The sequence below is a fragment of the Crinia signifera genome, chromosome 9 (genome assembly GCF_055691185.1).
Source record: "Crinia signifera chromosome 9, ASM5569118v1, whole genome shotgun sequence".
NCBI classification, from domain to species: Eukaryota; Metazoa; Chordata; class Amphibia; order Anura; family Myobatrachidae; genus Crinia; species Crinia signifera.
Genome location: NC_139225.1, coordinates 111,222,305 through 111,294,393, shown reverse-complemented (window position 1 = coordinate 111,294,393; position 72,089 = coordinate 111,222,305). Strand labels below are relative to the sequence as shown.

The 72,089-nt window shown below is 46.5% G+C and overlaps 2 protein-coding genes across 6 annotated transcripts in view; both read right to left on the bottom strand.

Moving 5' to 3' along the window:
- LOC146035844 (PABIR family member 2-like) overlaps positions 1–1,651 on the bottom strand; it is a 16,432-nt gene extending 14,781 nt beyond the window's left edge. For 2 of the 4 annotated variants that reach the window (XM_083159518.1, XM_083159519.1), the window contains exon 1: positions 1,269–1,648. In XM_083159518.1, the coding sequence (XP_083015644.1) occupies positions 1,269–1,360 (92 nt within the window). In that variant the 5' untranslated portion in view covers positions 1,361–1,648. Of the gene's footprint in view, positions 1–1,268 lie in introns of all 4 variants that reach the window. The other 2 variants (XM_083159520.1, XM_083159521.1) reach the window with 2 other exon arrangements.
- A 16,067-nt stretch (positions 1,652–17,718) lies between these two features.
- On the bottom strand, positions 17,719–67,011 carry MOSPD1 (motile sperm domain containing 1). Of its 2 annotated transcripts, none has more exons than XM_083159517.1 (7): positions 66,663–67,011; positions 45,877–45,911; positions 36,092–36,346; positions 31,988–32,063; positions 28,746–28,969; positions 24,565–24,726; positions 17,719–18,142 (listed from the first exon to the last, which is right to left on the bottom strand). In XM_083159517.1, exons 3-7 carry the CDS (start codon positions 36,243–36,245, stop codon positions 18,111–18,113), a joined length of 648 nt encoding a protein of 215 aa, XP_083015643.1. In that variant the 5' UTR covers positions 36,246–36,346; positions 45,877–45,911; positions 66,663–67,011; the 3' UTR covers positions 17,719–18,110. The 2 variants fall into 2 exon arrangements, with proteins under 2 accessions (XP_083015643.1, XP_083015642.1); XM_083159516.1 differs by lacking the exon at positions 66,663–67,011 and adding an exon at positions 48,602–48,785.
- Between the last annotated feature and the right edge of the window lie 5,078 nt (positions 67,012–72,089).

Sequence of the window (72,089 nt, the reverse complement as noted above, 5' to 3'; positions counted from 1 at the left end):
TGTAACAGCTGTCCTACAGAACATGTTCCATAAACACAGAGAAAACCAAATATATGAAATGTATATAATACTGCCACTTATACCACTTTTACACCAAAACTCCTGTGTCGCACCTGGGTTTTTGGACCCAGCAGTTGTTCCCTTTTACAACGGCGTCCCCCAGCATTATAGCAGGTGGCCAAAGCTGGTGAATTCGAGCCTTGAGTCGGCACTTGGAGATGACATCATCTCCAAGTGCCGGGAAACCCGCCGACCGACACGTTGGGGGCAAGCCCAGCACCCAGGTAAGCTGCTGGGCTGCCCCCAGCCTTCGTGCGCCCCCAGCCTCCATCCATGAGGTGAATGGATGCCGCACACAGGCATCCATTCACCTCTGCCCAGCCTCCGCTGTTTTCAGCATAGTACAGCAGCGGAGGCTGTTTGGAGCCCCTGCCCAACCTCCGAACTGGCCTCAGGGTTCTGCGGTCCAGAGGTTGGGGCTACCTGATTGGAGGAAATAGGTCCCTGGGTCGGGTTACCCATTTACATGGCCCCTGACTCAGGGGAAGTCCCGTGTCCGACTCTGAACATTTCCCGGGTCGGACACCCCCCCATACCACATACCCAGGTAGCCATTCAGCGGTGCCACATGGTGACTGGCTGGTGCAATCACCATGTGGCGCCGCTGAATGGCTACCTGGGTGCTGTACAGCTCAGTAAATATATGTTGTCCATGTCCCTCATTAGAATGCATCTAGTGCATATCTGTATGTGTGATGTATATCTGTACTGCCATTGTTGTTCGTTCTGATAACCTTTTGTATTACAGTATGTGCATTATTTTTAATGTCTGTAAAGCTGCTTGAGTCCTGTTGGAGAAAGTGCGCTATATAAATAAAACTTAAAGTACAAATGGTTATTCTGAAACATCACCTATAACTCTATCCCAGAACATGAGTACAGTTAGTATGCTCTGCACCCCATCACATTCCCCAGGCAGGGGGTCTCGTCTGCACCCCCATCACATTCCCCAGGCAGGGGTCTTTCCTGCACCCCACTTTATTCCCAAGGCAGGGGTCACTCCTGCACCCCACTATATTCCCAAGGCAGGGGTCACTCCTGCACCCCACTATATTCCCAAGGCAGGGGTCACTCCTGCACCCCACTATATTCCCAAGGCAGGGGTCACTCCTGTACCCCACTATATTTCCCAGGCAGGGGTCTCTCACACCCCATTATATTCCCCAGCACCCCGCATACATTTTGCCCACTCGATCCCCCTCTCTCACCTCAGCCCGTTAATATGGGGGGCGCTGTTGGACCTCCTGAGGCTCCCATCCCCCGGGACCTCCACGTCCAGCTCCATCTTCTCCTGAGCCATAGTGGCTGCTAGCGCTGAGCCCCCGGAGATGTGCGCCGGGCACCGCAGCCCTCAATGGCTCATCCCTGCCCCAGGCCGGGCTACAGCAGACGAACGCGCCGCTCGTCGCTCATCACGGCTCCATGGCTTGTACGAGGGAAGACGATGTGTCCTCTCCGTGCCCGCCCCCTGCCGCCCCGCTCGGTGTGTGTGAGGCCGCGGCGGCCCAGGCTCAGCTCAGGCCCAGCCAGCACACACAGCGCAGCCCTGCAGAGACCCAGCCGCCGGTACGCATGCGCAGTGCAGAGCTCCCACCGATAGTATGAGAGATAGCAGCTTGGTGCCTGTAGGGGGCGGCCGGGAGTAAAATAGGAGGAGTTACGGTAGTACGCTGTGTATAGTAGTCATATCACACACTAGTACGAATAATATATAGTGATAATGGCCTACTTTATAAACTAAAAACGTCTAATTATTATCTATTCTTCTATGTACCACGCGCTACAGCCTAGCTGGCTCCACACAGAGAAACCTGTTCCCAGAAGAAGAGATTTATAATTAAGGAATCTGCAGCTAGTCGTATTTACATATTTAGGAATAATTTATTTCCATTATACTATATTACCCTTAGCATAGTTGCCTACCCTCCTGCATTATGCAGGAGACTCCCTGAAATAGCAGCAATCTCCCTCTCTCCCTCATTAGTCTAGCAATCTCCCTCATGTCACCTAGCCCACAATACACTGGTACATTTTTGGTGAAAAATGGAATGAGAGACAGATACATTTACATTAATCCTCAGCACCATTTCCCAGCACTTTAGCAAGTATAGTAGCTCTTACAAATAATACAAACTGCTTTGGGCTCATCTACATTTGTATATAAGTCATTTTTAAAGATTCCTCTCAGATGTAGCAGTACACACCCACGCTTCTAGGTGCCACATTCACAATCTCTTTTCACAATCTCTCCATATATGGAGCTAGACATGCACTTTGGGTGGAGCATGACACACCCCCTCAATGGGGCGCTGTGCAACTATAATCTCCCTGAAACTAGTTTTCAAAAGTAGGCAAGTATGTTACCTTGTTTGTTTTCAATAAACAAGTCATTGGATTAAATTTTCTTGCCTGCTTCACTGAACATTTGGATCACCATATATATATGGTGATATATATATATATATATATATATATATATATATGGACTTTATTTAATATTTCTAGGCGCCATACCACAATTGTGTATTATATATACATATATATATACGGTAAAATGTAATAGAGTCCGAGTTCAGCAGAGGTGCGGGTTGCATGATGAACTCTGATTTTTTTTTAAAGCAGCAATCATTTAAAAGGCATGGTTTTGTCTAGTAAATGATTGCCGCTTTAAAAAAAAAGTTTGTCAGGCATCCTGCACCTCCAGCAAACTCGGACCCTACAAAACAAACTATAATATTCACCCGTTCTTAAAACCGAGCCATCAACCCATCCATGGATCGATCCAGCCATCCAGAAGGAGATGGAAGAAGGAGAGATAAGGGAGAGGAGGAATATAGAAGGAAGGGGAGAGGGATGAGATAAGGGTGGTGTGGGATGTCACAGTTAGATTGTAATAGGGGTCTTGTTTTGAAGGAGTTGCAGATTATACCATGAGGTAGACTGGAAACATGCCCTAATTGCTGTTTTAGTCTTAAAGGGTAGCGTTATAGATGTTATTCTAATCTGTTCGCACCCCATGCATTCGCACAGGGGAGCGATGTTTGGCATCTGCGCATGTGCATTTATGTGCATTTATGTGCAGACGCCTGGTGCAAGCTGGCACAGCGAACTGCCTGTTTGCCGTCCCATTCGCACCTACCAGTGTGGGCATTCCCATGAAAATGCTGGGTGTTTCCATGGTAATTGAGCGATTACGTGGTGGGGGGCGGGCAGCTGATGTCCATTCGCACCCGCGCAGGGGGATTCACTGTGTGAGGGGGCGGGAGGCCGTGTGGACAGTGAATGGTGGACTTGCAAGGCTTCGAATATAGTTCTAAAACTATATTGGATTTTCATGAAATAGTAACATAGCTATAAAGTTATCCAAATAAAGTGTAGCCTAAAAAGATGTTTTATACAAAATGCAGATTTCAGTCAGACGGCCACAAAATAAACCACAAGAGATGTTACATTCAGTATAAGCTCACTGTGTGATTCTTATTTATTTTTTATTCTCAAAATTACATTCTTAAAATAGCCGCTTCCTCTCTCACACAGTTTATTTATGTAGCACACATCCTGACAATCAGCACGTCTTATGGTATAGGAAGGATTAAATATACATTTAGTGGAATACTTCTTGTTTAAATAAAAAGACAAAAAATGTAATTCATATGTTACAGAATTGCCGCTAACAGTGGCATAACTATAAATTTAGCTTGCCCCTGCCAAAAAAATTGTGGCGCCCTAACCCCCCCCCCCCCTCCCACCTTCTTTAGTAAAACATGAAAATGGTGCAGACTGGTTACCTGGGCCACTGTGCACCGCCATGTGTAGTGCTGCAGATCCCCAGGAGGGACATGCAGGGCCGGCGACAGGGGGGGTCAAGGGGGACATGTGTGATGGGCCCCAGCGATCTGAAGGGCCCCAGAGCCCGGCTGGGCCCGTCTGTGTGTGTTACCCCGTTGGTGTCTCTGTACTGGCCTTGCTCAGCTCACTGTGTGCGCCGCTGCGCCGGGTCTCTCCCTGTCGGCTGCCTGGCTGCGCAGTGGTGATTGACACTCACACAGTGTCTGTGTCCGCGACTGAGACGCCACAGCCTCCTCAGCGCCCTCCGTCCCCGGGTCTCGAGACGGTCTCCTGCTGTCGGCTCCGGGCTCAGCTGCCGCAGTGGCGCCGGTGATTGACACTCAGTGTCCTCCTCCGTCCAGGTCACGTGACGTCACAGACAGCCGCTCAGTGCTCGGAGACTGAGCCTGAGTCAGCTGTCTCCTGGCTGCACTGTGCACAGTAAGGATCTTACTGCGCATGTGCACACCTAATCTGGGTTCCGCATTGTGGATGGTTTTGGAGTCTGCTGCTGCCGGCTGTGCCTGTGGTCGTCGGTCCTGCGGAGATTCCACTCAAGTACACAGTTGGAGAAGCCTGAAGTGTGAAAGCCCCCCCCCCCGGATCCTCAATGGTATAGGTAAGGACTAAGGAGGGAAGGACTGGGAGCTGCCTGTAGCCCCAGAAATATCAGTGTACAGGGCCCCAAGATTTCTGTTGCCGGCCCTGGGGACATGCGCCCATGCGGCATAACAGGGAGGACATCCCATCTGCTGACATACTGTAGCCTTCCATCACCAGCCTCAGCTTCCAAGGACCGGGCATACTAGCGGAAGTGTGTGCGGGTAATGACACCGGCTGCCTCCAGGTGCAGAGGAGGCGGGAAGACTAGGGAGGGGGGGGGGGGACGGGACGGTATGGAATACGAGATATGCTGTCACCTACGGTACGCAGCTGCAGTATACAGCCAGGGCCGGCTCTACCATTAGGCAGCTTTAGGCAGCTGCCTAGGGCGCCAGGCTCTGGGGGTGCGCCACCAAGCCTGCCTATCAAAAATTAAAGATGTCTATGAGGATCCTTGTACTTAATGCAGGTGGCATTAAGTACCTCCATACTTTCCCTTGAGGCATACTTCCCTATTTTGCTGCCCCCTCCTCCTTGTACTCTGTTGTGGGTGGCAAAGGGGGCCTCCAGGGAAAGCGGGGAATTGCCCACCTTCCCAAGTAGGGCTGGGAGGACCACCCAATTTTTTGGGAGCCTCCCTGCCATTCCACAAAGTTTGTCAAGTATGCCTTAAGGGGTTGGAAAGTGGGTATTGGTAGCAATATTGGGGAGAGGGGTGCAGTAAGTTGAAGTTTTGCCTAGGGTGCTGTGCAGTCTTACACCGACCCTGTTCACAGCCACCGCCGCCCACTACTACTGAGTGACAGCTAACTGTGTAATTGTAAATGTGATGTGCTAGGTGAGACTGCTGCAGCAGGACAGCAGATATTTTTCAGTGCGCCCCGAGACCGCTGGCTCCTCCAAGCCACATCTGGGGCTGCCACACTATTGTTATGCCATTGGCCGATAACATTCCCAACCAGGGCTTAAAGTGGTTCTTGAGTGGTGGTGGAACTCCTTTGCCCACAGTGTAAATGTGGGTGATACTTAATATTTGCGGCTAACCCCCTAAAATTTAGCCGCAAATATTGAATGATAAACGGGCACCTTTATCTTTCCAATGCTATTATTTTATCTGAGGCTGAAACATTCACCCAATGCAGAGACTGGAATTTATTGCATTCATTACCAATGCAGTCAATAAGGGTTTGCCTAAAACTAAAGGCAGACTATTAAATAAAATACAGTCTATCCTGGAGTGTATTTTCATCACCTATTTTTCTACCTTGCCTTATTGTGTGTACTTTGATTTGTGATGGGACTGTCTGTTATCTAAATAAGAATACAAGTTTGTTGATAGTTTTAATCCTTAAGTTATTCATGAGGTGATAGAGAAAGAACAACGCCTTTTCCCTGATTCAATTATGGATAGGTCTTTGAGGGGCAGGACCTAGCATTACCCAGGGGCTTTTAGCTGGAGAAAGCCATACTTTTGTTTTCTATGAGTTTAGGTACATAGGAAGTGCAGAGAAAGATCTGATTTCTCCACTTTTTCATGTCTCTTATCACATTCCTGGATCCCCACTGAATATAAGGGGGCTACACTGGAGTGCGCTTTACACATGTGTGCACAACTAGCTGCAGCATGCGTATGCTCCATGCTTCCTTATGGAAGTGGTTTCCCAGTCACTGTCAGTCTGAGAGCCCTGAGGTATGGCCTCGTCCTCTCCCATGGCCATACCTCCCAACATGACCCTCTCCAGGAAGGACAGAATACTCACCATCACCTATGTGGAAACACCTTTCTTATCAATTAACCTGATCAAAACAGGGGATGGCAATAATAGATTAAGAGGGAATTCCAGAAAGAGAGCATTGTGTCCCTCCTGGAGAGGGTCATGTTGGGAGTTATGCCGTGGGGCACAGCTCCCAACATGACCTGTTCCAGGAGGGACCCAATGCTGTGTTCCTGGATTATATATGATTACTATATGAGTACGAGTGGAGAAATGAGCTCTGATGAAGGATGCCATGGTAACCAATCACATGCTAGGTATAATGTTATAGAATGCAGTTGGTAAATGTTACTTCAGAGCTGACTATCCTGGCACACTTCTTCACTGGAACACTGGTATATTTTTTTCACTGCTTCATATATCTAACCATGAATGACAGTGATTCAGAGCTAAAGGGGTATACTCACAGGGAGAACCATCCTCTGGGCTGAGTGACGGCTGAAGCACGATCGGTCAGCACACATCGCGGTACACCCACGATGTCCGACACAATGCTGAGAGCTCAGTGATCGTGCTGAGCGGGGTTTTGCCTATTGTTTATAGGCAAAGTAGCCCTGTATTCTAGTGGGACCGTGCATCCCCATCCCTGCAGGGCATACACACGGAGTGATCAGTTCTCCATTTCTAAAGGTCCATACACACTGGGTGATATTGGCCAGCATGTATGGTGCCCAATGATGGGGAAAATCTGACACTGAGAGTTTTCCCCCCAGCCCAGCCATTTTCCCCAGGGTGGACGGCTTTTTATAGCAGGACACTATGGAAAGCCATCCACTCCTTCATTCATTTGCTGGTAACACCAGCAGGTAAGCATCGGCCAGCAGTGATGATGCACATCTGCGCTCACCACTAGACGAGTGGCTTTCAGGTGAAAATCAACCAGTGTGTACGGAGTTTAAGAGATCTGGTCGGATCGCTTAGAAATGGGGCTGAAATCGCCCCGTGTGTATGCCCCTTAAAAGAGATCAATATATTTTTACATACCTCCCAACAGTCCCGATATTAGCGGGACAGTCCCGATTATCAGGGCCTGTCCCGCTTTCCCTCCCGCGGCCGGGAGTCCCCCCTGTTGGTAGTCCCCCCTGTCGGCTACTAAACAACGGGGAATAAACGATGTGCACATGTGCACAGCATCTATTCCCGCAGCCAGGGGCTGGGGGCATGGCTAGAAGCTCACAGAGCCTCTGGGTCATGCCCCCATAGCGGCAAAATGAGGGCGTGGCCTTGCGGAAGAGCTCCGAGTATAGGCCACGCCCCCGTAATTAGGCCACGCCCCGAAAATTTTAGTTCCAGGTATTTCCAGGCACTGTGGAAAGGGTGTGGCCAATGCCCCCTCCCAAATTCAAATAAATAGTATACATTTGTTTTCCTCAGCAGTTGACCTGCCCCCAACAATTGTGGCACCACACCCCTCTCAGCAGCCGGGCTGGTCCTCCTCGCGGGCTCGCTGTGCTCGCCACGCTTCGGGTTCACGTTGATCGTGGCGTGGCGTTAACAATGGGCGGGCATGCAATGAAAAATGGGGTCTGGGAGGCATTTAACATTGGGGCCAATGTAAAAAATCGGGTCGGACGGGTCAATCGCATCGCATGCAATTTGGTTGCATGCGATGCGATTGACCCGGTTTTTGCAACCCGATTGCATACAATTAAAATCGGTGGTGCCATGCTAGGAAACAAGTACCAAATAAACACAAGCACAATGCCTCCTACTCCGAGCAGCAGACCCTTATGTCAAAATGACTGATTACTGAACTGACAGCAGGAACTCACTTGTAAACCCCTAGAAATGTTCTTTATGTGTAACTCATTAAAATAAAATGCTTAGCGATCAATGCATTGGTCTGCGCAGTACACGATTGACTAATTGAATGAATACTTTGTGCAAGGCTGCCAATATGGATATTCTGCTCCCTTACAGCAGAACTAAGTTCAGCCAGACGGGTGTCTATGCTATTTGCCATACGCACCTGAGTGCCTACACAACCCGTACACTCCTAGACAATTTTCTCAACTGTAGAAAGGTGTCACGCATGTACCCCTTAATGTTGCCCATTTCCAGACTTTGGGAGGCCATAAATTCTAGTTGTTTGTCCTTGAAATGTACCAAGGAGGTAGCTACTTGGGCAGCAGAAGCAGCTGTAGGGGGAGTATTTCTGGGTGGGGGTGGGTTTGGAGTCACCCCACTTGGTGGCAGATCACTCTGTGATGATGTGTTTATTTCCTCCTCAGCCGCAAACGTGTCCACTGGTTCCAGAATTATCTCTAGGTCATCCTCCGGCATATCAGAGGATTCTGTGGATTGTTGTCCTAGTTGTACAGTACCTGTGGATACAGAGGAAGAGGTAAGTACAGATGCATATATTGTCCTTTCTGTCGTCAGTACTGTTTTGGAAAGGGTCAGAGATGGTAAACGCCCATACCTAGGGGTACTATGTACTTACAAATGGACCCCGATCCTGCATGAAACATTGACAATAATCTTCATTGACATGGCTAGGTGACATTACATTCATGTCCGTTGCAATGTAGCAGCTGGAGATGACTGTAATGTGATTTATTATTTGATGTGACATGGGTGTGTGTACTGTATGTGTAATGGCCTGTGGTTTGAACATTTACCTGCTTCCACAGATGCGGCACCATAGGAGCTTCTTCTCTTGGATGCTTGATCACTTCGGGATGGACAATCTGTGAAAGGAAAGATTGGCAGACTTTATGTACCGAGCAATGGAGATGCTTTTGTGCAAAATCATCACATAAATTACTATAATGGACAAATTTACCTTTGGTTTAGGGCTATATTATTTACTATTCATATTTTTACATTGATGTTTTGCACCTGTAGTCAGGCAAAAAAATTAAAACACTGCTTGACACATTACAACTGTTGGCAAATCTGTGGTATGTAGGCGTGACTGCTAAACCACCAGTACACCAATGTTTTTGGCCCACATACATATGAAGCTGGTAGAAAAAATGTTACAGTGTGGAACAATAGATGTGCAGTTGTGGAACTACAAGGCCCAGCATTCTGATCATTTTTAAAGTAGGTGTAAACTATTGCCATTGACAGACCTTGCTGGGCTATGTAGTTGCACAGCACCACATTAATTAGTATAACAATACAAAATAACATTGCAGTTTAAATACGTTGGCATGTATGTTTCATATTGCATGTGGTGACACTTACCAGCTCTGGGTGGGCTTGCCGGCCTATCGGTATCCGCAATGTGCATCCCAGGCAGGACCTCAGGGGGGATAATTCTTTGGAGCTTAACCTCATATGATGTGTACGTTATTGTGGTGGGGCTTCCTCCGCCAGTCTTGGTGGCCTCCTCCATCTCTATGGCCATTTTCTTTTTCAGCTGCCGCTTGATGTCGTTAAACCGCTTTTTAACGTTTTTGCTTAGCCTGATGCGGTGACTGACAACGTTGACCGCCTGGGTGATGTCCTTCCACATACCATGTTTACGATGTGAGGTGGTCTTGTGCTGGTTTTTCCCCAGTAAGCGGTCATACAGGGGTATGATGGCTTGGACAAGCGCCACATTCTCCTCATAGCTGAATCGGACCTTTCTTCCACTTTTGGTGCGGCCAGCTTCACCCTCCTCCTCATCCTCAATATCTTCCACATGCATGTCAAAATCCTCCTCCATGCCAGTGTCTTCCTCCTCCTCCTCACCTCCATCTTCCTCCATCTCGGACATGTGGCCCTCCTGCAGCTGCTGTGGGGTATGGGCAAGGTCCTGGCTATAGGATGGGGATGCCAGCGGATCCTCCACCTCCTCCTGCTGGGCCTGGTCCGCCAGGGCCTGGTCTGGGGCTGCCCTTGCAGTGGCCATGCTGCCTGCCACACTGCTGCCACTCCCTGTAATGGAGGTCGACCTCACCAGTCCTCTGCTGCCTCTCCCACTGGCTCCTCTTGCCTGGCTGCTGCCACTGCTCCCTCTGCCACTGGCCCCTCTTCCTCTGGTCACACTGCCACTGCTCCCTCTGCCACTCCTCACTCTGCCACCAACACCTCTTCCTCTTATCACACTGCCACTGCTCCTCTCCATGATCCTTACTTCCTATCAAAGAGTGAAATGGCGCCAATGCCCCTTTATATAGGGGGTGTAATGCATAATGGAGGGGACCTAGGTGGGCCAATAGGTTAGGGGGTTATTTTTCATGTGGAGACAGTCTTGTAAATCGCACTCCGGTTGGTCTAAAATGCGCACGTGACCGGCGGAAGAAATCGCACTTTTTAGTGACATAATTTTGCATCAATTTGCCGCAAATCGCACTACATCGCACTTTTTATCCTCTAATGCGCATCCCATTAAATATGCGAATTATGACTAAAAAATGCGAATTCAGAAAGTGCGAAGAGCGGCGATGTGGAGTGCGAAAAATATATGCGCTTTTCTCTCAGCCCATAGAATGTCACCCAATATATCAGCTGGAACCGAAGGAGTATCAATGTAAAATCAATGGAGAACCAGTGTTAGGTCCATGGCGACTTGAGAACCCACAGGAGACAGGTAATGTGGTGAATTTCTCCCAGCATCCTTATAGCACTAAGGTTGTGTTGATTGGATAGACATAAATGAAGTAGTTCTAGAGTTTCCCCGATTGGTTGCTAAATACCATGTGACTGCAGCAGGGCCGGTGCAAGGAATTTTGACACCTTAGGCAAAACTTCTCTTTTGCTGCCCCCCGTCCGGCAGACCCCCCCCCCACATCCATATATCCGTCCGTTTGTAAACAAGAGTCCGTTTTCCTGAGCGCAACAATCAATGTCTCTAGGCTGCTGTGAGAAGACACCTGGAGCCTTCACCATAAAACTCCAAACATATTCAAATCAACATGCAAAAGAGTTGTGATTGTGGCGCTATTTGAGTTCGCAACTCTTTTGCATGCCACAGAACATTGTATACACTAGTCCCGGGTAGTGACTCCAGGCAGTCACTACCCCGGGTGCTGCATAAGCCCCAAAAATATCACATTACCGTTGTCTGAGTTGGGGGAGTAGCTGTCCACTGGTGAGTAGGCACTGGGGGAGTCACTGTCTGCTGGCAGGTAGGCACTCCAGGGGGGGGGGGGTGGGGGTGGGTGGGGGGGGTGGTGTCGCTGTCCGCTGATGGGGAGGCACTGGGCCTAGCTGCTGACACTGATTCCCTGACGCCGCTGCGGCTGGTCTCCGCTGCTGCCACTGGCTCCCTAGCGTCGCTGCAGCTGCTGCGCGGTGGTTGAAGTGCTTCCCCTCACTCCTCCTCCTCCTCTAGAAACTACGGATACAGTGCTGGGGGGAAAAATTGCAAGGCCACGCCCCCATTTTGCCGCTATGGGGGCATGACCCAGAGGCTCTGTGAGCCTCTAGCCATGCCCCCAGCCCGCTGGCTGCGGGAATAGACGCTCGTTTATTCCCCGCTGCTTAGAAAGCCGACAGGGGGGACTCCCAACAGCCCCCCCTCACCACGGGACACTGCTGGCCACGGGAGGGACAGCGGGACAGGCCCTGATAATCGGGACTGTTTCGCTGAAATCGGGACTGTTGGGAGGTGTGTATTGGAGCCTGTGAGTTGCACAGCCAGCAGGAGAGATCTGTTGGCTTGCAGCCAAGCTTTGCTGGGCATAGCATGCGATATATCGTATGCAAAAGGACAACATATGTTATATCGCATGTGATCCTGATGACTGAGAAGGTCAGGGATGGCTTCCCTTCTCCAAGGGAAGAAGTCGCACAAGTGTATATCCAGCTTATGAGAGATCACCTTCTGGTGAGAGATGTGGACCCCGTTGGACCCGGGTCCCATGTGCACACTCACCTGCGCCATTATAGATACACGACTGGCACTTACTAGGGGCATCACGTCTTAAAGCTACACTTCAGCAGTGCCGGTTTAAAGGGATGGGCTACAGGGGCATAACAGCTATTGTACGGACATTGGTTGATGCTTTCTTGCTGTGCATGCATCTGAGTCGAGAATTAAGTGGCAGGAAGACAGCGTTCAGGGGTGGTAACAGGGAGAGGTCAGGTAAACGCAGGCCATTCAGGCGTCATTTCCTGGGCTTGCTTGAACTGTTTACATCTGCCCCCCTGCAGTGCACATGGTTTTGTCCATCTAAGAAGGAATTTGTCAGAAAGAGTGAACCAAAATAACCCCCATTATCTTCTGCTCATATTAGGATATCATTTCAATTGTGAATGTTTAAAGATAACAACAGCAATTGCTTGAAGAACTGCAACTGAATTAGGTCAAATTAGGGAAGCCAATCTCGGAGCGTTTTTTCAATCCCGGATTTCGGGATTGAAAAATGCCCAATCCCGGGATTCCCGGGATCCCGGGATTGGCTTCCCTAATTTAAAAAACGCACCCCGGCCGCCCCACATATTTACTTACATGTGGGGTGGGGTGCGGCCGGGTGTGTGGGTGGGCAGCCGGCCAGCCAGCCGGGTGTCTGTGGAGCCGGGCAGCCGGGTGTGTTGGCGGGCGTCAGGGGAGCCGGCGGGTGGATGGGCATGCGCAGTCTAATCCCGAAATCCCGGGATTGGAAACTCCAATCCCGGGATTGAAATCCCGGCGTTTTAGGGGCCAAATCCCGGGATCCCGCCGATCCCGATCCCGGGATTGGCCACCCTAGGTCCAATACTGTCAAGTCTATTTCCTCCATCAACTTAATACTTCATTCAAATTAAAATAGTTTTCCTATACTTTATTAAGTGCCCTGTACAAACACAATTCCACCTTTTCAATAACCCTACTCTAAATTATGTCAACAGCTATAATAATTTACTTTGAGCAGTCCGTATTTTGCAGAGCAAATACATGGTTTAAATCGAATTTTACTTAATCATTATAATCTCTGCCTGTGTAGTATTGAAAGTGGTCTAGACTACAAATGAAGCAGTGAATACTGGAATAAGCATGCTGGCAGAGGTGCCAGATATGTGCCACCCAAGGCAAGCTTATTGTGCTAAAACCATTATAGTGATTGCAATCTGTTTGAATCCTGCAGTCATTGTACATGTGCTATTCTATGCTAGTCTTCAGAAGGCAACAGCCAGACTATGGATACAGCAATGTACTGGATATTAGTTCTATGGGCCCTTGTAATGCAGAAAAGCATACACTGTATTCTGTAGATCAGGAGTGTCCAAACTTTTTGCGACGTGGGCCAGATTTGGTGAAGTGTAAATGTGTGGGGGCCGACCATTCAGCCTGACATTCTTTGAATCATTAATCACATCAGAATGGTCCCCCAGCTTGCCCCTATTCACTGTATGCCCCCCAGCCTGCCCCTCCTTCACTGTATGTCCCCCATTCACTGTGTGACCCCCATTCACTATGTACCCCACTCTGCCCCCATTCACTGTATGTCCCCCAGCCTGCCCCTGCTCCCCCTTCTCTGAATAGCCATCACTGCCTCCATTCACTGTATGTCCCCCAGCCTGACCCTTCTTCACTGTATGTCCCCCACTCTGCCCCCTCCCTTCTCTGTATGTTTCCCAGCCCCTTGTGTGAGCCAGAAGACAGAGAGGCAAAGCAGGCACTGCAAGGACAGGAGTAGCTTGGCCCCCCTTGCTGCCCCCCTCCCCAAACACTGCTGTCACTGTGATTGTGAAGTAGGGTGATATAAGATTACAGCAGCAGGGGTAGGACGCCAAACACATCTGACTGTGGCGGCCGGCACCTCTCACTGCAGCAGACAGCAAGGTAAAGGCGTGCTCGCCGGGTCCCCACCTTTAATGTGTCCTGTGCTGTGCTTCCCACATCTGATGCTCTGCCCGCTTCCAGCTGGAGGCTGTGGGCCACTTGAAATGACAGCACGGGCCGCATTTGGCCCCCGGGCCTGACTTTGGACATGCCTGCTGTAGATCATCACTAAAATGCAGGATTAATGACTAGGACTATAACCAACATTATGGATAAAAAAATGTGACATTTCTTCCTATGGGGGGCTGATTAATTGCTCATTAATTATCTCCATGTCACAGTAAATGACATGCCTGTGGCAAGAATCTAAGCAAGAGAGAGAACAGACAGCAGTGTTTAGTAATACAGTATGATATGTATCCAAGCTCAAACCAACCCAATGAAAAGTGATTAAAGTTAATTGAAATTGGACAATAATCAGGCCTGCAGTACTCCTTGTCAAAATGTGTGTATGGGGTTGTTAAGGGTCAGACCTTGGGCGGGATGTCCTAATATCCACCACCCGTTTTCGACCATAACCCCTCACCCCCACGCCGGCTACCGCGATTAGTACAACAGTCTTTTGCGATGCAGCGCCATCCCTGAACTCCACGGTGCCGCGGAGCATACATGACGGATCCAACCCCTGCAACCAGTTTTGTCTCTTCTCTTTTTGCATGGGTCTACTCTGCCAGCACTAGGATATTACATCAGTTCAAAATGCCATCTGGCTCTCCATACAAATGTGGTGTAGCAGTGGGATTAGGTTGGGTATATGACTACAGGAGGAAAATGGTACAGTGAGGATTCAAAGCATCCTTTCCTGGAGTCCATGAAAAAGGAGATTTCTAATGTTAGTACAAATCTAACATTCATGTGTCCATCCACAAACTATTAGTAAGTACACAGTAATTTATCTTGTGACTGCACACAGCTACACACTGGTGTAATGCTCACGATGCAACAAACTGGCGCAGTACTCACTAAGGGGCCTTTTTATCTTTGAATATTTGTTGCTTAATCCACGAAAACACCAAGTTTTGGGGGTTAACTGCAATTATTTTGCATCAAACTGGCATAGCACTGTTAAGAGGCGGTTGCGGGTCCTCAGGGATGGTTATGAGGCGGACGGAGTCCACGGCCGAGTTGCAGTGAGTCCCTGGCATCTCCGGGTTGATGGCTGGGCAGGGGCGTCGATGCCGTTGCCAGGAAAGGGACCTGATGTCACCGACGCCAGCTGAGAGGCCGTATTTGGTAGAAATTCCAGATCAGCGTTCAGACTGGCACAGGTTATATGGTTTTGTTACTTTTTGTTGTCAGCACGGGACCCACCACCCATGTGCACCACGGGCTTCAGCCTGGGCTGGGGGGGGGCTTTATTTGGGGGATCCCCACTCCCCCAGGGTCCCGGGTTTGTATAAAAAGTCTCCTCCAGCTGTGGAATTGGCCTGATTGCTTTTTGGGCCTGGTGCATTGTTTACAAAATTGTCAACCCGTATTTCTGCAACCTTTTTTTTTTACACAGAGAAGCAGTCTTCAGCCAAATACAACCAAAAAACCTGGTCTATATGACATTCGTGTTTACTGATGAATTTGTATAGGAATGATTGTAAATTTGCAGTGTTCTATTGATGGTGTTTGCATTCGTAACAGCCAAGTTCAGCTGACCTTGCTATATATACATACAGCAGATCAGCCACATTTGGCTGATTGGAAATCAGTTGGGCACTGGATGTATTTTACAGCCATTCCGACTTTCGGAATGTTTTCGACAGTCAGAATCCAATATTGAATACCCCTGTGTATCATACTGGCTTAGTACTCACTATGCATCAGACTGGTGTACTACTCAGTATGCACCTGATTGGCGTAGTACTCACTATGCATCGGGCTGGAGTAGTACTCACTATGCATCAGACTGGTGTACTACTCACTATGCATCTGATTGGCGTAGTACTCACTATGCATCGGGCTGTAGTAGTACTCTATGCACTAGATTCGTGTAATACTCATTAATGCTGCTTTCACATTGCCTAAACGTTTGAGACCCGGTATTTTGAAGCGGTATTTAAAACGTTATGTTACCGTTTTAAACTCCTTTCACACCGCACATAAATACCGGGTCTCAAGCAGGTTTGCAGTGTGAAAGCAGGACAGACAGTAGCTATGACAGCGTATTGCATATGTAATGAGCTGCTCATTACATATGTGCATATGTAATGAGCGCAGTGCATATGAATGCGTCACTCATTACATATACACATATTAAATGAGCGGCTCATTACATATGCACTGCGCTCTCATAGCTACTGTCTGAGTCCTATATACCAGTTCAGAGCCGTTCACACTGCATAAAAAACGGCTCTGAACTGTGTAGGACAGTTATTTGTAACCGGTAAATGCAGACTGGTGCTTTCACACTGCAGCTCTAATCGTTTTAATAGGCTAAAAAATCAGAAATATACCGGTTAAGAGCTGCAGTGTGAAAGGGGTATAAGTATCAAACGGGCTTAGTACTCACTATACTTGGAGGAATTTCTGCGCTTTATACCTATGTAAAATGAATTCATCATTTTACATAGGGGTAAAGCGCAGAAATTCCTCCAAGTATTTCTCACCTCTGCAGTTTGATCTTCTGCACTTTTCTAGCAGCTAACTCCGCACATCTGCACTTAGTGCGCAGTCTCACAACCAAAATTTATCTTAGTACTCACTATGCATTGGATTGGTTTAGTACTGAGTAGTACTGAGTCTGGACAGAAAATACCTGTTGATATGCGCATAATATCTATCTGAATGTGAGTGCACTGAATAAATACCAAATCAGCCTCTTTTTTCAGACATTATTGCACTATGGTCTCTTTCTTTTCGAGTTTCTTTTAGATCATAGAGACTCCAAAGAATATATCTTAGCCCATTGTGTAAGTGATATATGTGTGTAAAACTCGCCAGTGGATCTACATAACATTGTTGTATGTTCTATGTTCTAAAGCCACGGTGAAGGCTTTTATTGTATTTCCTGGGCTGAGTTTGATTGCGCTGTGGGTTATTTAGTACTTTTCTCTTTGTTTTACTGAGTAGGGCTGGCATAGTTTTCTGCAACTAAAGGCAGACAAATAAAATCATTATAGGAATTACATTGACATTAGTTTCCATGTTTTTGTTGCAAAAGTACTGTATTTTGCTCATCAGAACATTTATTAATATGTCAGTCTTTTATAATAATAATAACAATTGGTACTTGTTTAGTTTCACGGCGGCAGCGTCTCAGTCGCAGCAGCGTCTGTGTCCCCTTGCGGGGCTCGCTTCACTCGCCAATGCTACGGGCTCGGTGGCTCGCCACACTATCTAAAATCAACTCCATGCCAACGTGGATAGTGGGGGTATGAACTATTCACGTTGGCATGGACTATATTTTAGAAAGTTTGCCGAGCTCTGAACCCGGAAGTAGCGGGCGGCCATGCTGCCGCCGTCAAACTAAACAAGAACCTATTAAAAAATTTTTTACTACTACTGTAACAACGTCCAATCAGTCATGAGATTAAAAGTTTACAGCCTCGACTCCCACACTTCACTGGAAAGAGATAACATGAAATAAATCCGTGGCCACCTGGTAAACAAGAACTTTTTGCTTACTATGGTTATTTTCATATCTGAATAAATGTTTGTGAATATTAAACTGTATTGTGTTCACTTCCAAATCTGTATTACCATAACTCATACATAATCCGTGCTAAACACAAACATTAAACAATATCGTATGTTGCGTAATTTACGTTTTTTCCATTCTTTTTATTATTATTCTTGAAAAATGAAACACAAACTAAATGTAGAAAATGACTGTCCAATTTACAATAAAAGTATCATATCGGCATACATACAAAATGCATTATTTCATATTTCTTTCACAGACATTATTACACAGAGATTCTTCGTTGTCAGTAACAAAGTCACTTGTCATATTCTTCCAGCCATTCAATTACAGTAATACAGAGTTAAAATATATTATATTTCTGCCACTTTGCCTTACAACCACTGCCATGCCTGTGTAATGGGCGAACAACGCCAGCATGGCAGCTGGATGCGGTCCACGTGGTGAGGTGGGCAGACATAGGTACAGCCCAGGCGGACTGTCGGTACCTTCTTGTAGCCTGTGTGAGCCTTCATGTTCTCAGTACAACCATTGTTATAAGACCTGCAAGACATGAAACAGACATTCTAGGTGTCATCATTGCCCGGGTTCATCAAATACCGTATACAGTCCCAGTACACTAGTAGCACTTCACAATTAGGAACACACACACACAGTAACAAAACAAGAATAGGCATTATAACACAGATAATAAGGCAAGAAGGCTCGGCTCAAAGGCTTACAATCTATAGGTAAAGTTATCTACCTGCAGTACCACATACATAGCACTTATTACCTATATTCTTACCCTATTCCCATCGGGCAGCTGCAGGAGAAATGTGAAGGTGATCAGGCTATGTTTGTATTGTAACAATACACATTATCTGATTATATCTCACCTGGAGGGAACATTTTAATAAGATGGGAGTTTAATTGAGGTTGGGATGTTGCCCATAGCAACCACTCAGAATCTACTTCTTATTTATTTAGCACCTTCTAGAAGATAATAGATAGAATCTGATTGGTTGCCCATAGCAACATCCCGGGCGAAATGTAATAGGGTGCGATTTTTTAGACATGTGCGATTTTTGGTCAAAAACGGCCGAAATCGCACATTTTCCGAAAATCGCACATTTAATAGGTTGAAAATAGCGGTAAAAATCGCACTTTTTACCGCGAAATCGCACTTTTAAAAGTTGCGATTTTTAGTCACATTTCAAATCGCATCCAGATGTTTTCCCATTATAAAGTATACAACTCGCAAATGTAATAGGGTGCGATTTTTGGTAAATGTTACCAAAAATCGCAAAAAAAATAGACCAGGTTCTGACAGGCGAATTTGACAGAACCATGCACAGATCATTGAGATCTGTGCATGGTCCTGTTAATAAAAATGTGTAAAAGTGTTTTTATTAAAAAAAACGGCATGGGGTCCCCCCTCCTAAACATAACCAGCCCCGGGCTCATTGAGCCGGACCTGGTTTCAAAAATACGGGGGACAAAAAATCTGGGGGTCCCCCATATTTTGAAACCAGCACCGGGCTCCAACAGCCCGCGGTGTCATGCCACAGCCGGGGGACACTTTTTATACAAGGTCCCCCGGCCAAAACATGAGCACCGTGGCTGGTCAGCCTTGGACGGGGTACCTGGAGGAGTGGGGACCCCCCCAATAAAGGGGTCCCCCCCCCCAGGCTTCACCCGTCCAGGGCTGAAGCCCGAGGCTGTCACCGGTGTCCGTGGCCAGTGGACGCCGGCCTGATAGGGTTAAATCGATCATACGTTACATTGCTTTATACCGGAGAACTACAAGTGCCAGCAGACCTCCCCCGCATGCTGGGACTTGGAGAACCACAAGTCCCAGCATGCGGGGCATTAATGGGCCCGCTGGGACTTGTAGTCCACCTGTAAAAAGAATGTTTATAAAAAACACACACACAGAGAAGTAAAAGTTTATTACACACACACACACCTCACTTTTACACCAGCGTTACTTACCATTCCTGGATCCAGCGCTGGTCTGGCTGCTTCACAGCCGGCTCCCCCCGCACTGACAGGCAGCGGGGAGAACCGGCTTTCTCCGTTGCCTCTAACAGCTTCTGTAGCGCTGTCCCAGTGCTACAGAGGCTGAGAGCGCGATTGGCCGATACGTCTCCATGGAGACGCATAGCTCAGTCCTGATTGGCTGAGCTATGCGTCACCATGGAGACGCATAGCTCAGCCAATCGCGCTCTCAGCCTCTGTAGCACTGGGACAGCGCTACAGAAGCTGTTAGAGGCAACGGAGAAAGCCGGTTCTCCCCGCTGCCTGTCAGTGCGGGGGGAGCCGGCTGTGAAGCAGCCAGACCAGCGCTGGATCCAGGAATGGTAAGTAACGCTGGTGTAAAAGTGAGGTGTGTGTGTGTGTAATAAACTTTTACTTCTCTGTGTGTGTGTTTTTTATAAACATTCTTTTTACAGGTGGACTACAAGTCCCAGCGGGCCCATTAATGCCCCGCATGCTGGGACTTGTGGTTCTCCAAGTCCCAGCATGCGGGGGAGGTCTGCTGGCACTTGTAGTTCTCCGGTATAAAGCAATGTAACGTATGATCGATTTAACCCTATCAGGCCGGCGTCCACTGGCCACGGACGCCGGTGACAGCCCCGGGCTTCAGCCCTGGACGGGTGAAGCCTGGGGGGGGGGACCCCTTTATTGGGGGGGTCCCCACTCCTCCAGGTACCCCGTCCAAGGCTGACCAGCCACGGTGCTCATGTTTTGGCCGGGGGACCTTGTATAAAAAGTGTCCCCCGGCTGTGGCATGACACCGCGGGCTGTTGGAGCCCGGTGCTGGTTTCAAAATACGGGGGACCCCCAGATTTTTTGTCCCCCGTATTTTTTAAACCAGCACCAGTCCAAGAGTCCGGGGCTGGTTTCAGAAATACGGGGGACCCCTATGATATTTGTCCCCCGTATTTTTGGAACCAGGTCCGGCTCAATGAGCCCGGGGCTGGTTATGCTTAGGAGGGGGGACCCCACGCCGTTTTTTTTTAACACTTTTTTTTTTTTAGCACAAAATCGCATTTATGAAAATGCGCACATTTTCATGACTGAAAATGCGCACATTTTCATGACTAAAAATCGCCCGAAATCGCGGCAAATCGCATTTTTTTGCCGCAAATTCGCATCTAATTACATATGCGAATTCGCGGCAAAAAATGCGATTTTTAAAGGTGCGATTTGGTGCGATTTTTTTTTAGTCTAAAAAATCGCACCCTATTACATTTCGCCCCCCATCTTCAATAGAACTCCCATCTTAGTAAATAAACCCCATGGAGTGAGTCTGTGTTCCCCATGTTTGCACCAGATTTCTTACACATTGCTCTCTCTCTCTCTCCTCCTGGCACCGTCTTTCGCTCTCACTTCCCTCTTTCTCCTGGCCCTAAGGGGCATTGTAGTGACAAAGGCTGGGAGGGGTTGAGGGGCTCGGGGGAAGCCCTTTCAAGATTTTTCTATGGGCCCACAAAGCTAACAATCATCTGCAGTAAATGCAATTCCCCTATAAAATTCGAATCATTCTGAACATAAAGAAATTCGGTAGGTACTCTTTACTTAGAAGGGCGCCCATCTCGGCCATCTCGGGCATTGAATGCACTAAAAAATCAGGTGCGATGCGACAGACGAGATGCCCGAGATTTCCCATAGGGAACAATGTTAAATGTCTCAATTGACCCGATTTTCCTGTTCAATGCCTCAATTGACCCAATTTTTCCATAGGAAACAATGTTAAATGGGCCACAGAGGCCAAATAGGCACCCTGAAGTGAATAATGGCCACCCGAATTGTTAACGCCACCCCACGATCAACGTCAACCCGAAGCGTGGCGAGCGCAGCGAGCCCGCGAGGGGCGGCGGTACGCGTCCTACGACCTTTTCATACCCCCACTATCCACGTCGGCGTGGAGTTGAGAATAGAAAGTGTGGCGAGCGCAGCGAGCCACCGAGCCCGAAGCGTGGCGAGCGCAGCGAGCCCCGCGAGGGTACGCGGATACCTTCACAGGTATCCGCGTCCCCTCGCGGGCTTCACAGCTGTCCGCGTACCCTCGTGGGGCTCGCTGCGCTCGCCACCCTTCGGGCTCGGTGGCTCGCTGCGCTCGCCACACTTTCTATTCTCAACTCCACGCCGACTTCGGTACTTATGTACTAGCACGGCGCCCACGATATTTGGTCGCACAAATTTTAATCGCATGGCATGGCATACACCCGATGCACTGCGATTTAAAATTGTATAAGCCCCCTATACGATGTTAAATTGTATAAACACCCTAATGGGGGCTTACAATGTTAAATGCACCCCCACGCCACCCCCAGTATGAACGCCAACCCGAAGCGTGGCGAGCGCAGCGAGCCCGCGTGGGGAGGCGGTACGCGTCCTCCGACCTTTTCATACCCCCACTATCCACGTCGGCGTGGAGAGCGAAGCAACCCCCGCGAGGGGACGCGTAATACCTGTGAAGTAATGCGCGTCCGCTCGCCACGCTTCGGCCTCGGTGGCTCGCTGCGCTCGCCACACTATATAAAATCAACTCCACGCCGACGTGGATAGTGGGAGTATGAAAAGGTTGGAGGACGCGTACCACCGCCCCTCGCGGGCTCGCAGCGCTCACCACACTACGGGTTCACGTTCATAGTGGGGGTGGTGTGGGGGTGCATTTAACATTGTAAGCCCCCATTAGGGTGCTTATACACAATTTAACATCGCATCGCATTGTATGGCATTGTATGCCATATACAATGGTATACAATTTTAAATTGTATACCATCAGGTGCCAATCGCGTTGCATCGCATCGCATGCCTTATGGTCTGCGATGCGATGGGTGCCGTGATAGTACACAAGTACCAGAAATTCTTATTTAAGACTGAATCGGGTTATTGGTGTGTTATGGGCCTGATGTGGGCGTGTTACACTAGTGGTTTCAGAAGAAGATGCTTACTTGTGTGCATTGGAGGCCGTATTGTGGTGCTTGAAATGGCTGTGACTGCAGCTGCTCTGAGTGGATGGTCCAGCCTGCATTGAGATGCAGTGCTGCACACCAGAGAAAGCACTCCTACTTAGCTTAAAGTTGCATATGCAACTGCTGGAAAAAAACAGCGTCTCACTCGGAATCAACCCCTGCAGCAGTTTCTGACTCAGAATCAGCTACACAGCCAAACATGTGGTACTTGTGTAGTTTCACAGCGCCACCGCGCGCACAGTCTCTCATGAAACTTGGCAGCTTGCCAGACTCTGTGTTTACTGTGCGCGTGCCGCTCTAGATGTAATGTACGTTATCAGCATAGCGCTGGCAGCAGCAGCGCACGCTGCGCAGCGCTGACAGGTCATTGTGGTACTTGTAGTTCCACAGTGGACACCCCGGCACACCGCTAATGAACGGGGCTTCTAAACCAGACACCCCGGCACACCGCTATCAAAGGGGGTGTCCCAAGTGTAGACGCTAAAATTTAGACGCTTTAGCGTCTAAATTTACACTCCCTGCAAACCGCTAAGAAGGGTGCACCTAAATTTAGATGCTAAAGCGTCTAAATCTAGACTCCCTGCAAACCGCTAAGAAGGGGTACATCTAAATGTAGACGCTAAAGTGTCTGAATTTAGTTGGGTCTAGGGGTACATAGGGGTGCACTGTGCAAAACACTCTTAAAACTGTTCACAATGACACTAGTCGACGTAACAGCTGTCGACCTTGTTAATTCCACTATCCACGCCACCCCGAAGAGTGGCGAGCGCACGTGGTACGTGTCCGACCAACCTTTTCATACCCCCACTATCCACGTCGGTGTGGAGTTGATATTATAAAGTGTGGCGAGCGCAGCAAGCCACCGAGCCCGAAGCATGGCGAGCGCAGCGTGCCCCGCGAGGGGACGCGTATACTTGTGAAGTTATGCGCGGCCCCTCACGGGGCTCGCTGCGCTCGCCACGCTTCGGGCTCGGTGGCTCGCTGCGCTCGCCACACTTTATAGAATCAACTCCATGCCGACGTGGATAGTGGGGGTATGAAAAGGTCGGTCGGACGTGTACCGCGTCCCCTCGCAGGGCTCGCCACGCTTCGGGGTGGCGTGGATAGTGGAATTAACAAGGTCAACAGCTGTTACGTCGACTAGTGTCATTGTGAACAGGTTTAATAGTGTTTTGCACAGTGCACCCCTATTTACCCCTACACCCTACTAAATCTAGACGCTTTAGCGTCTAAATTTAGATGCCCCCTTCTTAGCGGTTTGCAGGGAGTCTAGATTTAGATGCTTTAGCGTCTAAATTTAGGTGTACCCTTCTTAGCGGTTTGCAGGGAGTGTAAATGTAGACGCTAAAGCGTCTAAATTTTAGATTTTAACATTTGGGACACCCCCTTTGATAGCGGTGTGCCGGAGTGTCTAGTTTAGAAGCACCGTTCGTTAGCGGTGTGCCGGGGTGTCCACTGTGGAACTACAAGTACCACAATGACCTGCCAGCGCTATGCTGATAACGTACATTACATCTAGAGCGGCACGCGCACAGTAAACACAGAGTCTGGCAAGCTGCCAAGTTTCATGAGAGACTGTGCGCGCGGTGGCGCCGTGAAACTACACAAGTACCAAACATGCAATTTGATGACAGATTCCCAAAGTTTTGCATTTAACTATATCCGCATATCAGACCAGTGTTACATTGAATAAACCTGTTCCAGATTTTGCATGGTCGCTTTTTTATGGGTATGCATAAGACTTATACAGAGGCGCTGCATCTGACAGGGATGCGCGAGCATCTCACACGCACACGCATCCCCATCAACACGGCGGTGGGGAGCTCTTTCCGTGCCCATGTCCGCTTCAGGGAGACAGGTATGGTTTGGTGTGTGTGTTGGGGGAAGGGGGGACACGTGCGGGGAGCTACGGGGAAACGGCGGGGAGGCAACAGAGGGTTTATTACAGATCCAGATTCTTGCTGTCCAGGAACACAGTAAGCAGCACAACAGTCTTACCTAAAACGTAGGCAGCGACTAATTTCTGATTCACACTTAAATGGAGGTAGAGAGGCACCACAGATTCCAATTCACCCAAAGTGGGCATCATTAGTGCAGCAATGCAAACCATGCCAAGGAAGACCATCAGCAAACTGGGTCCTGAGGAAGTATTTCTGAGATCTGGAAGAATGAATTTAATGTTCATCACCAAGTGTTCTGCACAATGGATTAGCACTGAGGAGGTGACGTATGAAGCAGTGATAAGGGAGGAGAAGTGATAATGTACCTGGTACTCTATCACCGGCCAATCAGCTCCTGACTGTTCAGTTACAGGCTCAGTTTAAAAAGAGACAGTCAGGAGCTGATTGGCCGTGGATAAAGTACCAGGCACTTTATTACTTCTCCCCCCTTATCACTGCTTCATACATCTGCCCCTCAGTTATCAATCATAAGCTGGCCTGGTATGTACTGTACATATGTAATGTCATAAAAGGAATGACGTTCTCCAAACATATCAGCAGATGTCTATTGCCAGCTGGATTGTATGTGCAAAACTGTACTGAAGGAGACTGATAGGATCAGTCTGCACATTGGAGCTGATTCAGTCCTGTTCGCCCAGGTCCGAATTCGTCCAAGATGGTGGGGGTCTGCCCATGCCAACCTCCGCAGCGAGCGCCTTTTGGCGTATATTTCATTTGGTCTGGAGCTCACTGCCTGATTAACGGGCAGGGGTGCGTTTCAGTTTGGGAATTTCATGGGCTTGTCTACAAAAACAGTGGGCGCATACTTAGAAATGCTGGGTGTGCCCGTTGGAACGCGGGCATGCTCGGGTAAGCTGCTGATGTCACATGATTCGGGAGGTAGGGTGGGTTTGCGTTCAGTCTTTACCTGCTTGCTAGGTAGCAAATATACGCAGCCTAGTGAGCAGGTCTGAATTGGGCCCATTGTAAACTTTGAAACTCTCCCAATGGCCGCTCATCTGCGGCCAAATTGGAAAATGAAATGAATTATGTGCTATTTACGACCCAATATAAAATGGTCATTACTAAAACTGCTTTGGCACATTGCGGTTGCTGAGATTAGTTTGTATTAATATAAGTGAATTAGTGAACAAAGGTTGGCCTGTAATTAGCATGCTGGGCAGTGCATTATTATACACTCGGACAGGGACTTGTATCGCCAGAAACATCCATTCCAGCAGATTAATAGACACTAGCCTGGCTTAACTCTTTCAGTGCCAAAATTTGTCAAAATTGGTGTGAAAATTGCCAAGCAAACATATTTAGCATTTCTGCACTTAACGCTGATTAACTGGGGGGATTAAGTTTTTCCTAATATATGTAGAGCGCACCTAACGTGCGCTAGGGACAGTGGTGCTGTCCCCTGTAATCCCCCCCCCAGTATTTAGTGGCCGGGGCAATGTATTAACAGCTGCCCAGGCGTTAAATTGTCCGCAACGCCAGCTCAGGGCTAGCGTTGTCCTATCCCCACTGCAGGGACGACGCTAGCCCTGCTGCTGGCTCTGGGCTGCGCTGGAGATCTTGCGGTAATAGCGAGATCTCGAACATGCCCATTACAGCCGGCAGTGGGGAGTGAGGGTTCATGCAGACGCAGGGCCGCCAATAAGGAGAGCCGTCAACGGTGGGCATAATGGCTCTCCTTATTGGCTGGGGTGGGGGGGGTTGTTTTAATATATTCGGCCGCAACGTGTGCCCGATTATCCACGTTATTTTGTAGAAGCGTGACCCGTTATTTAGAACGTTAGGGACAGTATAGTGCATCTGCCCCAAAGTTACCCAGAGAAATGAAGTCCACAAAATATATAGGCCCTTATTCTAGTTGAATTGTTCGGATGCGTAATTTTGGACAGGAACCGAGTGTTCTTAGCCCCGCCTTCCGTACGGATTGCTCACACCGTCCGAATGCGGTCAGACGCCGACCAAACGGACCGCAAGTGGATTTTTCATGTGAACACCTCCCCCATCTGTATGAACCTCCTCCATCATTCCATAGTCACCGCCCTATCGAATGCTGGACTGAGTGATCAGGCAGCACCAAGTGCTCCAGACCACTCGGCATTTCTCCGTGCAAAAGCAGGGATATGGGCGGGCAGCTGGCATCCGGCTATGTCATGGCCACACGTGCGTCATGGCCCGATTACCATACCTACGCCCAGCATTTTCATGGGAACGTCCATGAAACGCGGGGTGTACACATATCATAATGAGCCCAAACAGCCCTTCACGCCTCTCTCCACCCCCTGTTCTAATTGTTCCAACCGATTGTTTTCTGTACAGAATTCACGCCGTATTCAGACGTGCACGGCGTTCACACATGCGCATATATGCCTCTGCACATGCGCAAACACCAACCATAGGCCGTCCGTCCGCATTCGGAGCCCTCCGACTCAATCAGAATAAGGGCCATAGTTACAGCTCTGCTGACAGAAAGAATGTTTGATGATTGCATTTTTATTTTAATCTATTAAGACTATTGCGGGAAAGAAGAAAAAAGATTTGTTATGGATTTAAGAGGCTAATACAGTGGTTCCCAATCTGTGTGTCTAGGCACCGTGTCTGCCTTGGGATGGTGGTCCAGGATCAATTCATATAATTTTTGGGCAATGTAACAGCCAGAAACCAGTGCTGGTGGCTACCAATCATAACGTATGTGGACAAACAGAAGCAAATCCTGTCCCTCACCACATAACTGTGGTATATAACACAATGTACTTAATTTAATGATATACAATGTACTTAATTTATATATATATATATATATATATATTTTTTTTTTTATTTTTTTTTTATTTCTCCATAAGAAACATTTAGTCTAGGGGTGCCTTGAAAACATTTTGATGTTCTAGGGTGCCGTGATTCGGGAATCACTGGGCTAATATAAAAGTTATCAAAGGTATTTGAAGACGTTTTCATTTGAAAATAAATGTGTGGGGTTTTATTTTACACTTATGTTCTATTGTAGAACTACATGTTCTAGCTGTCCCTGGCTGCCAGACACTTCCTAGCTGCATGAGTTCCAGAACTAAATGCTTTTAATACTTACAGCAAGTCTGAGAAAGCTGCAATACATAGACCTCCTAGAACACTAATCTGGCGAGTCTAACTAGGCTGCGTCCACAGGGGGCCTTCTAAGTATAAATGTGCAGGCATCTACTGATCCATGCGGACAGATGCAAGTGCTCAGTACTACAAAAATAGAATCTGATGGCATTTTACAGCAAAAAATAGGATTTTAGTGGACAATTTTATATAGAGCCTGCAGTGCCTAGATTTTGTGCCACCTCCTATGCTTATGTGTATTGTACAGACTAGAGCAGTTCAACCCAAAGAGAAGAACTCGCAAACAGCTCACCGAGCTATTACTACCATTTTTAGCATATGATGAAAGGTGAAATGTAATAAAAAAAATTACTTAACAAGAAATGTATTTCCAACATGAAAAATTAAAACAATTCATTAATTTTGGGCCTGATTCAGGCCTGTTTGCTTCGTTTATTTGCAGTCTAGCAAACAGGTAAACGGCGACCGACCAGATGCCTGCCCCCCAGCGTGAATCCCAGCATCTGCATGCAAAGGGATGTTACACTTACACATCCCCTCGCATGATGCTGCACGAGTGAAAAATAATGCAATGGTTGCCGACCATCAAATAATATTTTTTTGTCTCCATGAGACTGTCAGTCCAGTTTGCGATTAACCGACACAGTGATTCCAGTGAGAAGCCACTCCTGACTTTGTTATCATCCCTATCTGACTTCTGGGGGCTGCTGCCAATACAGTCCCCAGAATCTGGTACTTGTGCGCATTTGCTTATCCCAGTGGCTGATGGATGAATTGCACATACACAATGGATTTAGCAGGCTGTAGCACAAAGAGCCCCCCTCCGTACAGCAGCACAGGCAGCATTGGAGAGTCTCCCGTGAAGTCCACTGGTGATTATTTAAGCTTCACTCAGTAGTAGACAATGTGCTGTCACAATGTGGAAAAGAGTCTCTGTTCTGCCAAGTGTATTCTAATCAATGAAAACCCCCAATAGCAGCTTCACATCAGGACTTATGACTATAAGGGACACTGCCTGTGTAACATATGTCTTCAAGCAAAGTGGGGCTGCTTGCAGCATCTCCAGGGGAACAGTAGGAAATAAATGCTCTAAACATGGCCTATAATATGAGGACTGACCTGGCTGGCACGGTGCCTGCTCAAAGAAAACACTTTCTGCTAGATGTTCCTTAATCCGTTTCTCTTCCTCATCTTTGTGCTGTTGCTCCTTAGCAGACGGAAGTAGTGTTGCTATTACCTCTTTGCGTCCCAGCGCTTTTCTCTGACTTTGTTCGGACACTTGTAGGCGGAATTTGTCCATAACACCAAAGTGACTGGCTCGGACATCTTTGTGCCGGATGACGCTGAAGCGCAGAAAAAGAATTGCAACCAATTTAATATCTGATTTAAAAAATAACTAGCAAAATAAAATTACAAGAAAACACATAAGTAAAAGTAATTAGAAGGAATTCCCAAGGTGCAAACCTTCCACTGCTTAGAGAGCTGGTGACCACCCATACCAATACATTGATTAGGGAAGATGTGGCTGCAGCACAGCGCAGAAGTCCACGTGCACCGCACTAATCTGCTCTTGGGAATGAGGGAGAACACTGTTCCATCTACATTACACTAAAGGCCCCCATACAATAGGGCGACTTGTCCTAGGGACAAGTCGGACCCAATTTACCTGCGAGCCGCCCGGCAGCTCCCCGGGAGGCTCACATACAATTTGGCACTTGATGTGCCATTTTTTACATGGGATAAATCGCATGCGATTTATCCCATGTAAAAACAAACCCGGGGAGCTGCAGGGCGGTGAGGAGTAGTGGGGGCGGGCAGCGGCAGTAGTGGGGGCGGGCAGCGGCAGTAGTGGGGGCGGGCAGCGGCGGCCAGTGGTGGTGGGGGCGGGCAGCGGGTGCGGTGAGCGCTGCTGACCTGGCCGGGCAGTGTACTTACACATAGCAGCAGCGGGGACGGGACGCGTAGTGGCGGCTATTAGATTTTTAAAATACTTGTCAAATGACCGGCCGCTCTCTGATTGGCCGGAGAGCTCTCAGCCAATCAGAGAGCGGCCGGTCATTTGACAAGTATTTTAAAAATATAATGGCCGCCACTGCGCTGCCCGTCCCCGCTGCTGCTATGTGTAAGTACACTGCCCGGCCAGGTCAGTCAGCAGCACTCGCCGGCGCTCAGGGACCTGCTGCCCGCCCCACTGCTCCCCGGTGTCTGCATGCATATGCCTGTCAGGTGGCAGGCATATGCATACAGGGAGGTCGGACGTGATCGTATGTACAGACCGTCCGACCTCCCTGATCCGGTCCGATGCGCACGGGACCGCGCATCGGATCGGATCAGATATCACACACCTACGATTTTGGGCCGATTTCACCCGATTATCGACACAAAGTGCCGAAATCGGATGAAATTGTCCCAAAATCGCATAGTGTATGGGGGCCTTTAGACACAGCTCATTTTAAAAAGGGGCGGCTCATGAGAACTGGCATCCGGTCAGAATGTCAACAAACTTAATGCTGACTTTTCATACCACACCCCAGAGAACTTGGGTAAGACCTATTCACCTTGGAGACACAAGACACCTCTCTCTTTATTATCTGACACATTTTGGCCCTTATTCTGGTTCACTCACAAAGTCAAATTCCTTCTCAAATGGAGAAAACGATGTACACTGTAGGTGGGGCAGATATAACATGTGCCGATAGAATTAGATTTGGGTGGGGTTTTACTTCATAGTGAGATCTATATTGCAGTGTAAAAACAAAGCAGTCAGTATGGCACTTGTGTAGTTTCACGGCGGCAGTTATATAGTCAGCATAGTGTCCCTGTCAGAATCAGCATAGACTTCCCATGAACAGCGTAGTTAGCGCCCCTGTCAGAATCAGCTTAGTGTTCCCGCGTCCAGCGTAGTTATCGTAGTCAGCGTCCCCGTCAGTATCAGCGTTGTGTTGCTGCAGCCAGCCTAGTCAGTACGTTCGCGGCTAGCCAGAGTTGATGTAGTTAGCGTAGGTAGTTAGCGTTATGCAGTTAGAGTGTAGTCAGCGTAGTCAGTATGTTCGCGGCTAGCCGGAGCTTATGCAGTTAGCGCAGTTAAAACATGTCATCATTATTGTTTAAGATGGATGACATTACAGGTGTGAATGTGTTCCTGAAACACCCCCACTATCCACACCAGCCCGATGCGTGGCGAGCGCAGCGAGCCCCGCGTGGGGACGTGGTACGCGTACTCCGGACCTGTTCATACACCCACTATCCAGTTGATTTTATAAAGTGTGGTGAGCACAGCGAGCCCGATGCGTGGCTAGCGCACGCGTATTACTTGACGTGTATTCTGTGTCCGCTCTCCACGCTTTGGGCTCGTTTTGCATGTCCCCACGTGGGGCTTGCTGCGCTCGCCACGCTTCAGGCTCAGTTTATAAAATCAACTTCACGCCGACGTGGATAGCAAGGGTATGAACAGGTTGGGAGGACGCGTAAGGCGTCCCCTCGCGGGGCTCACTGCACTAGCCACGCTTCGGGCTGGCGTGGTTAGTGGGGGCTTGAAAAGGAGGCATTTGCTAGTATGTAACATGGAGCACTAGCAAATGCGTCCTTTATTGTGCATGGGATGCACTTGTGACGGAAGTAGCAGGGTCTGAGCACTAGAGCACTCAGACTCTATTTTCCATGCGCAGATCTCTGTAAAAAAGGTGTGGCAGCCATTTTTCTGGAGATTTCCTCACTAGTAGCGGTGTGGAGTCTGAGCATTAGAGTGCAGATTGCTGGAAAATGGCACTTCGGCCATTTTTCCAGCGATAACTGCAAGCGACACTGAACTCTGGAGGGTAAGTATTTAAAAAATGGGTGTAGTGTGGGCCCCTGGGATCCCGTGTGCACATTGCACCCATTACAGATACGCCACCGCCAGTGACTATGTTATAGGTCTCTGTTAGTGAGTGACAGAGCTGTAAGCGTTGTACTGTTACTGTTTTGTGGTCATCCAAATGAAATAGAACAATGGTGAAGGAATCTAGAATATGCAGTCCTTAGGCTGATAGTAGTGCCTAGGTTCATAGTCATAAGGTTGAGCACTACGGTACACTTATACGGTGTCCAAAAACTAGAAAAACTGATGTTGACCTTTTCTCATGTCAACATTTTGCTTGTGGCAACCTAATGCACGTTGACTTTTTCATGTGTTGACCCCATGACTGTCAACCAATCGTGGTCAACCTTTTAACTGTCGACTTAGACACTTGTACACCTAATGACCCATACCCTCCAGAATCAGCTTCCAATATAAAGGCTACGTTACCACACTATGTATAAAAGAACACAGGAAATGACTGCCTATTATATGAGCTATAGAAAATCTTTATATTACTTACATATCAACACAGCACTGAGGTTTCACTGCACCAGCAGCATCGACAACAGCGTACTTGTTGGGGGACGTACACAGAACTAGAGGAAAAAATAAAACTTTATTAGTGAGTGGATTTGGACAAGCCAGCAGAGGTCTGGGTGAGCTGCCATTTCAAATACAAGGATAAATGAACTCTGATATATGTACTGTAAGACACACAAGACTGAATATGCCTCTGTGGACTGCTGCAAAAGCAGCCCATAGAGGCTGGGGCCTGCGTATGTGCAGTACTGTATAAGCTACTGCGCATATACCAGCCCTGCGGCGAGGACGCATTGCTGTAGCCCCCCTCCTCCGCAGAAGTAAGAGCTGCCGCTGGTAAGGAGTTCTACACTTTTGTACTGCAAAGTGCACTTTTAGTTAGCAAAACCATTTCCAAAGACAGGATGTAGGCATGCAGCCTTTAGAGGACTATATAGATACACTCCTGCAAAAACAAAGTGATTTGGGGTCTAATTCAGAACTGATTGCTCAACTATAAATAACTGTGAGCAGATAGCCGCTGCTAAGACAGAACGAAAACCTGCCCTGTGCAAATCTGAGACTGAATTATGAAAATTTCGTATCTTGTTGCACATCCATATTCAATTCACTCACCATCCAATGATTTTTCCTGTCTGTGCAAATGTAGAGGTGCCATCTTAACCATGCTTCTGGCACACTTCAGACGGTGGCAGATCATGGTAAAAAAGGCCACGCTATCTAAAATCAACTCCATGCCAACGTGGATAGTGGGGGTATGAACTATCCACGTTGGCATGGAGTTTATTTAGTTTATTTTAGAAAGTTTGACAAGTGCCGAACCCAGAAGTAGAGCACAGCCATGCATGTACCAATCACATGTGTTCCGTGTCCCCTCGCACTCGCCATGCTTCGGGCTCGGTGCGCTCGCCACTTTTTAAAATCAACTCCACGCCGACATGGATAGTGGGGGTATGAACAGGTCGCTCGCTGACATGGATAGTTGGGGTTTGATAGTGGGGGCTCGCCGACATGGATAGTGGGGGTTTGATAGTGGGGGCTCGCCGACATGGATAGTGGGGGTTTGAAAATGCCTCCTTTATTGTGCATAGGACGCACTTGTGCCCACATGAGGTGCACGTGCTAATAATTACTGAGATGCATGAGCGTCTGAGACGCTATGCCAGCGCAGGGAATCTGGCGGTTACTGGCGCTGTGTGAGAGGCACTCACTAGGCTAGGCATGGACGCCGGGGACAGAGCCGGGCTACCTCAGCGCTGTGATGCAGTAATGCTAACCATTACACCATCCATACTGCCCCATAGTAGGTACTCTGTATTGCTTCCCATGTGGTCATACCAGAATGGCGCCTTCGGGTATTTGAGCTGTTACAAAAGTGCTATAACGGCGCTTGTTTTTCCATACCATGATGTATATTCCTTCCCAGTCGTGCATGATCCTATGTCTCTTTACCATCTGTAACCATATACTGTGCAGTTTCCTACTTGAACCCCAGCTGCTACTATTTTGTGTTTGTATTGTCTTTTGTTTTTGTGCAAAAATCAATACAAATGATTTAATTTAAAAAGAGAAAAGAAAAGAAAGCTCTTAAAATAAGTCAAATAAAGGCAGAACAAATAAGAATTGAGAGTAACAAAAGTTTGGCAAGCGCAGAATGTACTTACTTGCTGATTAAACAGTAAACCAATGGAACAAAAGTGGGTGGAATTAATTAACCCTTTAAGGTAATTCAAAAATGTTTCTGCTTTGGTTATGCATTAAAAGAGGTTATTTGTATGTCATTACATTCATTCATCTTTTTGTACAGACACCTTAAATTGGCCTATACACATAGGGGGAAATGTATTAAGAATGGAGTTCTATTTCACATGGGATGTTGCTGTGGGCAAACAATCAGAATTTACTTATTTAATTAGCACCTTCTAGAAGATAATATATAGTATTTAACTGGTTGCCCATAGCAACGTCCCATTTGAAATAGAACACCTATCTTAGTAAATGTCCCCCATAGAATTTGATGGCAGATCAAAACCTCTTTTGCCCATCTAGGGGGTTATTCTAGTTCATTCTTTCTGACAAAATCCTTCTTAGATGGACAAAACCATGTGCACTGCAGGTGGGGCAGATGTCACTTGTGCAGAGAGAATTAGATTTGGGTGGGGTTTTTCTTCAAAGTGAGATCTATATTGCAGTGTAAAATTATGCAGTCAGTATTTTCCCTGCACAGAAACAAAATAACTCACCCAAATCTAATTCTCTCTGCACATGTTACATCTGCCCCCCTGCAGTGCACATGGTTTTGTCCATCTAAGAAGGATTTTGTCAGAAAGAATGAACTAGAATAAACCCCCTAGTCTGCTTTTTTCATTTATCCTTTCTGCCAACTTCAACCCTATTTGTTCCTTGTAAGAATGTTCTGATATCTATTCCAAGCAAGTTTAAATGAATCTACTATAAAAAAAATATATTGCGATTATGATTATTACTGCTATCATTTATTTATAACATACCACAAATTGTCGCAGGCCTGAGAACAGATCGTACATAACCATATAATTGGATGACATTTTTTCCAAAAATGACCATACATACGTTTTTTTGTAATATCTAATTGAATCATTTAAACCTGAAGTTGGATATAAAATCGCATTGAACCAAGGTGATATAGTTATTATTTACATAATTTGCTAATAAGAAAAACAATTTGTGGGGCATATTTGGGCTAAAATAATTTATAGTGTTTTTAAAAAAAAAAAAAAAAAGACTATAGTGTGGGTGTGGGTGTGTGTTTTATTTAATAATTTAAACTGGGCTTGATTTACCAGCAGTTGCGGAGCACCTAAAATTGTAAACTATCCATTTTTGGACATCTGCGCAAGGGCAGCGTGTGCGTGCAATGTGTGTGCGCAAACTTTTAAAGTTATTGACAGTGGGATCAGTGAGGCAGCATTTTGTAAAAGTAATCCAGACAATGCAGAAGAGAATTCAGCAGCAGGGGGTGGGCGTCATTCCTGAAGATTGCCCCTCACTGCTCGGCTCTGTCTGGGGGAAGGGGGAGACAATGGGGAGGGGAGGTGTGGCTTCAGAGAGCTGTCTGAGTAAAGAATGGTGAAGTTGGGCTACATTTATTTATTATTTACAGTTTCTTATATAGCGCAGCAGATTCTGTTGCGCTTTACAATAGTAGACAGGGATAAAACAAACTGGGTAACAACAGACAGACTTGGAGGTAGGAGGGCCCTGCTGCAAGTTTACAATCTATAGGGACATAGGAGGGAAACACAAGGACAGGCATGACTGTCTTCCTGCAGCCACAGCTGCCCAAGCCTGTGACATTCATTCTTTGCTGTGCCCAAAGAGGGATGAGGGAAATGCGGCAAAGTTTGGGACTGGCACAGCCTCCTGAACCTAGTGGTTGATTGGGTGGGTCTCTGATGTCAGCGATGTCCACTTCCAGCCTGATTCCTAAGCCGATTAGTGGAAGTCCTGGACTGGCGCAGATAGGAAAAACTGTTCAATGGTTTTGGTTTTAGGAAATGGATCTGCGATTGCAATTTTGCAAGGGGTGGGTTATGCTTTCTTTCTGGGTGGCAATTTTTTCATCACAGGCAACTGCCTTTTTTTCTAACTAGCAATCCATGCTGAATAAGGCCCATTCTTACACAATATTTTTTGCCATGACCAGGCCCAAATATCTGAGGTAATAAATAGTAGGGTAGTTAAATGCATATATGTACAATCAGCTCTTACGTGACTCCAGATGATCACCTCAGTAATAACTGTCTTCTCTGCTAAAATAATGACCTGTACCTGGTTCTATAATAATAATGACCTGAAATTCATCATCACACTATATAACACTGATTGATGCTACCTGTAGGTGCTTTGTGGCAATGGCTGCCTTCATCTTTAAGATATTACCCAATCTGGGTATATTACCATATTGAAGTCGAGCTGTATAAACAAACCATATCTACCAGCGAGAGTACACCACTCCTTTTAACTCTTGTCTAGCCCTTGATGCTGGATTGTACAGTGTGGTTTTATTTTCAATATAGTATGCATAAACTGCTGTAAAACTTACCTTTAAACTTTAAGGCAAATTCATAGGGATTGTACAAAGTTAAAACCTGCTTGTGTGTTGACTGATCGTCAGCATAAAATATAAGTTCAGTTGGAAAGACAAACACGGGAAGGTTTCCTTCCACTAACTCTGTCTGTCGTTTGTGCTGCTGCATTGGCACAGAATCTGTATTTCCTCCTCGTCTCCTTTTGTCTCCCGGACTTTCAAATCTTCTTTTCTTGGTGCTGTGAAGACCTCTAGTGCATGCTGTCAGTTCTGCAGGAGGAGGAACAACATTAGCACTGCAGTGCCTCCCAGTAACACTCCAACTGCGCACTCCTACTCCTTGTCACCCTAGAATATGCTGCTAAACCACACTTATTATGCTTCTTCAGCATCTACTATTGCAGAAATGGTGATGGAATTACTAGATTAGCGGCTGATAATAAGAGCGCCCTTTCTCTGTGAATTAACTCTTCCTATGCACCTCTTTATGTCACCATGGAATTGTGGTGCACCCATTATGCAAATTCCATTCAATCTTGTGCCTAGTGGCACTTAAACGGCCTACACAGGTTTGCTGAGCGTTCTGAGAGATGCTAGATTGCTCAGCACACAGCCATGTGTCAGCACTGTCACTGGAGAACACTGGTCCTGACCAGCGATATTATTAGATTTATTCAGCATGCTGGCGATAGCGTCACGTGGGGCCGCGCATCATTATCTCTATAGCCCCTACACACAGGCCCTTATTCAGTACATTCACACAAGGGGCTCGTTTGCACGGGGATCGGTGTTTCTTCGATGCGGATTTCTGTGCATGTGATTGTTGCGTGCGGCCACGGCAAACAGATTGTTCACCGGGTACATGCAAGCAACCTTGCGGGCAGGAGGCGAAGAGGGGCGTGGGGCTGCCCCAATACCATATGGGAACGCCTAGCATCTTATGGGCGTTCTCATGCTAATGAGGCATAACAGACAGGCGGGGGGCGGGCAGCTGATATCACTGGATGTCAGTTGCCCGCCTACTTCCCCCCCCAAGCAGACACTCATCTGTAATGGTTGCTCTGAGGCAAACTTACATATGCGTGAGCCTTCGGCATCATTCGATGGTCATCGACCATCAAATGATGGGGGGCAGAACCCACCAGGCTGCCCTGCATGTGAATTTGCCTTGCGAATGGGTGACGGCCAGCCACCACTCACAAGGCGGGGTTTGGTGGACTCACGAGGCTGTGAATTTGCACCCTTGTGAATCAACCAGAATAACCCCCACAGAGCGATTTAAGGGCATTTTCTAAGGCATCTAGTGAGATGCCTTAGAAAATGCCCCGAAATCGCCCCATGTGTAGGCCCCATTACAAGGTTAAAGTGGAATGGGAGATATACGGTTCATATATGTACACAAAGCAATTTAGCAATCATTATGATTTAAAAACCAAATGTTAGACAACCATTGTTGTCGTTCTGTGTTTTTATGAACTTTCAAACATAGGGACCAAGGTACTGTATCGAGCAGTGAAAAGGATGGAGAAGTAGGCCAAAGAAAGATCAGATTTGAGCGTAGCGTTTATCATGTAAATGATATAAAATGAAAGTAGAAACTAATAGGTTGCTATGGACAACGTCTCTATTCTTCTCACTCCTTCATACAACAACCCATTAGTCTTCAATCTTAGACAAGTTTCATATAATGGGGTCATTTACTACGGGGACACACAATAAAGGACATGCACATAAGTTTGGTTCTTGAGTATATTGAGTCATGCACAGAAACATCTAGAAATATACAATTTAAACATCCCCTGTACAATGAATAAAATGAATGTATGCATAAATACCTTCCATATAGAACCATCATAGCATTTATTATGATGCCTCTATGAAACCGGAGAGCAATGAGACAGACACAGGCCAGTATTCAATGGCCGGGATCGCGGCTGGCAGCGAATCCTGTGTAGGATTCGCAGCACTTTCGACGCAATTCTCCCTTCAGGGAGATTCGCCCGTCAGCCGCCCGTCAGCCCTATTCAACGCCTCAGGGGCTCTCTGCCCCTGGCAGCAAATTTTAACACCCCTGGCGAATGCCGCAGGGAGCTGGGGGACGGCTGCAGGCAGGGAGATGGAAGCCTCCCTGCCTGCGCCGGACACTGTGGGGGTGAAGGAGGGCTGGCAGGGACACAGGGAGAGCCCCCCAGAGCTGGCAGGGGACTGGGATAGGAGCCGCTGCACTCACTGGTCCCAATCCTGCATATGTAATGATCGGGACCAGAGTGCAGTGAATAAATGAATATTAATGAGCAGCTCCCGGCCCCCTGCTGGCGAATGTGTAAAAAAAAAAAAATTGTTTAAAAAAAAAATATTAAAAATATTTATTCATGTGCTGCAAGCACATGAATAAAATAGCATGCCCCTTCACAGAAAAAAAAATCTGATTTTTTGACACAAAAAAAAAAAAACGCTTTCTTTTAAAAGATCACATTCCAGTTCACCTAAAAAAGATGACGAATGTAAAACGGAGAATCATGGCAAAAATCAATGGAGAAAGCAGTTCTCCATTTGAGCATTGAATACACTCTCGGTGAATTCCACTAAAAACCCCATTGAAAACCATCGGCGAATTGTGGCGAATCATATATGGCGAATTGGCTCCATTGAATAGGGCAAATTGTTTTTTTCTGACAGAAAATTCGCTGTTACCCCGGCGAGTTGCCAGATTCGCTGTAAAATACGGCAAATCTGAGGCATTGAATACTACCCACAAGGGTGACACTACCATTATGCAAACGGGGTCACCAGCAGTTAGGGGGTGTCTAAACCCTGTTATTGAGAAGCTGTTGGGCGCTGGAGCTCGATCACCTGGGACAGTGGTGCTTGGCTATACTGACACAGCTAAGCACCAGACTGTAATAGGGTGTGAGAATCAGAAATTTGAGATTTTGGGAGAGGTTTTCCATTTTTTTAAAGCGGCAATCATTTACATGGCAAAATCAACCTGGTTCTTCAGCGTAAATGATTGGCGTTTAAAAACAAATGGTAAAACTCTCCCAAAATCTCTCACTTTCTGATTCTCTCGCCCTATTACATTTGGCCCATAGTGAGCGGAACAGAGGAGTGCAGGGCTGTGTAAGCAGCAGTGCTGCAGACCCACAACTCTTGCTTCTGGCTAATAGGTTATTTAAAAGGTGTTGGGATCATTTGGTCTACAGCATGATGGTCCACCGTCATTAGGTCGACATGGGAAAAGGTCGACATGGGGAAAGGTCGACATGGTTATAGGTCGAAAGGTCATTAGTTCGACAGGTCATTATTTCGACAATGTCTAGGTCGACAGTCAAAAGGTCGACATGGGGTTTTTCACTGTTTTTTTTTACCTGAATGTTAACACAGTTGACATGGACACAGTTTAAAGTGCACTGCATCCCCTCGCATCGCTCGCAATGCTTCGGGCACGGTGCCTCGATAAGCTCGGCACACTATTTTGTTCTCCCACCACGCCCTAGTGCATGAAATAGGCTCAAAAAGCACATGTAGGCTCAAAAAACAGTGAAAAACCCCATGTCGACCTTTTGACTGTCGACCTAGACACTCTCGAACTAATGACCTGTCAAACTAATGACCTTTCGACCTAGAACCACGTCGACCTTTTCTCATGTCGACCTAATGACTGTCGATCATTATGCTGTAGACCAAATGACCACATCAAATCTGAAACAGTCGGTATCACTGTGACAGTACCCCCAGAGCATCGTTTGGACGTTCCAGGTGTACAGCCGTTTGGACCATCCTCTGGATGCTCGGATCAGTGCTACACAACCTGGTGCTTAGCAGACCCACCCCCTCTGTACAACATCATGTATTTATAATGCAGGAATGCCACAGGGTGGCATAGAGCCCTGTTAAAGCACTACTCTGTGTATATGGATAATTATATCATTGTACTCGTATTGTGTTCTCCTAAGGACTTAAAATGATGTCCTAACTGTCCTTCTCATACCATCTAGTTTGGTTATGTAAGGAGGAACTGCGCATCATATGTTTGGTGTTATCTGTTTGTGCTTCAGGGAATCTGTTCCACAGATACAGCATTACGGTGCTAGGCACATTCTCATTACCCTATGACTATGGAGCTAAATGCTATTATTCTGAGAGAGGCTGAAGAGCATAACTGTCACAAATGTCTCACAATGAGTAACTGTTTATATAAGTGTGTTTGAAGATCTGGCTATGGTGACATCGAGTGACAAGGGCGATTATAAGGATCATTTACAAAGGTTCCTCCCAGACACATGACCTGAACAGTGAGGTCCCGCATGAAAACTAAGGGCTTGAGCAGTGATTCCCTGGGGTGCCTCGAGACACTTGCAAGGGTGCCTTGGATTGGTGGTCCAGTATCAACTCAAATTATTTATGGCTAATTTAATAAGCAACTTCATAGGTGCTGGCTACCAATCTTGGCCCTCCCCACATAACTGAATCTAGAACAGGGTTGCCGACCCTCCCGGAATTTCCGGGAGTCTCCCGAAAATCGGGACCCCCTCCCGGCACCCCGGAAGGGTGGGCAACCCTCCCGGATTCAGGGGGGACCCCCGCTAACCCCCGGATCGCGGCATTAAAATGCCGCAATCCTCGGGTTTTCGAGGAGGGGGCGGGGCTAAATGACGCGATTTAGCCCCGCCCCCTCCACGGAGATACCTTAATCCCCTGTTTTACCAGCATAGGGGCGGGGCTTAGTGATGTCACCCTTAAGCCCCGCCCCCTGAGTGGCTACAGAAACTCTCCTCTCCGGGCTTCTCCCGGAGAGGAGAATAACAAAGTCGGCAACCCTGATCTAGAATCACATATAAACACAATATAGTTAATTTAATTTTTTTTTCTAACTTTCCCAATTAGAATCTTTGGCTTAGGGGTGGCATGAAAAATATTCTGATACTCTAGGGTGCCATGATTCAAAAAAGTTTGGGAACCACTGGGCTAGAGGGAAATGATAATTGTTTTGTGGTTCCTTGAGAATGTACACAAGTTTAGACGATGCCGGGACACTCCACATGAGGTCTGCCAGTTCTTGAGGTAAAAAAGCTAAAAACTAATTATTTTGAAGTCATTCACTAGAACAGATTAGAACAGGTATGGGCAATAAGCACCCCCTACAGCTAGATTAAAAGATTATGCCTGTCATGCCAGACCTAAAAATAAATTATTTATCAAAGGGGTCTGTAATGTTTCCTCTAGGGCAGACATGGCTAAACTATGGCCCTCCAGCTGTTGTATAACTACAAGTCTTGCAACAGTTTTGCTATTAGTGAATGCTAAAACTATAGCAAGGCATGCTGGGATGTGTAGTTTCACAACAGCTGGAGGGCTGCTCTAGGGGGTGGGATTTACAAGCCCCTTCTAACATATTTTAGAGCCATATTTCTGTGTACAAAGGAAAGAGGGTTCAGCAACCCCTGATCCTGGTTTTGACACAGTGAAGTTCACTTCTGCAATATACAGAACATTAAGGAGGCAAGTAGGGGGGTAGAAACATATGGCAATCCATTACCCTTATCTTCCTGCAAATATGGTACCTATGGCCTCTACCAGAGAAATGTGTTCTGTCCCTGCTGCTAAGGACCAGCGACACTGAATTGAAGCATATTTGCCTACATTTTTGAGCAACCATCTGGGATCTTCCACAGGACAAGTGCAGATGATTTCTATCATCACTTAATTGCCAGCAACTGCTCGACCTGTCATTGGTCCACTTGTACACATTAGGGCAGATGTATGAAGCAGTGATAATGGAGGAGACGTGATAAAGTGCCTGGTACTTTATCACCAGCCAGCTCCTGACTGTTAAATGAAAGGCTGAGTTTAAAAAGGGACAGTTAGGAGCTGATTGGCTGGTGATAAAGGGGGAAATTTACTAAAGGAAATTTGTAAAAAATAGGTGTATTTGTATCCAGAAATACACTTATTTTTGACATTTACTATCCCGAAAATACGGCACTTCGTATTCGTATTGATAGCACATTAATGCGAATATGAATTGCCGTATTTTCGGGATAGTAAATGCCAAAAATAAGTGTATTTCTGGATACAAATACACCTATTTTTTACAAATTTCCTTTAGTAAATTTCCCCCAAAGTACCTGGCACTTTATCATTTCTCCTCCATTATCACTGCTTCATACATCTGCCCCATAGAAGTTTCTTCAGAGTTTCATGCAAGTTAGTTCTGCAGGTGGATCTTGTGATTTCCATTATCTGTGCATGCGTCAGGGTGAGTACGCAATTGGAACAGGTGCCGGATGGGTGCCCAACAGTTTGGATCCCGACAGTCATTAGCCCGACGTCGGGATCCCGACTGTTAAAAGCCCGACACTCGGGGTCCTGTCGGCCACCGGCTATTCTCCCTTGTGGAGATCCACGACCCCCATAGAGGGAGAATAGAATAGGTGGGGAGAGTAGCGAGCCACTGGGCCCGTAGCGTGGTGAGCGCAGCGAGCCTGCAAGGGGCTTCGAGCGCTCCCCCCGCTGTCTGAGTCCGGGCAGTCGGGATCCCAACGTAGGGCTAATGACTGTCAGGCTCCTATACCACACCCATTGGAACAACCATTGGTGATGGAGTCATAGGCATCTCAGCCACATCTCAGCTGAGTGTGTGTAACTGAGTGTCAATAGGAGTCCACAAGTTATTTATTTTATTTATTAACAGTTCTTATATAGCGCAGCATATTCCATTGCGCATTACAACTGGAGACAGTTATACAACAAACTGGGTATTTACAGATAGTCAAAAAGGCAGCCTCTCTGTATCCGCCCATCGCCCATTGTTCTTTTAGATTGTAAGCTCTGGCAGACAGGACCTCCTCATATCTTGTTATGTAATTATGCATTTTTGTGTGTCGATAGTGAGGATGGATGCAGCCACCTAGAAGTTTGTGTACCCAGGAATCTTCCCCGACAGATCATTTTTCTAATACGGAACTACAGGGGTGTCAAACTCATGGCCCTCCAGTTATTGTGGAACTACACATCCCAGCATGCCCTGCCACAGATTTTATATGATGGATTGATAAAATTGTGGCAGGGCATGCTGAGACGGGTAGTTCCTCTACAGCTGGAGGGCCATGAGTTTGACACCACTAAACTACTCCATCTATACGTTGGCTAACTGTGCAACCATGAGGATCCTATGTTTCCTCAGCATCGCAAGACCAGTGTTCTACTGATGTTTTGGTGGGTACAACAGATATTTGTATCTTAAGTTCAATCCTCTTTTATTTAATACAGTCAAATCTCAGTATATAATCCAAGCAATGGAATAAAACACCAAACCACCCATAACATCTGAATACATTTAACTTGTCTGCTATAAGTAGTAGTGTGATTTGTGTGCCCCTTGCATTAGGTAAATCCCTCTGTATTTAAAATACCTGTTTAGAATGCCATGCAGGGGACTTGAACTCTGAACCTCATGTACCACAGACCCTTAAAACATGGAGCTATTTGCTCCTGCATAGGAATCCTTGTAATTGTAATACAATGGAGCCAGATGGCAATTAAAAAGCCATTGCAGATATATGTAGTGAATGGCTCAACATAGAGAAGTCCAAATGCAATATATCTTACTAGGAATTCTAGTTTTCTTACAGGAAAAGTAACATTAAAAACCTACATGTAGCATAATATGGCCAATCCTTTAAAGTATATTCCTGTTATCTCGCTAAAAAGTCATCAATGCCAATATCAATATTTAATCAATGAATTTATGGTAATGTCTTAATATGGTAAAATAAGTGAGCAAATTAGTTTATACGAACTGGTTATTATTGCTGGGCTACAGAATTATAAATGACAGATCATAAATATCCCCTTTAAATAAATAATATGGCTTTTTTTTATAATTGAAATATATTTAAAATGTGAAGATTGTGCAGCAGCAGCAGCAGGAGATACAGTATCTTTCTTTTGTTATACAAGTCATGTTTAATTTAGCCTACTCAATACTAAGCCCTTTATTGGGTGTATTTAATCAGTGTCTCCATGTTATACAATTTTTATGGCTATGTGAACACAAGCTCTTGCAACAGACTGATAAAATGCACACAGGAGAGCTGCTCTTGATAATGTTAATGACTAGCTATGCAGTAACAGAATAAATAACCAGTATGACGGAGTGGAAACAAAGTTCTTGCTGGATGAGTCTGTAGGATGTAAACAATACAATCATGGGGAGGTTTTACAAGTGGTATGTTCCCTGCATAACCTGTACTGCAGTCACAGCTTCCTCGCCTACTTCATGTCATATTCAAGCTTCTAATAAGACAAAGTAAAGCAACATGTTGCAATAATACTGTATATATGAAGGCTGTACATTATTAAGCAGAATACTATTCCTAAAATAACCTAGGTGTTTACAGTGCCATACTTGCCAACGCTACCAGAATGTCCAGGAAGCAGTATACCCTCCTGAATCAAGGGGACTATAAAATGGGATTTGTGGCCAATCACATAATTATTAGTCCAATCCCTGCTTATTGATGCCATAATATACAACTAAAGGCCTGATTCAGACCAGTTTGCTGTCTATATCCGCTGTCTAGTGAGCAGGTAAGCGCAACCCCAATAAAACGGACTTTTATAAGAGCGGGAGATGGCCGAATATGAGGCGGACTGAGGTCATGTGACGTCAGCCAACCGCGCCAAGCAGGCATCGGCCACCCAGGGGAACGCCCAGCGTGCTCTGGCCTGATGTCTGCCACCGCCCAGCCGCTCTGGAGCGAACGGCTCAGTGAGTGTGAAATTCCAAGGGGGGGTTTGCACATGGGCATAAACATGCATGCACAAACCCCACCCTCCACCATCGGAACGGGGATGACTTTGGTCCCTTCTGATTGGGTCTGAATTAGGCCCTAAATAATCACGCAACTAAGTATGGTGTATCCTTACCGATCTATATTAATTATATGTATTATCTTTTCAAGTTGTCAAAAAAAGGCAGGGCCTTATCTAGGGCAGTGCCAGGCACACAGCACATATGCAGTACATATGCTCTGCGGGTGGGGAACTGGTTGGCAGCATCCGGGCTATTGTCCTTTCATGCCCTAGACTTACCGCCACTAGCTATATTATTCATTCTCTTTCTGGCACAGTGCACCAAAATGCCTAGTTACAGCACTGACAATAGGAACACAGTGAAGCCTTCAGTCACTGATCTTTATGGAGAGACACTTGTGTAGTAAACACGACTGTGTTTGAAATGTTGAAATGTGGATGTTGCAATGTAAGCAGGACAACCAATCACAAGCAGCAATCGCTTGCTTGAAGCTTGTAATTGGTCACTCAACTCGCACACCGCTCCCCTGCTCACCAGTTTGCATTCAAGGCTGTGATAAGCACAGAAACCTTCGTTGGGGAAGGGGGGGGGGGGGGGGAATAAAAGGCTTCACATCACAGCACACAGGACTAGAGGAAGGGGCCACATTAAATATTTGCTAGGAAGTAACACAGCTTTGAAACAATATATAATATTTTGTTATTTAAAAACTCCATACCTCATGTCCACGATTTTGTAGAATAGGGAAATGAGAACTAGAATAATTTTGCAGTATTGTTTTATGTTTGCTGTTTTTGAAAAAGGAGAATGAGGAAATTTTCGGTTTAGGAAGTTAAATTTGTGTATTTGTTTTAAGGGTAATGAGCTCTTTACTGTGCAATAATAATCCACAACACCATTCACAAATGCTCCTATGGTAGACAGAGTTAAACTGGTTTTGTATCTCCCAAAATAAGTAATTAAGAGGTGAAGAAGTTCTTACCTGTTATAACACTGTGTTCCCTTCCATGATTCAGTCTGTAAAATATCAAAGGAACGTATTGTAATCACCAGTAGCATAACGTCAATTAACATCCCGGTCTAAGCGGTGAATCATGCTGTGTGTGTCAGGAAGAGCTAAAGTTCTCATGGCTGGCACAGTGAAACATGGCACTCATTGTGTACTGACCCTACCTGCACAATCTGTGTTTATACTTGTGCCATTCAGGCTGTATTGTGATTTGTCTTCACAGTCTATAATCTTATAATTACTCAATTACTTTGAGGTTGCATGTGCCACTTGTGCTTATTATAGTTCAATCTTTATTCACTGGTTTTCCATATAATTATTACTGTTAATTAAAATACTTAGTTTGAAAAATTACCTGATAGAAACATACTTGATACTATTATATTATTTTCTTACATGTGCAAGTATTTACGAATGGACTTGATCAAAAGAGCATTTTTATGATCACTGTGCACTGATCATGTGCGAGTGAAAAGGGTGGTGTTATTAAACTACAGACATAAACAAAGATTTGTATATTTCCCTCATTAAATGTAACTTTGCTTTTCCATCAATCTTCATTATTCCAATATGGACTGCCTTTATGTCAAGGGTCACAGTTTTACATTGTCTAGTTGCAGATAAATGAAAGCTAAGTGGAGTCTAAAACCTGGTATTTCAATGATAACTTTTTATATTAAATTTTATTTAATTTATTTTATTTAAATGATATCAGTGTTAGCAATGTTTATATTCAATATTATTCATAGGGGTGCAGCCTTATAAATAGTTAATACAAAGTAGAAAAAAAGATTAGTTTTAATTGCGCACTAGAGGAAGTGCATTAGGAAACATAACCAATTATGAAGTATTGTAGATATTTTATTTCATATGTTGGAGATCTCTGATGGGATGGTATTGGGATTGCGACGCTTGGGATGGCCAGGATCCTGACACCTTTCAGGTACACATTCTAACCCTTCCCCCCTCCCCGCAGCCTAACCCTCCCCCTTAGTGCGTAGGTCTAACTCCACCTTTCCCTGCGGCAGGTTCAATCGGGTCGGATCCATCAGCGGCACATCGCGGGTGCTTTTTAGCACCCACAATGTATTGGGTCTGATCCATAGGTGTGTGCCAGCGGTGAAGCACTGCTGGCACACACCTATGTGCAGGGGCAGACAGCAGCGGGTGTCATGGGGCGGGCAGGGGGCGGGCAGTGGCAGGGTCCAGACAGTGGTGGTGCTGGGCAGCTGGTAGCAGCAGGTGCTGGGCAGCAGGGCGGGAAGAGGCAGCAGAACTTAAAAAGTATCCTCCAAAGCTTGTCCGAACGCTCACAGCCTATTAGCTGCCAGCTAGTCTTTTGAAAATGTATTTTTAAATTCTGCTTCCCACCTTACCACCTGCAGCTACCAGCTGCCCGGCACCCGCTGCTGCCCGCCCTGCAAATCACTGCTGCCTGGCTCTCCTGCTCCCCACAGCTGCAGCTCCCCGGATGTTTACATGCACTAAATCGCATGTGATTTATCGCATGTAAAATGGCACATCAAATGCCAAATCTTATTGAGCCTCCGGGGGAGCTCAAGAGCAATCTGACTTGTTAGACCTCACTGGCAGAGCTGTCTTATGGGGCATACACACTGGGTGATTTCAGCCCATTTTCTAAGCAATATGACTAGATCACTTAGAAAATGACTCTACATCACTCCGCTTGTAGGGAATATAGCGATATCGATGCGCGGCTACACGCTTCGCTATCGCCTGGCGATTAAGAGCCTGCATGCTGGATAAATCTAGTCAGATTGTCAGTGTTCTCACTGGTGCCCTGACAGGTCACTCAGCACACAGCGCGGACACGTAACTGTGCAGCGCTGTGTGCCAAACGATCTCGCTGAGGCCCCATTACTGTGGTGGCAGGTTTAGAGAGATTTCTCAGACACAGATAGAGAGTCAGATGTACTATAGCGAGATCTATCGTACTGCTCACCGAGGTGAAACAGGAAGCCGTATCACCAATATGTATTAACAGTGAGATGGCAATGCTCGTCATAGCGCCTTAGCATAGTTCTAAAGCGCATGTAGATGTCTACACCTGCTGAATTCTCTCAGCCAATCAGCGGCTGCCTATTCATTTATATACTCTTTTTTAAATTCGCCCGCCTCCCGGCTCTCCCACACGGCTCTCAGATTACCCCTGCCCCCCCACCTGGCTCTCAGAGTCCCCCCTGTATCGGATGCGATACATCGTGGTTGATAAAAAGCACCCACGATGTATCGCTGATGGCTGCACATAAGATTTATCATATATATAGCAGGTCCGACCTCCGGCTAAGGTCCGCTGCGCACGAGACGACGCATCAGAGCAGAGGTGGACATCAAACACCTCTAATTTGGGCTGATTTCTGGGCCCGATCCTTCTGACAAGTGTATAAGCCCCTTTATACCGCTCTCCCAGAATTGGCAGCGGCTCAGTACTACTGTTATCCCACAGGGGGCACTACATGATACATGACCCCAAACTATATGTCAGATAGGGTACCCATACATATCATACAATCATAGAGCAGAGTATGCTCGCCCTATATAAAAAAAAAAGAAATAATAATAAAAATAATGGTTTATAGCAGCATACACCATACAATATATTAAAGTGATTATTTTGAAATATTTAAAAGCAGAGGCGTAGTTCAGCAAATAATCAAATGGCATAATGATACTTTACCTTATACATTTCGCCATATTATGTGAAAGCCACAAGTCTAGTACCATACAAGCATTTATCGCTACACATTCCCCACTTATTAGAAATGTGTGAGAAATTGGAAATGCGTGCAGCTGTCAGTCACTGGAGGACCCTGGGATTCACAGCACCTCTGCTCTCCGCTTCTTTTTTTACACTGGGCTGTTTGTGTTCTCTTGCTTTTCTATTTTCCCAGACTTTGTGAGTGTCTTGCACAACATAACTCCTTCTCCTCCCCTCCCTTTATGTACAGCTCCACGTGGCTAGTCATGTGACCCTGTTTACAGACGCTGGTGCAGTCTGTCAGGCACAGGGTTATAATGTCACTGCCTCAGCAGTCATCCTGTCAAGCCAATCACTTAACTCACTTAGCTACTGGCGATGCTGACGTCTGTGAAATCTTAGGCGCTGAAGAAGGCCTAGCAAGATGAGGCCCGCCCAGCTTCAGGAAAAACAAAGGGGTCCTGTCCCAGACAAAGACAAAGAGACAACAGATGCTGCCATATTTCTATCTCTAATCCTCTCAAAATGGCTGCCCAGCTGCTTTCCTATATCATGCATCCTGAAAAGCCTCATAGGAAAAAAAAAAATGCAAATATTTTCATAACTAAAGGTGCCCATACACACATGCGATCTTGTCCACAACACTATGTATGTACAGTGTATGGGCAGTACGGATGGTGTAATGATTAGCATTACTGCCTCACAGCACTGAGGTCATGGGTTCAATTCCCACCATGGCTCTAACAGTGCAGAGTTGTATATTTTCCCAGTACTTGTGTGGATTTACTACTATTTTCTCCCACAATCCAAAAATATACTGGTAGGCTAATTGGCTCCCAACAAAATTAACCCTAGAATGTCTGTGTGTGTGTGTGTAAGCTCCACTGGGGCAAGTGCTGATGTGAAGGTAGTAGTACTTAGAAGTATATGCGTGCCCTTTTTTGCCTTCTTTTGTAGCTTTTGGCCCCTTGTTTACAAAGTGTGTGTGAGGTGCTCTATAAAACACTCTGGTTTTCTAGTCTCTAGGACAGGGCTGGGCAGCACCGGCCCTCCAGATGTTAAAGAACCACACATCCCAGGATGCTTTGCATTAGTTTTGCTATGTGGCCATGCTGAAACTGATGCAAGGCATGCTGGGATGTGTAGTTCATCAACATCTGGAGGACCGGTGTTGCCCAGCCCTGCTCTAGGACCTGATTCAGATTTGTTTGCAGTAGACCATTTATTGACGGCCTGCGCATCCATCTCAGTTGCACTATGCATGTGTCGCAATGATTTTGCAATGGCGGTCAGTGGCAGGATTATTTCAGTCATTGACAGTCTTTTTGGGGGAGGTAATGGGAAATGGCAGCAAAAAAACGACGTGTCGCAACTACATTTGAGGCTCCAACTGCGATCCCATATGCTATCATACTGCGATCCCATATCCCATTACAATGTCTCTGGCTTTATACTTCCTGCAGCCATGTTTCACAGGGTATGGGTCGTGGGCTCGTCCCAATTCAGGTTGACATGCATTGGATCGACCACTGAAGGACAACGGGGCTTAGGTCGACACCTGAATTAGGTCAACATGGCTAAGGTCGACACAAGCATTAGGTAGACAATTTTCAACCAAATGTCAGCATAGTCGGCATGGACACCGTCAAAGTGTACCACGCTCCTTCACATGGCCCGCTGCGCTCGGCACACTGTTTTATTCTCCAGCCACGCATAGTGGATGGTAGAGAATGAAATACCGCCTGTCAGCACGTCGGCTCAAAATTTTTTAAAAATCTCATGTCGATCTTGCCATTGTCAACCTAATGCTCGTATCAATCTTCCAACCCTGTCAACCTTAGCGATGTTGACCTATTTCAGGTGTCGTCAGAAGCCCTGTCGACCGAAATAGGGTCAACCTAATAACCATTTCCCGCTTCACAGCCCCATGACTACTCCGGGATTTGGCCTCAAAATTGTCAGGATTTGAATCCCTCTGGGAATTTCGAGATCACACTGCGCATGTGTAGTCTATTGCTGGGCAGCGCCTCTGAGTGTGCGCTGAGACGCTGCCCGGCTGCTCCCGTCCCCGGCGTACAGCTCTACGCAGCATGATGTGGTGAGAGGTCGCGCAGGGCAGCCTGCCGATCAGCCGCACACCCGGAATCCCAATGTATCACCCATCGACGCCGCTCACAAAACCCTGCTGCACCGCTGATCTTCTGTCGAAGATTGGCTGAGATTCAGCCAATCAGCGTCCAGCCAGTCTTTTCAAAATGTTTTCAAATTCAGCAGCTCTTCCGGCGCCACCGCTCCGCAAATAGTGCTACTTAGTTCCCAGCTGCCGCAAGGACCTCGTTGACTTACTGCCCAGTGCCACAGGGACATTGCTGCCCACCCTGTGCCTCACAGACTTCCCTGCCCATCCCCCGCCGCTGCCAGCTCCCCGGGGATATACATCCAATAAATCGCATGTGATTTATTGCATGTATAATTTGGCACATCAAGTGTCAAATCATAAGGAGCCTCCTGGAGACCTGCTGGGGGGCTCTCGAGGGCAAACAGGTCAGACTTGTCCTTTGGACAATTCGGAGTAGTGTATGGGGACTTTATACCTCTAAGGTTTGATACCTCCTAGTCTCTAGATAACTATTCTCTCTCAGCAAGCTAGGTGGGCACTTGAGCATGCAAACAGGCAGAACAATCTCTAGAGTGGCAAAACATTAATGTTCCAGTTCCCTCCTTTTAGTACCACCACTTTCATTATACATAAAAAATAATTAAGGGAATAAAGGGGCATCAGGGTTGTCTTGACTTGTATTTAATCATTGTATTTAATCATCATTTAAAAAAAAAAGTCCTGATGTACAAAAACGGTACTTGTGTTTTAGCACGGCGCCCACGATTTCCATCTTATGGCATCTTATACAATTTTAAATTGTATACCATTGTATATGGCATACAATGGCATACAATGAGATGAGATGAGATTTTAAATAGTATAAGCACACTAATGGGTGCTTTCAATGTTAATTGGCCCCCCTATAAGATTTTTAATTGTATAAGCACCCTAATGGTGTTACAATGTTAAATGCACCCCCACGCCACCCCACTATCAACGCCAACCCGGAGCGTGGCGAGCGCAGCGAGCCCGCGAGGGGCGGCGGTACGTGTCCTCCGACCTTTTCATACCCCCACTATCCATGTCGGCATGGAGTTGACTTTATATAGTGTGGCGAGCGCAGCGAGCCACCGAGCCGGAAGCGTGGCGAGTGCAGCGAGCCCCGGGAGGGGCCGTGTTTTACTTTACATGTATTATGCGTCCCCTCGCGGGGCTCGCTGCGCTCACCAAGCTTCGGGCTCGGTGGCTCGCTGCGCTCGCCACACTATATAAAATCAACTCCACGCCGACATGGATAGTGGGGGTATAAAAAGGTTGGAGGACGCGTACCGCCGCCCCACGTGGGCTCGCCACGCTTCGGGTTGGCGTTGATAGTGGGGGTGGCGTGGGGGTGCATTTAACATTGTAAGCACCCATTAGGGTGCTTATACAATTAAAAATCTTAAGGTGCCCACACACGCACCGATCCCGGCGGTGCGATGCTGTACGATGGGGTGCGCGCTTCCGCGGCACCTCATCGCACAGTACAAAAAGTATGTGCTGCACATACTTTTTGTACTAGCTTTTTCTAGCATAGCATCGCATCGCATGCACATCGTATGCACATTGTATGCACAAGTTAAGCCCACAATGCACGCCGGGATCGGTGCGTGTGTGGGCACCTTTATAGAGGGGCCAATTAACATTGAAAGCAACCATTAGTGTGCTTATACAATTTAAAATTGTATCTCATCTCATCTCATTGTATGCCATATACAATGGTATACAATTTTAAATTGTAAAAGATCGGGTCCCAACGCATTGCATCTCATTGCATACCATATTAAGCCTTATGGTATGCAATGCGATGGGTGCCGTGATAATACACAAGTACCACAAAAACAAAGAATTTGTCACTACTGAAGAATGTTACTCTGCATGGGAATATGAGCTGCCATGCTGATACAGGTCTCCTAGCTGCTATTTCCTGATACTTCACATTTGACATGACATGCTGACCCTCCCAAGTCAACAGCTGCCACTGATGCAGAACTGATGCACATTTAAACATTGTAAATAAATATATTTATTTATTAACAGTTTCTTATATAGCGCATACATATTACGCAGCGCTTTACAGAGAATATTTCAACGTTCACATCAGTCCCTGCCCCAAAGGCGCTTACAATCTATATTTCCTACCACATGTACACACACACACAGACATTCTAGGGTTATTTTTTGTTGGAAGCCAATTAACGGTACTTGTGAGTTATCCGGGCGTCCGATTTTTTGATTGTATGCCTTAAGTTAAGGCATACAATCAGATGCGATGCGATGCGATATCGCATCGCATGCGACCATCGGATGCGATGACCCGATTTTTCCATAGGAATCAATGTTAAAATGATTCCTATGGAAAAAGGGGTCCTTTTCATACCCCTACTATCCAAGTGGGCATGGAGTTGGATATAAACCTGTGGCGAGCGTAGCGAGCCACCGAGCCCGAAGCGTGGCGAGCGAAGCGAGCCCCGCGAGGGGACGGTATTCCGTGTCCCCTCGCGGGGCTCGCTACGCTCGCCACGCTTCGGGCTCGGTGGCTCGCTACGCTCGCCACAGGTTTATATCCAACTCCATGCCCACTTGGATAGTAGGGGTATGAAAAGGACCCTTTTTCCCATTGAATTCCATGTTAAAATGGACTCAGTCCATTTTAACATTGATTCCTATGGAAAAATCGGGTCATCGCATCGCATCGCATCGGATGGTCGCATGCGATGCGATGTCCCGATCCGACCCGATTTAAAAATCGGACGCCCGGATAACTCACAAGTACCCAATTAACCTACCAGTAAAACAAGCACGGGGAGAATATACAAACTCCGCACCGCTAGAGCCATGGTGGGGATCGAACCCATGACCTCAGTGCTGTGAGGCAGGTCATGGGTTCGATCGTTCGTACTGCCAATATTACTCGGCTGATGTTGGAGGATCAGGGTGCACAAATCAATTTCTAGGGTAACAGTTATGAGGGTGTATCTGTGAGTAGTATATAATAAAAAAGGCTTTGCTGCTCCTCACCTCTATGGGGGAATGCAAGTGTTTTGCCCGTTGGAGCAATTCAAGTTTTGTTCAGTTGCACATAGCTGCCAGCAATGACATTACTGTTACGTTGTTCTGTCATTGTGACGGGCTGGTAACTAGTTTAATATACATAACTATGTTTTGCATACATTTCGTATTGGCCCTACACACGGGGTGCTGAGCGATCTGAGCAATGCAGATTGCTCAGGAACGCTCAGCAATGTGTCAGTGATGTGTGCTGAGCTATCTGTCAAGGCCAGTGTGACAGTGAGAAAACTGGCCCTGACTGGTAATTAACTAGATTTATAAAGCATCCTATGACCCCTACACACATAGGGGTTTATTCTAGTTCATTCTTTCTGACAAAATCCTTCTTAGATGGACAAAACCATGTGCACTGCAGGGGGGCAGATGTAACATGTTCAGAGAGAATTAGATTTGGGTGAGTTATTTTGTTTCTGTGCAGGCAAAATACTGACTGCTTTATTTTACACTGCGATATAGATCTCACTTTGAAGAAAAACCCAACCCAAATCTAATTCTCTCTGCACAAGTTACATCTGCCCCACCCGCAGTGCACATGGTTTTGTCCATCTAAGAAGGATTTTGTCAGAAAGAATGAACTAGAATAACCCCCATAGTGATGTAGGGGAATTTTCTAAGCAGATTGTAAGCTCCTCCCAGCAGGGCCCTCCTGTTGTCAAAGCCCACTTCACATTTCACTCACAGCTCTCCTATACTCAAACACTCAGTGACCATCTTAGTCCGCATACTCATCTCCATCATTGGCCTCAAGCCTCTAGTTGTATGTTTATTGAGTCCTTACTACTTATATTTAAGCTGTAATGTGTATTGAACTGTGGCGCTCTTTATTTGTACTCTATTTTTGTTATTTATTCAATGTTATGCCAAGTTTTGTCTCCCTTTATTGTTCCTTTGTACGGTGCTGCAAAACACTTGTGGCGCCTTATAAATAAAATTATAATAATAATAAGCAATCTAGTGAAATTGCCCCATGTGTGGGCACCATTACTTCAACATGCTATAAATACAGATTGTACCAGGGTGTCACATTTCAAAGTTACTTTACGTCCTGTTAACCCCTTCCCGACAATTGACGTACATTTACGTCATGGTCGGGAAGTACTTCCCGACACATGGCGTAAATGTACGTCATGGCATTTAACTGTCACCGCGTCTATAGACGCGGTGACAGTTTCAACATGTCTGCTGTCCCTGACAGCAGACATGTCCGTGCATGCCCAGGGGGGGCTGCGATGCCGCCCCCCCGTCGGCGATCGCTGTGATTGGCTGTTCAGTGTGAACAGCCAATTACAGCGTTTTCCTGTGTCACCGGCGAATAACGTTCGCCGGTGACACGGGATCAGAGGTGATTGGTGCTGTAAAGTACAGCACCAATCACCGCGGGGTGTAAGGGTGACACTGGTGTCACCCCACCGCACCCCGCCCGCCCCCAAAGGCCGTGATTGGTCCGTCGGACCGACGGACCAATCACAGCCAAGGAGGGGGATTTAAACTAACGGTGACTGCACTGCAGACGCCATTCCGGTCTGGAATAGCGTGCAGTGCGGTCACCGTACCTCCCTGCCGCCATACTGACCAGAACCTTGCTCCATAGCTTGCTCCATACTTACCTGATCGCTGCTTCATCACTGCTTCCTGGATCCTGTTACTACTTGTGCCTTCCTGTGAAATTGTGCTGCTGCAGTGTACTAGCTAGATAGATAGAGAGAGAGATAGAGAGAGAGATAGAGAGAGATAGAGAGAGATAGAGAGAGATAGAGAGAGATAGAGAGAGATAGAGAGAGAGATAGTGTCAGAGAGTGCTATATTTTGTGCTGCTGCAGTGTGATATAGTTATAGATAGAGAGAGAGAGATAGAGAGAGAGAGATAGATAGAGAGGCCTAGTGACAGAGTGCTATATTTTGTGCTGCTGCAGTGTGATAGTTATAGAGAGATAGAGAGAGATAGAGAGAGAGATAGTGTCAGAGAGTGCTATATTTTGTGCTGCTGCAGTGTGATATAGTTATAGATAGAGAGAGATAGAGAGAGAGAGATAGATAGATAGAGAGGCCTAGTGACAGAGTGCTATATTTTGTGCTGCTGCAGTGTGATAGTTATAGAGAGATAGAGAGAGATAGAGAGAGAGAGATAGAGAGAGATAGTGACAGATTGTGCTATATATTTTTGATATAACTGACTGCTGCCCCCTCCTTTTGTGCTGATCAGTATAAATTAACTGATCAGCAACTTTTTGGGGGCGCAGGTTTTTTTTTATATATAGATATACCTGTCACTGCTGCTGCTGCAGTGTCATAGAGTGATAGATAGTGAGAGATAGAGAGAGATAGTGACAGAGAGTGATAGAGAGTGCTAAATTTTTTGTCTGCTGCCCCCGCCTTTTGTGCTGATCACTATATCTGAGGTGATCAGCAACTTTTTTGGGGGTACAGAGGTTTTTTTTTTTTTATATATACCTGTCGGTTGCACCAAAGGTTGTGCACCTGCTGCACCTCACTGGTAATCAGTGTCGCATCACTGATCACCTTTTTTTTTTGTGTGTGTGCTGTGGGGTCTTTTTTTAATTTTTTTTTTACACACACTGTGATTTTGTGGGTGTCCTGTGGCCGCTGTGCGCTGATCAGTGACGTACATCACTGATCATCTTTTTCGGCACAGGGTTGATCTATATATTTTTTTTTTTGATCAAATTCCTGTTGCCTTTGAGCGCTGTTCAGTGACAGACGTTACTGACCAACATCTGTGCTCAATTTTTGGCGCAGGACCTTTTTTTTTTTTTTAACCCCTTAAATTTTTTATTTTTAACCCCTTCATTTTTTTTTTTTTTATTGGTATAAAGTATTTTTTTTTTCTGCACCACATACACACTACACACTACATACCCCCCGGATTGAAATAAAGTTTGTACCCCCCCCTACACTATACACGTGTTGAAACATTTCACTACCAGTAACACAAAAATAAAAATGGCATCCCAAATGTCCTCCCAAATGTCCTCCCAAATGTCCTCCCAGTCATCCAGGAGAATGTATTCAGCGGAGGAGGCATATGCCCTGCTTGCTTCTGACTCTGACACAGCCAGTGATGCAAGCGGGGAATTTGAAGGATTCGCCTTAAGCTCCTCTTCCTCCTCTGGTGATGAGGGACCCCCTCAAAGACGCCCCCGTAGAGCAGCTGAGACCCCCCCCCCAATAATTGATCTCGTATGGACCCCACCACCAGACAATTTTGAGCCCCAGGTTCCTGAGTTTTTGGCCATGCCAGGAATCCAATTTGATTCCACAGGTCTCAGAGAAATTGACTTTTTCAAATTATTTTTCTCTGATGATTTTATAAATTTAATGGTGGACCAAACTAATTTATATGCCCAGCAGTTTATTGCTCAAAACCCCACGTCATCATTTGCTAGGTGGACCCCTGTAGATGCAGTAGAGATGATGACGTTTTGGGGTCTGGTGTTTCATATGGGCATAGTAAAAAAGCCAGAAATTAGGCAATATTGGAGTACAGATGTTCTGTACAGTACTCCATTTTACCGTATGGCCATGCCCCGGGCTCGATTTGAGACGATCCTTAAATTTATACATTACACCGATAATGCACAGTGCCCACCCAGAGATGATCCCACCTTTGACCGGCTATTCAAAGTCAGGCCGGTCATTGATCATTTCAGTGCCAAATTTGAAGAGGTGTACATCCCTGAAAAATTTATTTGTATCGACGAGTCCCTTATACATTTTAAAGGAAGGGTTAAATTCCGCCAGTACCTTCCCAGTAAGAGGGCAAGGTATGGCATAAAAATGTACAAACTGTGTGAAAGCACCTCAGGGTACACCCACAGGTTTAGGGTTTATGAAGGGAAGGATTCAAGAATTGAACCGCCAGAATGCCCCCCCTCCCTCGTAGGTGTTAGTGGGAAAATTGTCTGGGATTTAGTGCACCCCTTCCTGGATAAAGGTTATCACCTCTATGTGGATAACTTTTACACCAGCATCCCCCTGTTTAAGGCCCTTGGTTCAAGAGGTACAGCAGCTTGCGGTACTGTGCGCAAGAACCAAAGAGGCCTCCCAAAAACGCACATTGCCCAAGTAATGAGAAGGGGTGAAAGCAGGGGAATATGCACCGAAAATATGTTGTTGGTCAAATATAAGGACAAGAGGGATGTCCTTATACTGACAACAATTCACGGAGACAGTACCACCTCCGTCCCTGTACGAGGTACCAGTACCCACACCTCAAAACCTAATTGTATCCTGGATTACAATAGGTACATGGGCGGAGTGGATCTTTCAGATCAGGTACTGAAGCCGTACAGTGCCCTGCGGAAAACAAAAATCTGGTACAAGAAGGTGGCCGTGTATATCATCCAGATGGCACTGTATAACGCTTACGTGCTATTCCGTTCTACCGGCCAGAGGGGGACATTTATGCACTTTCAAGAGGAAGTCATAAAGGGCCTAATATTTGGGAACCAGCAGGCAGAGGGCCCCAGTACTTCTAGTACTGGCCCCCGTATTGTACCAGGGCAGCATTTTCCTGATGAAATCCCCTCCACTGGAAAAAAGGGCAGGACACAAAAAAGGTGCAAAGTTTGCTATAAAAAGGGAATAAGAAAGCAAACTATTTTCCAGTGTGACACTTGCCCCGACAAACCCGGCCTATGTATAAAGGAGTGTTTTAAAATATACCACACATCTATGGAATATTAGGTTCATAATTTCACCGTGCTTCGGGGGTCTTGCTAATGCCACATAGCACCCACCATTCATTCCACCAGAATCTGAGCCGCAAAATCCAAAAATCACTCCTTCCCTTCTGAGTCCTGCCATGCACCCAACTGGTATTTTTTGGTCACATGTGAGGCATTGCCGTACTCGGGAGAAATTGGGGCACATATTTTGGGGTGCTTTGTCTCCTTCATTCCTTGTGAAAATGAAAAATTTTGAGCCAGAACTGCATTTTTGTGTAAAAAAATGTAATTTTTCATGTTCACTGCCCAATTGTATCAAAATTGGTGAAACCCCTGGGGGTTTGAAATGTACACTATACCCCTAGATGAATTCCCTGAGGGGTGTAGTTTGCAAAATGGGGTCACTTGTGGGGGGGTTCCACTGTATTGGTGCTTTGGGGGTCTTGCTAATGCGACATAGCACCCACCATCATTCCACCAGAATTTGTGCTGCAAAATCCAAATATCACTCCTTCCCTTCTGAGTCCTGCCACTTTTTGGTCACACATGAGGCATTGCCGTACTCGGGAGAAATTGGGGCACAGATTTTGGGGTGCTTTGTCTCCTTCATTCCTTCTGAAAATGAAAAATTTTGAGCCAGAACTGCATTTTTGTGTAAAAAAATGTAATTTTTCATTTTCACTGCCCACTTGTATCAAAATTGGTGAAACCCCTGGGGGTTTTAAATGTACACTATACCCCTAGATTAATTCCCTGAGGGGTGTAGTTTGCAAAATGGGGTGACTTGTGGGGGGGTTCCACTGTATTGGTGCAACATAGCACCCACCATTCATTCCACCAGAATCTGTGCTGCAAAATCCAAAAATCACTCCTTCCGTTCTGAGTCCTGCCATGCACCCAACTGGTATTTTTTGGTCACATGTGAGGCATTGCCGTACTCGGGAGAAATTGGGGCACATATTTTGGGGTGCTTTTTCTCCTTCATACCTTCTGAAAATGAAAAATTTTGAGCCAGAACTGCATTTTTGTGTAAAAAATGTAATTTTTCTTTTTCACTGCCCACTTGTATCAAAATTGGTGAAACCCCTGGGGGTTTGAAATGTACACTATACCCCTAGATGAATTCCCTGAGGGGTGTAGTTTTCAAAATGGGGTGACTTGTGGGGGGGTTTCACTGTATTGGTGCTTGGGGGGTCTTGCTAATGCGACATAGCACCCACCAAAATTCCACCAGAATCTGAGCTGCAAAATCCAAAAATCACTCCTTCCGTTCTGAGTCCTGCCATGCACCCAACTGGTATTTTTTGGTCACATGTGAGGCATTGCCGTACTCGGGAGAAATTGGGGCACAGATTTTGGGGTGCTTTTTCTCCTTCATACCTTCTGAAAATGAAAAATTTCGAGCCAGAACTGCATTTTTGTGTAAAAAATGTAATTTTTCAATTTCACTGCCCACTTGTATCAAAATTGGTGAAACCCCTGGGGGTTTGAAATGTACACTATACCCCTAGATGAATTCCCTGAGGGGTGTAGTTTTCAAAATGGGGTGACTTGTGGGGGGGTTCCACTGTATTGGTGCTTGGGGGGTCTTGCTAATGCGACATAGCACCCACCAAAATTCCACCAGAATCTGAGCCGCAAAATCCAAAAATCACTCCTTCCGTTCTGAGTCCTGCCATGCACCCAACTGGTATTTTTTGGTCACATGTGAGGCATTTCCGTACTCGGGAGAAATTGGGGCACATATTTTGGGGTGCTTTTTCTCCTTCATACCTTCTGAAAATGAAAAATTTTGAGCCAGAACTGCATTTTTGTGTAAAAAAATGTAATTTTTCATTTTCACTGCCCACTTGTATCAAAATTGGTGAAACCCCTGGGGGTTTGAAATGTACACTATACCCCTAGATGAATTCCCTGAGGGGTGTACTTTGCAAAATGGGGTGACTTGTGGGGGGGTTCCACTGTATTGGTGCAACATAGCACCCACCATTCATTCCACCAGAATCTGTGCTGCAAAATCCAAAAATCACTCCTTCCCTTCTGAGTCCTGCCATGCACCCAACTGGTATTTTTTGGTCACATGTGAGGCATTGCCGTACTCGGGAGAAATTGGGGCACAGATTTTGGGGTGCTTTTTCTCCTTCATACCTTCTGAAAATGAAAAATTTTGAGCCAGAACTGCATTTTTGTGTAAAAAAATGTAATTTTTCATTTTCACTGCCCACTTGTATCAAAATTGGTGAAACCCCTGGGGGTTTGAAATGTACACTATACCCCTAGATGAATTCCCTGAGGGGTGTAGTTTTCAAAATGGGGTGACTTGTGGGGGGGTTCCACTGTATTGGTGCTTGGGGGGTCTTGCTAATGCGACATAGCACCCACCAAAATTCCACCAGAATCTGAGCTGCAAAATCCAAAAATCACTCCTTCCGTTCTGAGTCCTGCCATGCACCCAACTGGTATTTTTTGGTCACATGTGAGGCATTGCCGTACTCGGGAGAAATTGGGGCACAGATTTTGGGGTGCTTTTTCTCCTTCATACCTTCTGAAAATGAAAAATTTCGAGCCAGAACTGCATTTTTGTGTAAAAAATGTAATTTTTCAATTTCACTGCCCAGTTGTATCAAAATTGGTGAAACCCCTGGGGGTTTGAAATGTACACTATACCCCTAGATGAATTCCCTGAGGGGTGTAGTTTTCAAAATGGGGTGACTTGTGGGGGGGTTCCACTGTATTGGTGCTTGGGGGGTCTTGCTAATGCGACATAGCACCCACCAAAATTCCACCAGAATCTGAGCCGCAAAATCCAAAAATCACTCCTTCCGTTCTGAGTCCTGCCATGCACCCAACTGGTATTTTTTGGTCACATGTGAGGCATTTCCGTACTCGGGAGAAATTGGGGCACATATTTTGGGGTGCTTTTTCTCCTTCATACCTTCTGAAAATGAAAAATTTTGAGCCAGAACTGCATTTTTGTGTAAAAAAATGTAATTTTTCATTTTCACTGCCCACTTGTATCAAAATTGGTGAAACCCCTGGGGGTTTGAAATGTACACTATACCCCTAGATGAATTCCCTGAGGGGTGTACTTTGCAAAATGGGGTGACTTGTGGGGGGGTTCCACTGTATTGGTGCAACATAGCACCCACCATTCATTCCACCAGAATCTGAGCCGCAAAATCCAAAAATCACTCCTTCCGTTCTGAGTCCTGCCATGCACCCAACTGGTATTTTTTGGTCACATGTGAGGCATTTCCGTACTCGGGAGAAATTGGGGCACATATTTTGGGGTGCTTTTTCTCCTTCATACCTTCTGAAAATGAAAAATTTTGAGCCAGAACTGCATTTTTGTGTAAAAAAATGTAATTTTTCATTTTCACTGCCCACTTGTATCAAAATTGGTGAAACCCCTGGGGGTTTGAAATGTACACTATACCCCTAGATGAATTCCCTGAGGGGTGTAGTTTGCAAAATGGGGTGACTTGTGGGGGGGTTCCACTGTATTGGTGCTTGGGGGGTCTTGCTAATGCGACATAGCACCCACCAAAATTCCACCAGAATCTGAGCTGCAAAATCCAAAAATCACTCCTTCCCTTCTGAGTCCTGCCATGCACCCAACTGGTATTTTTTGGTCACATGTGAGGCATTGCCGTACTCGGGAGAAATTGGGGCACAGATTTTGGGGTGCTTTGTCTCCTTCATACCTTCTGAAAATGACAAATTTGGAGCCAGAACTGCATTTTTGTGTAAAAAAAATAATTTTTAATTTTCACTGCCCAGTTGTACCACAATTGGTGAAACCCCTGGGGGTTTGAAATGTACACTATACCCCTAGATGAATTCCCTGAGGGGTGTAGTTTGCAAAATGGGGTCACTTGTGGGGGGGTTCCTAACTTTTAGCATCTTATGGTGCCTTGAAACCTACATGGTGCCTAAAAAATAATCTCATAAAAAGGAGGCTCCAAAATCAAGTAGGTGCTCCTTCTATTATGAAGCCTGTGGTTTGGTCACCGTGCACACTAGGGCCACATATAGGATATTTATGAAAACAAAAGAATTGGGGGAATCAATTTTTAGTCACATTTCTCTAGTAAAATGTACTGTGTTCCTTATAAAAATGTATTAAAATTGCAAATCTGCAAAAAAAAAGAAATTTTGAAATTTCACCTACACTTTGTTTTAATTCCTGTGAAACACCTAAAGGGTTAACAAACTTCCAAAATGCTGTTTTGAATACTGTGAGGGGTGCAGTTTTTGAAATGGCATCATTTATGGGGGTGTCTCACATACAAGTCCCTCAAAGTTACATCAGAACTGAACTGGTCCCTAAAAAAATCAGTGTTTGAAATTTTCTTGAAAATTTGAGAATTTGCTATTCATATTGTAAGCCTCCTAGTGTCCCAAAAAATTAAAAGGAAGTTGAAATAATGATGTCAACATAAAGTAGACATATGGTCTATGTTAGTTATTCACTATTTTGAGTGGTAAGATTATTTGTCTCACAAGCAGAAAATTTAACATTTTGCAAATCGCTAAATTTTCCATTTTTTCACGATATTTTGGTATTTTTCACAAAAAAACACAGACTGTATCGACCCAAATTTACCACTAATTTGAAGTACAATGTGTCACGAAAAAACAATCTCAAAATCACTGGGATAAGTAAAAGCAAAAAAAAGTTATCCCCACTTAAGTGAGACATGTCAGATTTGAAAAAAAGGGCTCTGTCAGGAACGCAAAAACTGGCTCTGTCAGGAAGGGGTTAAGGGACCATTATACTTGGGACCAAGTTATTACTTTTCAGGTTATTCTGTAAAAGTTTAGAAAAATCGGTACTTGTTTCCTAGCACGACGCCCACGATTTTGATCGAAGTGCATCTTTTGCAATCGCATCGTATGCAATATAGCGGCATGTGATGCATGCGATTCGATTTTTAATTGTACAAGCACCACAATGTTAAATGCACCCCCATTGTCAACGCCACCCCCACTATCAACGCCACCCCGAAGCGTGGCGAGTGCAGCGAGCCTGTGAGGGGCGGCGGTATGCGTCCTCCGACCTTTTCATACCCCCATTATCCATGTTGGTGTGGAGTTGATTTTAGATAGTGTGGTGAGCGCAGCTAGCCACCGAGCCTGAAGCTTGGCGAGCGCAGCGAGTCCCGCGAGGGGACACAGATTACTTTACATGTATTCCGCATCCCCTAGCCACGCTTCGGGCTCGTATTCCACGTCCGCTCGACACACTATCTAAAATCAACTCCACGCCAATGTGGATAGTGGGGGTATGAAAAGGTCGGAGAACGCGTACCGCCACTCCTCGCCTAGAACATAGAGATCAATGTGTAAATTCATTGAAAACATATGAAATAAAAAAAATATATATATAAAACAGATACTAGCAAGGGAGCATAGTCTATTTCCTTCTTTGCCCTTCCTATCCTTTACAACATGTATACATATGTATAATGTACGCAGGGACGTCTTTTCTGCATCCTAGGCAAAACTTCAATCTGTTGTCCCTAGCCCCCTCCCTAACCTCACACTGCCACAAGTCCAACGTTAAAGCCACTTAATAACCCATTTTACACCACTGCAAAAACACGGGTCAGCGGCGGTGTAAATGGGTCACGCCGTGTCCCTTTATACGGGACTTCTACCCAGGTCCTGACCTGGGTAGAAGGCGGTGTAAACGGGTACGCCAGGTCATCCGACCCGGCTCCCGTTTACATGAATGGGGGACGCCCAACCTGCGGACCGCAGCGCCCACAGGTTGGGTGGGAGGGGGGCACACACAGCCTCCGCTGCTGTCTGCTATACTCTGCAGACAGCAGCGGTGGAGGTGAATGGATGCCTATGTGCGGCATCCATTCACTTCCCGGACGACGGCTGGGGGGTGCACGGGGGCAGCCCAGCAGATTACCTAAGTGCTGGGCTTGCCCAGCAGTCCGGGGCCTGTCGGCAGCGATCGGCGCTTGGAGATGACGTCATTTCCAAGCAGCGGCTGGGGGATGCGGCGGTGTAAAAGGGAGTGAACGCTGGGTCGCCCCCGGCTTGAAACGGGGATCAAAAACCGGGTGCGACCCGACGTTTTTGGTGTAAAAGGGGTATAAGTGAAAATGTGGATGTGGTGTCTGTGACGTTCCTCAGCAGTAAGCTGTAATAAGTAAAATAAAGATGTTTTCCTCATAGACATCCTTAATTTTGTGATAGGGAGACTGGGTGGCGCCCTGCTGGACCTGGCAATGAATGTATGTCCTTCTTGGCAAGGAAGATGGGTGCTTTAAATGCTGTTACAAAACTGATAAGGAGTACATAGTATCAAAAAGGCATAGTGCCACTCTGTAAAACAGGTTCGGGGTAATTAAGTCAGCCATTAAAAATATAGATGATTAAAATATGTATAACTAGTTCAGAATTGTGTTGGTCCGTATTGAATTGTTAAGCCCCATACACACAGGGCCATGGGTGCCACCTGCTGAGCGAGGAGCTTAAGCACAGCTCGCTCAGCACACATTGCTGCACACATGCTATGCACCTGCGATGTGTGCTCAATCTAAGCAAGATAGACAGTGCATGCAGGACCGCTTATTCTTATAAGCCTTATCGCCATAGGGTGTACACATGGAGCGATCGTTGCTTCATTTCTAAACAATCTAGTCAGATCCCTTAAGGTGCCCATACACGTTACAATAATTGGATTCGTTTTGAACTAGATTTGCGTGCAATTTGCGGGCGATGTGATCTAGTTCAAAACGCATTATTGTAACGTGTATGGATACGTTATGTACTTGTATAGCTATACAATATTTGTTTGTTTTTTACTATTTAAAATCTAGAATACACAACATCTCTTTGTTATGGTATTCCAATAAGAATATGCCCCTAGGGAAATGTAAAATAGCCTTATCTTTCAAACTGACTACCAAACGAAGTGAATCATAAAGTCTTGATAAAATAACAAAATTAAAAGTAGACACTTCCTTCGCTCCGCCAGCACTTTCCTCCATCCACCTTTGACGTCTACATCTGAGAGTGCACTTCCTGTGTTGAATAAGGCTGATATTTTCCTTAGAGGTTATTCATCTATGCAAAACTCCTAATGGCTAATGGCGAATTCATTAACAGCTTTCAGAAACGACGGTTAGTGCAGGCCACACTACTGAATGTGGAGGTACAGGACGGATCAATGGTTCATTCATTCAATTCAAATTTTCAAACAAAACTGGGCCTCCTTCTCAACAATGATTATTAATGAGGAAACTGCATACATCAGCTGCTGTCTCCTGTATATGTGCAAAACCACATACAGACATGTTAATGTCATCATTTCAATGAAACCCATGACAAGGTGGACATCAATGATATGTATGGTACAGTAAATGTACATACTATTGTGTCAAGCCTTTAGAAGAGGATTCTGTCTGTATAACATAATTATTCTGCTCCCCTCATCCCACCTGATAATTGAAGTCCCTATTGATTAGTTTTATTTAAAAGGATGAATTTTGGTTTTCTAACTGGCCAAATAGCCATCTATTTATCAGTAATAGGTAATAACATTATCCGCCATCTGTTTCTTAAGGAGAAACGAGAGCTCAGTTATAACCATGGGAGAAATGGTCATTACAACTGCACAAAGATGTGTAATAATGATGATCATCAGATTACAGCAAGTCCATAGTAAATAAGGGGCATCTATTGCAGTGTTTATTCTATACCCGACAGTAACAGGGTTTTATTTATTATTTCATTTGATGAAATGAATCTCCCCCAACCCCCCTTGCTGGATACAGCACACAATGTAACTGGCAGAATTACAAGTTGTCAGAATTGTGGCATTGCTCTCCCGTGTAATAGCAGCAGCGGGTAATGAGGTGTCCTGGGCAGTGCGGGTATGTGTTGTGGTCACTGCACGCACTGTACAGCGTGACTCCTGGCCGGTGTGTGACATACGCGCTGTACGAGCCCCGGCAGCTGGCTGCAGTCTCACTGTTTTCCCTGGCCCGGACTCGTCATGTTTTCGGGTCAGAGGAGGTAGCTGCTGTGCGGATGTCAGCGTGTCCCTCCTCCCCCGGGCTGCGGTGTCTCCCCCCGCCCTCCGGTCCCCTCTCCCCCGCCCTCCGGTCCCCTCTCCTTGTACCTTTCTCCGAGTTCCGCCGCTCTCCGTTTCTTTGTCAGCAGCAGCAGCCTCTGGCCGCAGTGCCGCCCCGGAGCCACAGCGCTGACGTCACCGCTTCTGCTGCGGATGCTGAGCTGCTGCCTCCTCTATCATGTATACACACACAGCTCAGCCCACAGCACTACGGGGCTCATCTACCGGTCACCCGAGCACACAGCACTACGGGGCTCATCCACCGGTCACCCGAGCACACAGCACTACCAGTCACCCCAGCCCACAGCTCTACGGAGCTCGTCCACTGGGCACCACAGCTCTACCACGCACCCCGGATCACAGCACTACGGGCTCATTCACCGGTCAACCCAGTCCACAGAACTATAGAGCTAATTCACCAGTCACCCCAGCCCACAGAACTATGGGACTCATTCACCAGTCACTCCAACTCACAGCACTAAGGGATCATTCACCGATCAACTCAGCCCACAGAAGTATGGGGCTTATTCACCAGTCACCCCAGCTCACAGCACTACAGGGCTCATTCTTCAGTTACCCCAACCCACAGCACTTCAGGACTCAGTCACCCCTGCCTGCCACAGCACTACCAGTCACCCCAGCCAACACCACCTCTGGTCTTATTTATTATTCACCCCAGCTCACTCTACTTACAGTGGGATAGATGTATGAAGCAGTGATAAGGGAAGAGAAGTGATAAAGTGCCTGGTACTTTATAATCGGCCAATCAGCTCTTGACTATTACTTTTTAAACCCAGCCTGTAATGTAAACGTCAGGAGCTGATTGGCCAGTGATAAAGTGCCAGGCACTTTATCACTTCTCCCTTATCACTGCTTCATATACATCTGCCCCACAGTCACCACAGCCCAGCACTACCTGGCTCTTTCATCAGTCACAAGAGCTTTCACCACCACTATCAATCACCACTGCCAACAGCACTACAACTCTCATTCACCTGTCACCCCAGCTCTCAGTACCATGGGGATCATTCATCACCCACTGAGCCCACAGCACTATAGGGTTCATTTACCAGCTTACAAGCTTATAGGCACCTGATTTGGAATCGGTACATCTGTCAGAATGAACTTAGGTCTACAGTCATTAGGTTGACCCCATTAGGTCGACTGGCTGGAAGGTCGACCTGATTTAAGGTCGACATGGGCCAAGGTCGACATGACTTAAGGTCGAATTTGCATAAAGGTCGACATGAGGAAGGTCGACTGGTCATAAGGTCGACATGGGTTTTTCACTATTTTTTATCCGAATGTCGACACAGTCGACATGGACACAGTTGGCAATGAGAATCGGACCCTCGCATCGCTCGCTTCGCTCGCCATGCATCGGGCGCGGTGGCTCGCTTCGCTCGCCACAGCTTTAATAACCTCCTCCACGCCCTAGTGGATGGTAGGGCATGAAATACCGCCTGTCGGCACATGTCGGCTCAAAAAACAGTGAAAAACCCCATGTCGACCTTATAACCAGTCGACCTTCCTCATGTCGACCTTTATGCAAATTCGACCTTAAGTCATGTCGACCTTGGCCCATGTCGACCTTAAGTCAGGTCGACCTTCCTGCCAGTCGACCTAGTGGGGTCGACCTAATGACTGTAGACCTAAGTTCATTCTAATAGATGACCGCTTCCCGCTCACAGTACATACAGGACTCATTCACCAGTCACCCCAGCTCAAAGCACTATGGGGCACATTCAGTGGCGTAACTAGCTTTTGGGCACCCCCCCCGCCGTTAAAGGGAGGGCGCCCACCCACCCACCCCGCCGCACCAACCCCCGCCCGCACCGCCGCACCAACCCTCGCCCGCCCCGCCGCACCAACCCCCGCCTCGCCACCCATGCAATCCCCCCATCCCCCGCAGTCTTACCTACGCTCAGTACGCGCTGGTCCCGGCTCCCTTCTTCTGCTATGAGGACCACCACAAAATGTCCGCCCCCATGCAGCAGACAGTTTCAGAGAACTGTCTGCTACATTGGGGCGGACATTTTGTTGTGGTCCTCACAGCAGAAGAAGGGAGCCGGGACCAGCGCGTACTGAAGAAGACACTGACAGGTAAAGACTGCGGGGGATGGCGGCGGGGCTGCGGGGTGTAACTATAGCACTGCAGCCCCCGGCGCCCGCACATGCACAGCGCCCCCCCCCCGCGGTCGCGGGGGCTGCGGTGCTATAGTTACGCCCCTGGGCACATTCACCAGTCACAGAGCGAGATTCACCAAACACAAAATGCCGTAAAAAACAGTTTTCGTGGTTTTTACCGCATTTTCATATGCAGCAAAGCCCCACCGCCGGGGCTTCGCTGCCTGGGGTTACGCCAGTTCTAGATGGCGTAACCCCATGAAAGCCTATGGGCTTCCCTTCGCGCCCCCCGCCGATCCGCGCCGCATCCCCCTCCCCTGTGTCCGGGCAGCCTCCTGCTGTGCTGCCCGGACCAGTGATCTCCTCCTGCCTGCACCGCTTCTGGGTGCAGGGAGGAGGAAGAGGAGCCCTCTCACAGCCAGCTGAGGGTTCAGGGAGGGAGGGGGGACCCGCAGCACATCACCAGCTATCGCCTTTGTGTTAATAATCGCATATGTTACTGCATATGCGATTATTAACTATGCGATGTGCTGTGGGGGTTATTAGAGAATACCGCCCACAGAGCCCAAAGCACTAACCGCCCCCTCCCCCAGCCCACACCACTACAGGGCTCATTCAGCAGTCACCCCAGCTTGCTGCACTATGTGGCTCATTCACCAGTCAGTGTTCAAAGCACTACCAGTCACCTCACCCCACAGCACTACAGGGTTCATTCACCAGTCACTCATCACAACCCACTAATTGGTTCAGGCAGCAGTAACCCCAGCTCACAGCACTAAAGGGCTTATTTACCACTCACCCCATCCTGCAACACGGCAAGTCAACCCAGCTCACAGCACTAAGGGGCTCATTTATCACTCACCCCATCCTGCTACACTGCAAGTCACCCCAGCTCATGGCACTACATAGGTCATTCAACAGTCACCCCAGCCCACATTACTACCAAGCTTATTCATCACCTACCCAGCCATTGCACTATGGGGCTCTTTCGCAGTCATCCCAGTCCATAGTTGTGCATTCACCTGTCACCACAGCACTACAGTCACCAGAGCCCAGAACACTACATGGCTCTATCAACATTCATTTATCATTAACTATAAATCATTAACTATAGACCACAACATGTCAGTGGCAAACGCAGGAGTTTTAGAGGGGGGTTTCCAAATGTAATCCAAAATCTCCCACTCTGCAGTGAGGGAGTCTGGGGGACGGGTAACAGCCCTGAAAATGTCCCACATTTAAATAAGATAAGTAGTCAGGAAAAGGTTAAACATATAATAATTAAATACACAAACATAATAGAACCAGTACTGCACTAATCTCACAATCTCCCACTTCATAGTAAGACTCCTGTCTCTTCCTCCTGACAGCTACTCTCTGGTCCATTGCAATGTTTGAGGGCTCAGATCCACACGTACAGTAAATGTGCTATAAGAAGCTGGTACACTGGGCATGTGCAGCATATTATACACCAGTGCTATTGTTGTAATAATTTAAGAAACTTGCCAAGAGGAGAGAGTTTCTGGGCAGGCATGAATCCCCCTGCGTTTGCCTATGCATGTCCCTACTGAAAATGATCCTACATGCAAACTCCCAGTTACTTCAAGTGTAGAGGGGATTGAGTTGCACATTGCATACCACAATTGTGAATGCCTCGTTAAGGAACATGCGCAGGGCTAAAATTTCATGATCCATCCTTAAAACTGCCAACACTGTTGGCAAATTGCAACATTTGAACAGTCAACAGATACAAGTGTTGCAAAAGATATTATTAACAACAGTACTTTTTCTGCCTCACTTTATATGTTACAACTGAGGAACAACTGCATTATAGTTACAATTTAAATATAATTGCAGAATCAGAGTGTAAATTTCAGCATTAGCAAGACGCATATTGTGACACAACTAATGAGATATTTTCGCTAGCTCATTAACACTCTTATTTAGCCCCTCTGCTCCAGATCATGGGCCTTATTCTGGTTGGTGCGGCCGGGCCGTACGCGTACGTCCCGGGGTTTTTTATGATCTGCGCATGCGTACATTCGCTAATGCGCAGGCGCGAACACTCCACAACGCTTACGGACGGGTCTCAACGTGCGAAAAAACCTATACGCGAGTGTACGGGCATTGGGGGCGGCATAGGGGCGTGATGAGGGGAGCGGCCGAAATAATGAGGGAAAATGGGCGTAAATATGGGCGTACACGGGGGTGTGCACCAAAAATGAGCGGTGCTACTACCGCACGATCGACTAAAGCACCGTTCATTTCAGACACAAAACAGGCGGCCGCCAACCGCCATCTCAAACCACCCCTACAGATACCGCATGCCAGCGTGCGCCTGGATTTGCTAATTTACGCTGATTACTACCAAACACATACACCTGAATGTAATAACCAATGCTGCAGTCTATTAAGTCCAAACCATGATTTCACTACCTGCAAGCCACACACAGCACTCAAACACATTGGAAGCTTATCTTTCTATACTTCTCTACATTTAAAGGTTTGTTTAATTTAAGGTAAGAATCTTTGTAAGACCTGCTTATATATGCTAAGGTAGGTATTTGTTAAACAGTTAGACACATTCACTACGTGCTTTCATAGACTTTACACAGTAGCACACTCAATCTACACAAGTCGACATGTGTCAACGTGTTCACTCTAATACAAACATAGGTTTTGTATTTAGGATACAATAAGATAAACCACATCTAACACCTACAAAGGATGTTTCAGCAATGTTTTAAGCCCATGCCCACTATTTTGCACATTAATTAATTCAATCAATTAATTAATTTTCATAATTATAGTTGAAAGCCAAGATTTGCAGGTCCATATATGTGAAGGGTATGTCAGCGTACACGGACGTACGCTCACTCTCACGAGCGGTGACATAAGCTGACTTTTCCATTGAAAACAATAGGGACCCGTCCGTGCAAGCTGGCGTACGCTCAGATAGCCGCAAGAAGTCGGTGGGAAGACGGACGAGAGACGTCCGTAAACGGTGGTGTACGCTCAATTGTACGCCAGTTGTCGGAGTGTAAGGGCTGGCCCGTCCGTGTACGTTGGCGTACGCTCAATTGTACGCCACTCCCCTTTGACGTTGTTTCTGGCCATACGTATGCGGCTGAGTTGTGGGTGGACTTAACCCCAACGGCCGCGTACGGATAGCGTACGTTAATAGCGAACGTACGCACGTTTGGCCGCTCCGATCAGAATAACCTCCCATATCTGTAGCAAGGGCAATTTTATCTTGTCCTGTCAAAAAAACTCTGGTTTTGATCATTTGCATGTTTAAATGTTTAGTGTCATATATGTAATGTATGTACAAATGTCCATGTCCAGATA

Bases quoted from the DNA above. Each gene is read 5' to 3' on its own strand.
- MOSPD1 (XM_083159516.1), bottom strand. From the start codon at position 48,648: ATGGTACTAGACTTGTGGCTTTCACATAATATGGCGAAATGTATAAG. The intron at 28,970-31,987 runs GTAAGTAATATA...TCTGCGCTTCAG, and splicing joins CCTCAGTGCTGTGTTGATAT to CGTCATCCGGCACAAAGATG. The intron at 24,727-28,745 runs GTCAGTCCTCAT...TCATTCTTCCAG, and splicing joins GCAGGCACCGTGCCAGCCAG to ATCTCAGAAATACTTCCTCA.